We start from the raw sequence: 72,089 nt of genomic DNA, 5'->3' as shown, positions 1-72,089 counted from the left end.
TAGGCTTGCATTACTCACTGGAGGAATGCTGAAAGGACAGGGTCCTCCGTTTCCCCCCAGGAATGGGTGGTAGGTTTGGAGTTTAACTTAATAAAATCAGCATATAATGAGCTGCTACTTTGAGCCAGGCAATGGGGAAGATCCTGGGGAGACAGGAGTGAGTCATCTTGGCCTCTGTCCATAGAAGTTCATGGTTTAGGTGCCAGGTTGGAAGCTGGGGTAGATAATTATAATAGAGACATACTTCACTTTGTTGTGCTTTGTAAATATTGAGGTTTGGTTTTTTCATTTTTCTGGTTTTTTTTTTTTTTTACAAATTGAAGGTTTGTGGCCACCCTGCATAGAGCAAGTCTTTTTCCAAAGTACCTTTTTCCAAAGCACCTACTCACTTTGAGTCTCTATGTCACATTTTCATAATTCTCACAATATTTCAGGCTTTTTGAGCATGATTATATTTGTATGGTGACCTATGATCAGTGATCTTTGATGTTGTTGCAACTACAGATGTGGTGGAAATAGCAAGAGAACCAGAATTAGAAGTAGAGCCTGGAGATGTGACTAAATCACTGCAATCCACGATACAACTTGAAATAGATGGGGAGTAGCTTCTTACAGATGAGCAAAGAAAGTGACTTCTTGAGATGGAATCTGCTTCTGGAAAAGATGTTGTGAAACTGTTGAAATGACAACAAAAGATAGAGAATATATGTAAATGCCATTGACAAAGCAGAGACAGGGTTTGTGAGGATGCATTCCAATTTTAAAGGAAGTTCTACTGTGGATAAAATGCCATCAAAGAGCATTTCATGCTACAGAAAAATCATTCTTGAGCGGAAGAGTCAATCGAGGTAGCAAATTTCATTGTTTTCATATTTTAAGAAACTGTCAGTTAAGACTCCATGCTTCCAAAGCAGAGGGTGTGGGTTTGATCTCTGGACAGGGGACATACCATGTGGAAAATCCCATAGGCCGCATGACATGGCCCAAAAGCAAAGAAATAATAGAAAGAAAGAAGCCACCCTTCAGCAACCACCACCCTGATCAGTCAGCAGCCATCAACACCAAGACAAGACCCTCCACCAGCAGGAAGATTAGGCTCAGATGATGGTTAACATTTTTCAGTAATAGAGTATTTCTAGTTAAGGTACGTACATGGCTTTTTTTGGACATTATGCTGGGACACACTTAATAGACTATAGTATGGCATAAACATGTCTTTTATATGTACTGAGAGGCCAAGAACTTCGTGTGACTTGCTTTGCTGCCCTGTTTGCTGATTGCAGTGGTCTGGAACTAAATCTGAGGTCTGCCTATTTTGGTGTTGGTGTTATGATCAACACCAAGAGGCAACTGGAAGCCTCCAAGTCAGCCTCTGTTCTGGAGGAAGGGCTCCTACACTTATTTTCAAAGGGTTGCTAAGAAGCAGGCCATAGGCTGAGTGCCATGGCTATTCTGAGAGGCTATAGACAGTCCAGGCTGCCCCGTGAATGCGAAAAGAGGTGCATGCCTTCCAGTGGCTTCTGAGTTTCTTTAAGAGCCTGGTCACCAGACCGGTCTGTGCAGCACATCATTGGTGACGCTGATCCAGGAATCACCCTTTGAGGCCTGCCTGGTGGATCATTGCTCTTAGAGCAAAGGGAACCATCTTGCAGATGCAGCTCCTAGAGTGGAATGATGATGGGTCCTGCCCCAGGCTTCCAGTGTTCACTGGAATGCGGCTATTCCAGTTCCCTGTTTGCCTCGCCTCCTGAAGGTGCCACCAGGGCACCCCCTGCCAGAAAATTGACATAGGCCTTGAAGAGCCTACTTCCTTCCCCAGGACTCTTCAGAGAAGAGTCAGAGTTCAAACTCCAGTCCGAGTTCTGGAAAGTTCCACTTCTTTCCTTGACTTGGCTACTCCTTCGCCCAGGACCTGCCAGGGTGTGAGCCATTTCTTCTCATGTGCAGAAAGGCTCTCACAGAGAAGATGACGGTCATGCCTCCAATCTTGTAGATGAAGATGTGAAGATTTGCTGAGGTGAAGGGGATACCATGAGGCCAGGTGGAGAGGGCATGCCTTGAACCAGCCTTAGAGAGGTGACGGGGCATTGGGCAAGCTTAGAGGGGCAGGCGAGGGGTGTGACAAGCAGACAGGAAAGTGACATGGGCGTGGGCAGCAGGCACCTGTGGTGTGCTGGGGCCAGAGATGCGTTTTCCTGGTTGGAGCCCAAGTTTCCACAGTCTCCTGGCAGGAACAGGGCTCTTGGGCCTGCAGTAATACACACAGAACTTCAGGGCCTTATAAAATCACCTTTGTGGGCGCTCCCAGATGCACCCCTGAGAAACAGGTGTTTCCTCCACTTCCTCATGCCAAGAGGCAGGTTACCGTCTGGTCCCAACTTCTCTCGCTGCAGACACTTCCTTTGCTGGGCTCCATGACCAGATCTCATTGCTCACACAAGGCATCTCATTCTGTCTTCTGTGTCTTTAGATACCCTGTCGTTTCACCCTTCTTCCTTCCCATGGTCTGGTGAATCCTGTGTCACGTTCAGGGCCTAATCCAAGCTCCAATGCCTCCTGGAAGCCCATCTGGACTGTCAAATCTCTGAGACCTCCAGTACAATCAATGACCAAGTCCAAACAGCCTCTTCCATTTTGAACTGTGGTGTTGGAGAAGACTCTTGAGAGTCCCTTGGACTGCAAGGAGATCCAGCCAGTTCATCCTAAAGGAGATCAGTCCTGAGTGTTCATTGGAAGGGCTGATGTTGAAGCTGAAACCCCAATCCTTTGGCCACCTGATGTGAAGAACTGACTCATTGGAAAAGACCCTGATGCTTGGAAAAATTGAAGGCAGGAGGAAAAGGGGATGACGGAAGATGAAATGGTTGGATGGCATCACCAACTCAGTGGACATGAGTTTGGGTAAACTTAGGGAGCTGGTGATGGACAGGGAGGCCTGGCGTGCTGCAGTCCATAGGGTCACAAAGAGTCGGACACGACTGAGCAACTGAACTGAACTGAACTGAACTTGTAATAATGCTGTTGCTGCTAAGTCGCTTCAGTCGTGTCTGACTCTGTGCGACCCCATAGACGGCAGCCCACCAGGCTCCCTCATCCCTGGGATTCTCCAGGCATGAACACTGGAGTGGGTTGCCATTTCCTTCTCCAATGTATGAAAGGGAAAAGTGAAAGCGAAGTCGTTCAGTCGTGTCTGACTCTTTGCAATCCCATAGACTGCAGCCTACCAGACTCCTCCATCCATGGGATTTTCCAGGCAAGAGTACTGGAGTGGGGTGCCATTGCCTTCTCCGACTTGTAATAATAACACATACCAATTTATACATGGCATATAATTGATATAGAAACTGCTTTCTTCTCTTACGACTTCTCACCATTTTTATTTTCTAATTTTATTTATTTATTTTTGGCTGTGTTGGATCTTCATTGCTGCTCAGGCTTTCTCTAGTTGCGGCAAGAAAGGGCCACTCTCTAGTTGCAGTGTGTGGACTTCTCCCTGTGGCAGCTTCTCTTGTTGAGGAGCTTGAGTTCTAGGGCGCGTGGACTCAGTAGCTGTGGTACACAGGATTTGTTGCTGCGCAGTATGTGGAATCTTCCCAACCAGTCATCTAACCTCTGTCCCCTGCATTGGTATGTGGCTTCTTAACCGCTGGACCACCAGGAAAGTTTCACTCTTGTTTTCTAAATGTGCACTCTCTGCTATCTTCATGCATAGAACACTAGGTCTAGATCTGTGGATGCTGCTATGAAGACCAGAAAAAAGAAGGAAAGCTGACTGCACCTCAGCTTGGTGGTGTGATATTATTGCAACTTGCTCTATGTCGACTGCAGGAAGTCATGGAATCAGTCCTTCCCTTGGTCTGATTGCTCCGATCTAGTGGGACCTCAGGAATGGAAGCTCCAGCTTATTCAAGCAACAGTGACTTCATGGAGTTTTGCTAGTACTTGAGAGTCCCGTTGACTGCAAGGAGATCCAACCAGTCCATTTTAAAGGAGATCAGCCCTGGGTGTTCTTTGGAAGGAATGATGCTAAAGCTGAAACTCCAGTACTTTGGCCACCTCATGAGAAGAGTTGACTCATTGGAAAAGACTCTGATGCTGGGAGGGATTGGGGGCAGGAGGAGAAGGGGACGACAGAGGATGAGATGGCTGGATGGCATCACCGACTCGATGGATGTGAGTTTGAACTCTGGGAGTTGGTGATGGACAGGGAGGCCTGGCGTGCTGCGATTCATGGGGTCACAGAGAGTCCGACATGACTGAGCGACTGAACTGAACTGAACACAGGGAACCATTTGCGGCGTGTCCTCTTCTGTTTTCTGCTCCTCATTCTGATCACTGCCACTTCAGTTAGACCTACAGCCTTTTGGGGGGCTGGAATGTCAGCCTGTCTCCCCCATGGGCCCCAGAATCCTGACTCGATGCACTCTCCATACACTGGTTGAAGTTCTCTTCATTGTTACTGCAGAAGGGAGCTGAGAAGAATTATCAGTGATCCTCATCAGGAGAAGTGACTAAGATGTAGGGATGCATTGCAATTTGTATGTAAATACTTGTGGCTTAAAGCTGACTTTGCCACAGGGAGGTATTGATGAGCCTTAAAAATAATGACCCAGCTCATTAATAGTGAATTATAACATAGGTCCTAGAGAAGTCCTCAGGACCTTTTTCACTCAAAGCACAGATTAGAAATGAGCATGGTTGATTAGCCGAAGCTGAGCTGTCAGCTTTTGCTCTAGGTGTTAGAAGGACAGGGATAGACCCTCCATCTCCCATCTGTGACTTTGAGGCCTTGAGATCACTGGGCACAGGACTGTGACCCCAGACAGAGCACCAGTTTTTAGTTTAGAAGTAAAATAAATAGAGTGGAAAGAGTCCACGATTTGGAGCCAGAAAGACCCGTTTCTTAGACTAAGGTTGACCCTGGGCAGGTCACTTAACCTTTGTCATTTCAGTTTCCTCATCTGGAAAACTGAGATTAAAATGCCTACCACACAGGGTCAGGTGAAGATTAACACTGAGAGCTCTTGAAAATGCTCTTAGCAAACAGCAGGTGAGTCCACACTCCAAAGTCATCATCATCATCAACACATACATGGTACCATCTTAAGGATTTTATGGGTCCCTCAAATATTTGTAAAGACAGACTCTGGATCTAAATACATGACTAGCTGTACTAAATACATGGCTAGTTCTCTCCTTAGAACTAGATAGTTGATGGCTTAGTTGCAGGATGTTAAAGAGCTGCTAGAGTCCAACATGGAGAAGACGCAAAGTCAGGCCCACATTTTTCAGCAAGTTTCTCATACTGGGCCAGCCCACACTGAGCTCTCCTTGGCTCCATTTTTTTGCCTATTGATGCTGCTTTTGTGTTTTCAAGCAAGACCACAGTCATTTCATTAATCTGGATGTGATGTTAGAAGACCACCTTGGTTCTAGAGAATTCTTCTTGGGTGAGTCGCTGAAGCTCTCTTAGCCCCAATATCTGCATATGAAAAATTGGCACAACAATACTTAGCTTTCTTGTGAGAAACAAAAGTGATCATAGGTTTATTGCAAAAGCCCAGCTTATGGGTAGAGTAATTCTTTCTGAAATGACTTAGAATGATTCTCAAAGCCTTCCCCTGAAAGCTCTGCCCTAGCTCTACAGCCTTCTCTCTCTCTTATCCAACGTTCCAGACAAATGGCACTACCCCATTTTCTTCTAGACATCTCTAGTGTGTTTCAGACTGCTCTTCTGTGATGTCAGTCCTCTCTGTACCATGGGCTTTCCCATTTGACTAGACTTCACCTGAACTTGGAACCAGCTCAATCCATCCCTTGCGTACAAGGTCACCTTTATCCATCACCAGAGACCTCTCTCTGTGGATGCCACCAAGCATTTCTCATCCAGCAATGAAGTCTGGATGGAACAGGATGTTAAGAAGAGAAGCCCTATGGTGCTTAAGAGGTGATAGATAATAAGAACCTCTCATTAAGTACTGACTATGTAGTTACATAGATAGTAATAGGTGCTTTATAAATATTTACCTAGACTGTGAAAATCCCCATTTGCCGAAGAGGAAGCAGAAGCTTAAAGTCAGAGTAACTCCCCTGTTTGTAGACAGTGGAAGGGTGGAGTCAGGCTTGGAATCCAGGCTCGCCTGGCTCCCTAGATCTTACTGTTTGTTCAATTGCATGAAGTGAGACAGAGCTGGGTGAGTGCGTTACAAAATGGCATCTTCAAACTTGACAGAAGGATGGTCTTCCTAACTTGAGAGCTGCTCACCACGGAGTGAATGTAACCTTTTAGGATGGAGAGTTGCCTGACATGGCCATGCACAGGCAGGCATTGAAATCGACTGGCCAGAGTTGCTGTAGAGGAGATTCAGGTCTCCTTCAAGCAAAGGTGAATGAAATCAAAAGAAAAACTTTCTTCTCTCCTCTGGCTCTGACTGCTTACAGAGTCGCACTCTCTCTCTGACTGATGCCAGTAGCCAGCTAGCCAGGTAGCTGAGAAAGGCTTCTGCCTCGTGTTTTCACAATAAACTCTGAAACTGATGGACAGGCCCCTGATGTGGGTATGTTCCCAGCTATGTTGCCAACATAATGTCAGAAAAAGCTGCTGCTAAACCAATAGCCCTGGAGCCCCCTGCACCCAAGCCTCGAACACCCACCTGAGTGGGAGCAGGGGCCTGCCTGAGTGCTCCACCGCTGGGAGGGTCCCCATGAGACAGCCCCACTGGGGGAGGCTTCGCGGGGGCCGGATTGCTTGACAAACACCGCACATATTGAAACACTCTGGTGGTTTCCCGGTGTCCGTACCGCACCCCCCTCCCCACCCGTCAGAGCCTGACCTGGGTGACCTCCAACATCTTATTAAAGCCCCCAGAGCCCTGCGTCTACTGCGAGGGAGAGAAGGAAGCAACTCCTGGATCCATTCTCTCTCCTAATTCATTCAAGTGAGCCGGGCTGAGTGGGGGCCTGGGCCTTTGATGTTAAAGGCCCCTAATTGGAAGGAAGTGAAGTGTTAGCCTGTCAGGCTTTCAGCCTCTCATCAAATACTTTAAGAGGTATCCGCACAGCGCGGTTCTCACACTGGTGCTGAGAAAGCCCGGAGTGGACTGCTTTTTGTTAAGATGTTTAAACTTTGCATCTGTCTAACATAAAGTTCCATACAGATGTCACACAGTTCCTGGTGGTGCTAGACACCCTTCCCTTCGGCATCACACTTCCTCCCACCACCCTCACCCTTCTGCCTCTGCTCTAGGGGTGCAGGGGACTCTGTTACTGGGCCTGCAGAGCTCGCCCACCCGCCCGCCCCGAGGAGCCCACAGAGAGGAAGGTGGCGGCAGGAGCTAATTACCGACCCCAGACGCAGGCCGGGAGCTCCTGGTTGGGGCCTCCCTCGAGGAGCCCCTTTGATCTCCCAGTTCGGAATTGTGTCACTCCCCAGGAATGCTGTTCCCCCACCCCCCTCGCTCTGAATCCCAGCGCCTTTGCCTTCGAGTCAGAAGAGACTTCGAGACTTCAAGTAACCCTTTAGTCTCACCTTCTCATGTGAAAGCCGGAGACCAAGCCCAAAGAAAGGAAGAGGGACCGGCCTAGGGTCCATTTCAGGGAGCTCCTGGCAAAGTCAGCTCATGACCCAGGGCTTTGTGCCCCCGAGGACAGTAGGATGCGACCTAGACCTCTGTGTTCCTCTTCCAGACAAGAAGGCCCTGTGACAACGTGGAGAGGTGGGATGGGGCGGGAGGTGGGAGGGAGGTTCAAGAGGGAGGGGACATGTGTAATACCGATGTCTGATTCATGCGGATTTATGGCAGAAACCAACACAATATTGTAAAGCAATTATCCTTCCTTTAAAAATATAAAAAATTTAAAGAAGGCAATGATTAGAAAGAATGAAATAATGCCATTTGCTGCAACAGGGATGGACTCAGAGAGTGTCATACTGAGTGAAGTAAGTCAGACAGAGAAGAAGTATCATATGACATCCCTTCTATGTGGAATCTAAAAAGAAATGATACAAATGAACTTACTTCCAAAACAGAAACAGACTCACACACTTAAAGAGAACTATCTTATGGCTGCAGTGGGGAAGCATAGAGGGAAGGGATAGTTAGGGAGTTTGGGATGGACTTGTACACATTGCTCTATTTAAAATGGGTAACTAACAAGGACTTATTGAGTAGCACATGGAACTCTTTTCAATATTATGTGGCAGCCTGGAGGGGAGAGGAGTTTGGGGGAGAATGGATCCATGTATATGTATGGTTGAGTCCCTTTGCTGTTCACCCGAAACTATCACAACAGTGTTCATTGGCTATGCCCAACACAAAATAAAAAGTTGTTTTTTTAGAAAAAGAGAGAAGGCAATGAATAGCACAGTTGAATTTGAAAAACTAAATTGATTTATAACAGAGTAACTATACCTGGAGTTCAGATGAAGCCATTCCAGTAGGCAGACTCCAGGGGGGAGCCTGGGGGCAAAAAGGAGGCAGGGCTTTCATGCCCTTAATTGTGAGCCTACCTGGCCTGCTCAGAGAGCCCCCAGCCCCGGTGGCTACAGAGAAGGCGAGAGAGTGCTGTCTGCAGAGAGAGAGTTTGTGATCAGGAATGGGCCACATGGGGAGGTTGGGGGGGTTACTGCAGATTGGATACATGGGGCTCAGAAGCACGGGGCGTTCCTCGGTCTGGCGATCCGAAGCTGTTTGGTTTCTCCAGGATGAGTAAGGTGGGGGGCGAGGGCCCTGAGGGGGCTTCCCCCATCTGGGAGGCACTGACCTCCCAGGGCTTTGCAGACCCACAGACCAGCATCCCCTGAACCAGGGTGCCAGCCCCAGGATGCACATGCAAGCGGAGGGGTGGCCACATCAACTGTGGACTGACCACGGGTAATCTTGCGTGTTAGTTTTCCTGTGAGTTTCTAACATTCTTTGTGGTTGATAGGGAGAACAGCAAAATTCCTGCCTCCTGGTACTCTTGGGGGCCCCTATAAGGGCCATTGTTATGTGGAAGAAAGTATTGAATACCTAACAAATACCAAAAAGTGTCCATTCCCAAGCCTTTTTTAACTCTTTCTGCTCAGTCCCTCAGTCGTGTCCAACTCTTTGTGACTCCATGGACCATATAGCTCACCAGGCTCCTCTGTCCATGGAATTTTTCAGGCGTGAATGCTGAAGTGGGTTGCCATCTCCTACTCCAGGGGATCTTCCCTACTGCAGAACTGAACCTGCATCTCTTGTATCTCCTGAATTGGCAAGTGGATTCTTTGTCACTAGTGCAGTCTACCAAACACTGTGTATTGGTGAGACCCTGGTCAAAAATCTAGTCCATTTTTTCCTCTGGTGTGTTTTTATATCGTTAATGTCTCCATCACAGAGAAAGGGAAGAGTTGCTATTCTTTGCTTTAATAGTGGGACTTTGGGTATTTGGTCTCCAAGAGAAATAGTCCTGCATGTGTGACTATGGCATGGAGGGGTCTCTGAAGAAATAAAGAATTTATCTTGAGGAAAAAAAAGAAGAGTGGGAATCCAAGTGGAAAGGCAGGGTTGTTATCTCCAGCAGGAACCTTCTGATGGATGCTGTGCCTGCCTGCCTGCCTCTGCCTGCCTGAAGGTGGTTTCCTTTTCTGATGCCATCCCTGCTCCCCTTCATTAGGTGGGCCACTCACTGGTCTTGGGGCACAGGTAGTCAGTCATGCATCTGACCCCATTCCAGGCACAGGCAGCATAATGAGCCGACTCTAAAATAGGCTGAGCTCAGTGTCTACTCACACCAGGAAAGCCCTCAAATCAACCCACTTTGGAAAAACTCAGGAATTGAGAGCTGAATTCTGCAGCATTTGTTTCTGAAACCTCAACAGACTAAGGGCTTGAGAAGCAGCCAGAGAAAGTCGAGTGTCCCCAGGCAGGCAGCATGGGGGCTGTTGACCAGGGAGCAAGTCCCATATCATCCAAGAGATCGTTCCATCTGATCCGTGTTCAGCTTTGATAATTCCATGTCACTCCCATAAAGAAATTCCCTGAATGAAACTCTGATTAGTGAGGCTTGTCTGGACATAGACAGGCTTGGAGCTGGCTTAGCACAGAGGCCAGAATCCTAACTGTGGACTCCAGGCCCAGGCTAGCATCCTTAAAGACCAAATGTGAGTATTTTAGTTTCTTAAACCCTTTGAGCATTTAGAAAATGATGCTATTAGACCAGATTAGCTTTAAGATCTATTCCACAGTGAATGTTTCATGATATTCTCTGAGTACCAGAACACATGGAATAGTTTAATTATCATTACTAAATATAATAGCCCCCAGGTTGCCAAGTATTTGAATAAAAACAGCAAGAAAAGGCTTCATCGCCAGAGCCTTGTTTATAAAGTTCCATGTCATTTTCAGATTATTTGGTTTCATCTGAATAGTCTATGTCAGTACACCCTAACTTCTCTGCTTGTTCCTTGTATTGATCTGGCCAAGTTGGCCTAACCATCATTTTTCCCAGATGAGGAAATCAAGGCGGGGGAAGAAAGCAATCAGTTCCCAGTGTTGCAGCTGGACACTGCAGGACTGGGCACCACAGTCTGGGCCACTGTACCATGCTCATGGACCCATTCTCCAGCCCCCCATGCCTCGACTAAAGCCAGGAGGGTGTTTGCCTTTTCACCCATATTGGACTGAAGTCTTCACTTTTCATTCAGCTGTTTGCATGGTATCAACAAAGCTATGAGGTACTTTTTTCTTCAAGGTGGCACAGGGTACCTTGAAGGGTTGGATCCTTGGAGTTCTGATTCCATGGCAATACTTTAATCACGTGGAATCAATTCAGCAGCAGCTTCTGCGATTTTAATCAAGTAACATTTTTGTGCTAAGGCAAAACCAAACACAATTTAAAAGTGAAAAAGAGCCACTTCCAATCAACCTTACTTCCCTCTGAAGCACATTAGCTGGGAATCTTCTTGGGCCCTCCTCTAATTGTCTAATTAATGCAATATTAAACTGACACCAAGCAAATGGGAGCCGAGTTGTGTGCTAACAGTTTGGGCAAGCTGAGAAGAACGTAATTTCTGCAAGGAAGCCAGATGGGAGGGGAACACAGGAAAGGATGCCTGGGTGTTAATTTGCAGTTTGATGGACTCTGTTTGTAAAAATAAACACTTTTGCAGGAGTCTAAGGAAAGCAAATATCATCCGTTTCATATCGCACAATGCCTACTTGTAGACACCGAAAACGTGCTCATGAGAGTCATGTCTAATTAAAGCAGAGAAGTTCGCCTCCTTATAAGATCATTGCAACGGCTGTTACAGGCAAAGAGATTTGAGCTGAATGAAGAGATGGAAGCCCCGATGTGCTGAGTGTAGATACTGCAAGCTCCTTGTTCTAGGAGTGGCTAGAGGTCCAGGTGATGGACCCGTGAGCCAGTTTATCATGTTTGCAGATGCAACCTGCCCACTGGAGACATCATCCAGGGAGGGAATGTTGTTCTGGCAGGATGGGTACATAGCACTGCAAGTGCCCAGCCCTACTGAAGGCAGACCCCCTTCAAGAAGGAACCCGTTGCCCTAGCCATTGGGGTTGAGGCCAACAGACACAACAGGTTCAGGGGCTGCCTCGTGTAAGACCACACATTCTGGGGGCACCTTGTATCAGGTCATTGGTCAGGCAAGAGAAGCACGGAATTCTAGCTGTGTCCCCTCCCAAGTGGGACCTCTGTGGGACATCCTCTCTCCAGAGATCCCCTACAGGATGGTGGAGGCTTTGCTCAGCTTTCATCACAACTTCAACTTCTCTCCCTCCGCCCAATCCTGCAGTCTCTCTTTCCCTTCATGGGCTTCCATCCCTATAGACATTTTGCCAAACTTCCTTTCAGCATCCGCTTCTGGGGCACCCAGCCTGGGACACTCTATTTCCTCATGTTTTTGCCCTGTTTTCTGTGGAGATTAGCAACAGTTAGCAAAAATGCTCCTGTATAATACAGGTGTCCTCCTGTTGAATTTCAGGGATGTTGGTGACAGTGGGGAATATTTTGTTCTGCTTAGACTCCAGAGAACCTGAAGGCTTGGGCTGGGGACCTGAATGGGTGACCTTAGCTCCCCTTCAGCAGGAAGAACAGCGGTTTTGTGTGGCTGCATCTCTGTTCAGATCAGACTGGGTGGGCAGGAGCCTTAGCCCTCAGGGGTTACGCAGAAGCCTCTGGAGGCACAAGAGGATTAATTGAGATAGCCCAGATGATCATTTCTCAGTGTATTCAGTTAAGCCCAAAGGCCCATCAATGGCTGAAAAGTAGCCTGGGTATTTGTGTTTTCAGAGACAGACAGACAAATTCTGCTTCCCCTCAGATGGCATTGGATCCCCAAGATGGAATTGAGCCTGAAGACCCAATGGCAAACTGTTGAAGTAGATGTGGACAGAGACTGTGGGGCCATATCACACAAGCATCACTAGGCAGGTTGATGAGTGGAAGTGGTACTATACTAGAGAAAGAACTGCTGCCCAACACAAATGGTGTGGGCAGACCAGCCACTAAACTGACCCTCTGTAAGCCCACAAGAGTCCCAGGGAACTGTCCTCAGGACTCTGGTAAGGATGTACGATTCAGCCATCCGCAAGGGATTAAATCCATCACACCCAGACATTTCACCAGGACAGGCTCAGGCTGTCTCTAGAACATGAGAAGGAAATGCTGTGGCTCAATATTTACATGAAGCTAATTGTTATTTTGGTTTTATTTGTGGCTTAGAAACATAGCTCATAATGAAGGCTGAAGTGTCTCAGCTACCACTCATGTGGTGGGGCTTCAGACCCGGGGCAGAGGAAGCCCGTTAACTCAAAACTTGGCAAAACAGGAATTATTAGAAAACATACTGGCATCTAGTGATTAGAGGAGAGTGGACCCTAAATTGAAACCAGGAGACAAAACCACTGTGGACTTTTTCTGCAAACCACAGGGTAGGATGCAATTTCAACCGAACTGAAATGAGCAAGACTTAAGAATGGAGGAAGATTAAAGATAACTCATTTAGGGATGTTCCAATGGCCCTGATTTGATACTTGATGGTCCATTAGAATCCTTGGAAAGTATAAAAGGAGAAATGCATTGTTGCCAATTTCCACAGGGTCATCAGGCAGACACCTTCTGGCCTGCCTTCCTGGTGGCCATTCTGTGCGGATCTCTGTCTTCTCAAAGATCCTCCTTAGAATCATAGAACACTAGAAAGAGATGAGATTTCAAGATGCTCCCATGCCACAGGTGAGGAAACTGAAATCTAAATGGGGTGGGACTTACCTGAGCCCACACACAGTGACTCCCTGGTACCATGTGGGGAGCAGGCATTCTGTCTTCTAACTCATATTCTTCCTGCAGAGCTAAGTTGACTTGACATACTTAGGCTTATAATTTTTCAGAAGCCACGCAAAGAAAATCCTGCTACATCCCTAATGGCCTCTGGAGTCACAACACATCATTCAAAAGCTTGAGCTTTATTGAGCTCATGAAATGTATCTGAGATCTATTGCACACTTTCTACCCTTAGAGACCACCCCAAGCCTCTTCTGAGAAAGAGCTCCAGTAAGGACATTTGTAGACTGTGACTTAAGTCTGGTTGGTTATTTGGGGAAAGCACAAGAGGAAGGAAGAAGACAGACTTCTTGTGTCTGCTCTAAGGCAAAGAGGGTGGGTAGAGTGGAATAGGAGATCAGTGACAGCTTAACCTGTGCTCTGGTCTGCTTTCCCAGTCTCTTCCAGACAACTCTGGTCTCCCCCTGTCATGGAGCTACACAGAGGCTGGAGTAGCAATAGGAGTTGATCATCACTCCAGGACTGCTCACAACAGATACTAGACAGACACAAGCACTAGAGAGGCTGTGGTCAACAGGCTCAAAGGAATTAGTGTGTAGGGACTGACTGTGATGAGCAAGAGGCAGTTTGTGGGGTAGTTCTCTTCATTATTCCTGCTTCCAGTAGTCAACAGTTGTTTTACAAATTATGAAATTCCTCCTAATATTAAATATTCACACAAATCCCTAGGTCCTCCTCAGTCTTTTCCTTTAGAGATCGCACAAAGGCACAACCTCTGAATGACAGTTCTCTACAGTGCCACAGACCACCAGTCTCATTCATTGTTAAGATGCAGAGAGTCTTAACGTGATGTCAAATGCAGAAATGGTTCTTGCCTCCTGACTTTGTTGCACTCACACTTGACCTGTATGTACTGTATTAGTTGGTAGTTTAAATGCTTCTTTCTATGTATGGTTAGGCTAGGAGGTAAGCTGATTAGAATGTTGTGCGAGCACACGTGCTAAGTCCATTCAGTTGTGTCCGACTCTTTGTGACCTTATGGACTGTAGCTTGCCAGGCTCCTTTGTCCCTGGGACTCTCCAGGCAAGAATACTGGAGTGGGTTGCCATGCCATCCTCCAGGGGATCTTCCTGACCCAAGGATCGAACCTGTAACTCCTGCGGCTCCTGCATTGCAGGCGAATCCTTTACCACTGAGCCACTGGGAAGCCCTAATGAGAATATTAAAAGTTCATCAAAGGTGAAATGTACAAGACGGTGGTGACACTCAGGCTGTCCATTTGAACTTAAGAATGGGGCATGAAGAGATGGATTGGCAGCTGTGTTTGTGTACAAGGAAGGCAAGGCTCATCAACTTGGGGCTGTCCTTACAGTGACCCTGTTGAGTTCCTGCTATTTAGTAAAATAAATTCCTTATCCTGGTTCTTTTTTTAGAAATATCCTGGCTACTTTGAGCCTTTAGCTCTATCATATGTATCAGTTTCCTATAATTCACTTAAAAACATCTCAGTTGGGATTTTGATTGACTATATGAATTGACTGGGGTAAATTGATAATATTAAAGTTACCTATGCATGATTATATTCATTCATTTATATGTTTCTTTTATAATATTATCTCTTCTTAAATGTTTACAATTTTATTTATAGATGGCTTGAACTTCTTTTGACAGTTGCAGCTTACATAGTGTCTTCTCTTTGTTTTCAGTATGTTTCAATTTATATCTACAATAGCAGTTTAAATTTTTGTATAGATCTTGTGTGCAGTCACCTTGCCAAACTCTCTTACTGCTTTTAATCACTTATTGATATATGACAGTTTTATTCAAAACTTTCTAAATTTTCCTGCTGCTGCTGTTGCTGCTAAGTTACTTCAGTCGTGTCCGACTCTGTGTGACCCCATAAACGGCAGTCCCCCAACTTCCCCATCCCTGGGATTCTCCAGGCAAGAACACTGGAGTGGGTTGCCATTTCCTTCTCCAATGCATGAAAGTGAAAACTGAAAGGGAAGTCGCTCAGTCGCGTCCGACTCTTCGCGACCCCATGGACTGCAGCCCACCAGGCTCCTCTGTCCATGGGATTTTCCTGGCAAGAGTACTGGAGTGGGTTGCCATTGCCTTCTCTGAAATTTCCCTAAATCTATTAATTTTTTTTTTTTTCTGATCTCATTGCCCTGGCTGCACTCATCAGTTCAAGGTTGCCTAAATGTGAGGAGAGAATAAATTTTTCTCTCATTCTTAACTTTAAAGAGAATGCTTCTAACAGTTTCCTATTCCTATAGAAAGGTGCCTGTATTAAATTCTTAATAGACTTAATTTACTGAGCAAAGGAAATTTACCTCTATTTCCTAATTTAGTAAAAGTCTTATCACGAATGGGTGCTGAATGTTATCAAATGATTTTCTGCATCTATCAAAATGGTCATATATAGCTAACCTCTTTTGTTCAGTTTTAGTCAGTGAATGGGATGAATTATATTCTGAAATGTTCTAATATTAAACCATCCTTGTATGCTTGGGAAAAACTCAACTTGGGTGCATATGACAATTATATTTGCTAATACTTTGTTTAGTAGTTTTGATTGTATACTAATGAATGACATGGTCCAGTAATCCTGCCTTATGCTAATGTTGGCATTAGGGTTATACTGGCTTTATAGAATAAATAGGGTTATTTGAGGCATATTCTCTTCTTTTCTGCTATCTTAAAAGAAAATAACATATTCCTCAAAAGTTAGATAGTACTTGCCTAGCATTGGAGAAGGAAATGGCATCCCACTCCAGCATTCTTGCCTGGAGAATCCCAGGGATGGGGGAGCCTGGTATGCTGCCGTCTATGGGGTCGCAGAGAGTCGGACACGACTGAAGCGACTTAGCAGCAGCAGCAGCAGCAGACTAAGATCATGGCATCTGGTCCCATCACTTCATGGCAAATAGATGGGGAAACAATGGAAACAGTGACAGACTTTATTTTCTTGGGCTCTAAAATCCCTGTAGATGGTGACTGTAGCCATGAAATTAAAAAACTCTTGCTCCATGGAAGAAAAGCTATGACCAACCTAGACAGCATGTTAAAAAGCAGAGACATTACTTTGCCAACAAACGTCTGACTAATCAAAGCTATGGTTTTTCTAGCAGTCATGTATGGATGTGAGAGTTGGACCATAAAGAAAGCTGAGCACTGAAGAATTGGTGCTTTTGAACTGTGGCATTGGAGACGACTCTTGAGATTCCCTTGGTATGCGAGGAGATCAAACCAGTCAATCTAAAGGAAATCAGTCCTGAATATTCATTGGAAGGACTGATGCTGAAGCTGAAGCTCCAATACTTTGGCCCCCAGATGTGAAGAACTGACTCCTTGGAAAAGACCCTGATGCTGGGAAAGATTGAGGGCAGGAGGAGACGGGAATGACAGATGATGAGATGGTTGGATGACATCACCAACTCAACGGACATGAGTCTGAGCAAGCTCTGGGAGTTGGTGATGGACAGGGAAGCCTGGAGAGCTGCAGTACATGGCATTGCAAAGAGTCAGACACGGCTGAACAACTGAACTAAACTGAACTGAGAAAATCATCTGGCCTGATGTTTTCTTTCTGGGTCAGTTTTAATTGCTGTATCAATTAATAAGACTATTCAATTTTTTAAATTTAGTTCTAATATTTTTCTAAGTATAGTATTTATTCACTTCACCTAAGTTTTCAAAGTTACCAACAAATATTGTTATATTATTTTCCTATCTTTTCTAAATCATCTGTTTATGGCCCAAATTTTCTCACACTTTTCATTAATTATTTAATTTTTGCCTTCTTTTGTTCAATCTTGTCAGAAGTTTGATTTTTTGTTTTTGTCCCAACTTTTGACTTTATTAATCTTTTATGCTATATCTTTGTATTTTATTTTGTTGATTTCTGCTTTTAATTTTATTATCTCCTCCTGCTTTCTATGGTTTTATTTTGTTTGTTCATTTCTTAAGATAGACACTTCTTAATTTTGAGGTTTCTTTTTATATGTATGTAATTAATGATTTGTATTAGAAAATATGTTACTACATATCACACAAGTATTAACATACTTTGTTTTCCTTATTGAGTTCTAAATATTTAAAATATTAATTATAACTTCTTTAACATGTAAGCTTTTTAGCATCCATATTAAAGTTTCCAAATGAAATGTTGAAACATTTAAAAACTTAGAATAAAATTATTTTGTGATCAACGGTAATAGCCTGTATAATTTTTTTTTTGAAATTTAATTTTTCAAGGCTTCCTTTTTCCTTAAGTGGAATTGAAAGTCGCTCAGTCGTGTCTGATTCTTTGTGACCTCATGGACTATACAGTCCGTGGAATTCTCTAGACTAGAATACAGGAGTGTGGGTAGCCTTTCCCTTCTCCAGGGGATCTTCCCAACCCAGAGATTGAACCTAGGTCTCCCGCATTGCAGGCGGATTCTTTACCTGCTGAGCCACAAAGGAAGCCTTAATACCCAGTCAATTTTTTCTAAATGATCTATGCATAGTTTAAAAAAGTGTCTCTTCTCTAATTATTGGAGGAATTCTGTACTTGTTCATTGGTCAAGATTATTAACTAAGTTTTTCATATCTTTTATAACCCTTCTAATTATTTTCTACTTGTAATATCAATAACCAGAAGAGATGTGCTGATATCTTCAAATAGGATGGAGGATTTTTCTACTTATCTTGATATATTTTGCTCCACATATGTTGTGGCTTAAAGTTTAAAAACAACTGAAGTTGCTATGATTTCTAAACTTACATTTTATCATGTGAACCTCTCTATTTTACCTTATTAATAGAGCTAACAAAGCTTCTTCTTACTTAATATTTGTCATATTCTCCCCATCATTTTACTTTCAACCTTGTATTGTGTCTTTTGTAAACAGCATATACATTGAGTAATAAAATCTAATCTAATTTTGTCTTTTCCATGATGAATTTCATCCATTTATGTCACCCTGCTTATTTAACTTCTATGCAGAGTACATCCTGAGAAATGCTGGGCTGGAAGAAGCACAGCTGGAATCAAGATTGCTGAGAGAAATATCAATAACCTCAGATATGCAGATGACACCACCCTTATGGCAGAAAGTGAAGAGGAACTAAAAAGCCTCTTATGAAAGTGAAAGAGGAGAGTGAAAAAGTTGGCCTAAAGCTCAACATTCAGAAAACGAAGATCATGGCATCTGGTCCCATCACTTCATGGGAAATAGATGGAGAAACAGTGGAAACAGTGTCAGACTTTATTTTTTAGGGCTCCAAAATCACTGCAGATGGTGACTGCAGCCATGAAATTAAAAGACGCTTACTCCTTGGAAGGAAAGTTATGACCAACCTAGATAGCATATTGAAAAGCAGAGACATTACTTTGCCAGCAAAGGTCTGTCTAGTCAAGGCTATGTTTTTTTCCAGTGGTCGTGTATGGATGTGAAAGTTGGACAGTGAAGAAAGCTGAGCACCAAAGAATTGATGCTTTTGAACTGTTGTGTTGGAGAAGACTCTTGAGAGTCCCTTGGACTGCAAGGAGATCCAACCAGTCCACTTTAAAGGAGATCAGTCCTGGGTGTTCATTGGAAGGACTGATGCTAAAGCTGAAACTCCAATCCTTAGGCCACCTCATGCGAAGAGTTGACTCACTGGAAAAGACTCTGATGCTGGGAGGCATTGGGGGCAGAAGGAGAAGGGGACGACAGAGGATGAGATGGCTGGATAGCATCACCGACTTGATGGACATGTGTTTGGATGGACTCTGGGAGTTGGTGATGGACAGGAAGGCCTGGCGTGCTGCAATTCATGGGGTCGAAAAAAGCCAGACACGACTGAGTGACTGAACTGAACTGGACTGATGTCTACTTGAATTATACACAGACATAAGCTAGTTTCTGGCATTTTGGTAGATTATATTAGCATGTCCCATTATTTATTTTAAAAATCTTTATTATATTTTAAAAATCAGTACCCACATCAATTTATAGAAGGTAAGAACTTAGCAGCCTCTCACATTTCTTAGCTCTCTATCCATACCCACCATATTGATGTTGTTTAAACTTTAAATCTCTGGATAAACTGTGGATTATTATAGTTAAATTCCTATTTTTTAAGCCCTAACTTATTTTTTTGAAAGGGAAATTTGCTCAGTCATGTCTGACTCTTTGAGACCCAAAGGACCATACAGTCCATGGAATTCTCCAGGCCAGAATACTGGAGTGAGTAGCCATTGCCTACGCCAGGGGATCATCCCAACCCAGGGATTGAACCCAGGTCTCCTTCATTACAGGGAAGACTTATTTTTTAGACAACTACAAATTTTACCAAAGTGTTTGATCCCTTTTCAGTGTTGGCCTTTGTGAGGAAAAATTTCTGAAGTATTGGATGCCAGAGAATATTTTCATCATGCTTTCATATATGAATGACAGTTTGGCTAGAAATTATATTTTGAATTCTAAATCCCTTTTCTTCAGTACTCGATGTTACTTCATTATCTCCTTGCATCAGTGTTACTGCTGCAAAATAAAATCTTGTTCCTTCATATATGATCTGTATCTTTCCTTTGGCAGTTTTAGAATTTTCGCTTTGAACCTCTTTACGGTAGATTCAGATATCATCCCCACCCCTCATCTCTCCTCTTCAACTCAAAGTTTTTCATCTTTTTTTTTCTAATTCTGAGAAATGTGCCTTCACTGTTGTTCAGTCACTAAGCCATGTCCACCTCTTTGCAACCCCATGAACTACAGCGCGCCAGGCTTCCCTGTCCTTCACTAGCTCCCAGAGTCTGCTCAAAGTGAGTCCACTGAGTCAGTGTTGCCATCCAGCCATTTCATTCTCTGTCACCCCCTTCTCCTCCTGCCCTCAATCTTTGCCAGTATTAGAATCTTTTCCAGTGAGTTGGCTCTTTGCATCAGGTGGCCAAAGCAATGAAGCTTCAGCTTCAGCATCAGTCCTTCCAATGAATATTAAGGGTTGATTTCCTTTAGGATTGACTGGTTTGATCTTCTTGCAATCCAAAGGACTCTCAAGAGTCTTCTCTAGCACCACAGCATCAAGTCAGGCTGGTTTTATAGAGTTATGAAGTCAGCATTAGAAAAGCCTTCAGGGTCGTTAATAACCGAAAGCATCAGTTCTTTGGTACTCAGCCTTCTTACTGGCTTCCCTAGTGGCTCAGTTGGTAAAGAATATGCTTGAGATGCAGGAGACCCGGGTTCAATCCCTGGCTTGGGAAGATCCTCTGGAGAAGGGAGTGGAAACCCACTCCATTATTCTTGCCTGGAGAATTCCATGGACAGAGGAGCTGGGCTGGCTACAGTCCATGGGATCGCAAAGAATCAGACACAATTGTGAGACAAACTTTCAGCCTTCTTCATGGTCCAACTCTCTCATCTGTATATGATTACTGGAAAAAACATCGTTTGACTATATGGGCTTTTGTGGGCAAAGTGATGTCTCTCCTTTTTAAAATGCTGTCTAGGTTTGTCATAGCTATTTGTTTTCAGTGATTTGAGTCTCCATTGGGCAAAACATGTTTTTCTAAGTAGGATCAGCAAAATGGGGATAAACTCTCTGAAAAGAATCTTGAGTGGTATCTATGCTAATAACTTAAGATCCAGATAATTGAGAACTTTTCTTTCCCCACCTTGAAAACACATTGGCTGTGAGTACCTCTACTATTAAAGGGCCATAGTTAAACTTCTTCAATCCATTTTTGCCCTTTTAGTTTCCTGCACGTTCTGCTTCTCCTTGGAGGACCTTGTGTGTATAAAATGTATACAAAGAAGGTACTAAAAGGCTCCATGTGGGAATCTGGAGTATTTCCAGTAAGTAAGAAGTATGGATTTAATGGAAAATTTTGCTTGCTCAGAGACTTCCTTGCTTCTTCCTGACATAATCAATAAAGAACTTAATTTGTGCATTTCAATAAAGGAAAATGATTTTTAAAGTTCTCTTAAATTTGTGTATGGTATCATCATCAGTGTGGATTGGTGTACAGTCATGGAACATTGATACAACTCTGGACTGGGAATCAGAAAACGCAGAGGATACCTAGTGAAGGGAAGTGGGGAGGTTACTAAGCGACCCCGAAGGCCTTTCTAATGCTGACTTTGTAACTCTATGACACCAGTCTGACTCTCAGTTCTGGCTTCCCCATTATGTCATCATGTGAGTTTGTGAACAGTCTCTGCTGCTTCTTCCATATAGGGGAATTATTTTGTGAACTTCTATGGTGCCTTCTAGCTCTGATAAATTTTCCCAGTTGGAGGGAAGCTGAGTCTCCTGTAGTTCTCTAACACTATGGTTGAGCAAAATATTTATCATAAGTTATCAGAAAGTCAGAGTAATCAGCCTCTACCCCAAGTTGTGCCTTCTGATCCAGAACTACTTTGACTTCTCCTTTTCTAGGGGTGTCAAACGTGATCTTATGCAATGATTATACACCGGAGTCTTTAATATTAACTCTAAAACATGCAATAACATCTGCTGACTTGATGCTAACCATCACACTAGTGTTTGCCATTCCAAGGTATAGTAAAAGTGGTAAAATATATAAAGTGTTAGTCACTCAGTGGTGTATGACTCTTTGCGACCCCATAGACTATAGCTCGCCTGGATCCTCTGTCCTTGGGATTCTCCCAGCAAGAAGACTGGAGTGGGCTGTCATTTCTTTCTCCAAGATATCAACAAAGGGATCAAACCTGGGTCTCCTTCATTTTAGATGGATTCCTTATTAGCAAATATTGTAAAAAAATTTACCAGTCTATCTTATGGCAGCATTTAAAAAAAAATTACTTTACTTATTTTACTCACGAAATAAATCAGAAAGCATATTGAGTGCACTGAGTTTTCCATCAGGAGTTAGTTTTTATAATACAAAACTTTTATAGGAAAATGTTCAATATTTTTAAGATTATCATTAATTTGTAGATAACTAGGAGAAATACTATTTAGTACTGTCAAGTAAAGTTTTCACATTTTTCTAGGTCAAATTTTTTCTCTCAACATACTTCAGTGTAAGAAAAATCCCTCAGTCCAATGAAATTTCCTGGGGAGTTGAAAACTCTTTATGAAATACAACATGTTAAAAACAACAGCAAAAACCAATGCTTTCTGGTTTAAGAGATAGTTTAATATGTGCATTTTGGTAAAAAATATAATATTTTTGAAAAAGTTTCATTTTAAATACTGAGATCATCATATGTGTGGATCTCTGAGGCAGGATAGCTATTTATTGATAGAACACTGATAGAAAGGAAAAAGGTATTTCTTCAAGCATTCGAAAGACTCTTTTGGAAGAAGGAAAAGATCAGGGACACTTAAGTGATAGACTGCAGGATGTTTTTTAAGTTACAAGGTAAACTTTCTGGTCCACATTGTTTGGGATGTCCAGTTGGTGGTGTAGTAGCAATAAGGACAATGTTTATGGAGGAAAAAGGGCCATGGCCCAGCTTATACATAATTCACACTTGATGCTGCCTCAGGGAATGTTTGTGATTCATAAACTGCAAAAGACTTAGAAGTTGAGCCTTGCTCTAGAAATACCTGGTCCAGACAGGGTGCACATAATCGCCCTAAAGCCTTTGGCCTTTTCGTCTCACCTTTTTTGATCTCCTGGGTGCTAAGTCACTTCAGCTGTATCCGACTCTCCGGGACTCTATGGACTGTAAACCGTCAGGTTCCTCTGTCCATGGGATTCTCTGGGCAAGAATCCTAGAGTGGGTTGCCATTCCCTTCTCCATGGGATCTTCCTGACCCAAGGATCAAACCTGGACCTCTTACGTCTCCTGCATTGGAAGGCCAGTTCTTTCCTACTATGGCCTCCTGGGAAGCCTCTTTTGATCTCATATGTGTCTATAAACAATGGGTTGCCTTCAGTGCTTCTCAAAGGAAGCATTGTTGGCGTTTTGTAAATGCAGCTCTTCCATGGGCTGGACTGTTCTGTGTATTGCAAGATGTTTACTCTCTCCAGCTGTCTGCCCACAAAATGCTAGTAACTCCACCCCAGTTATTATAGCAGCTAAAAATAACTCAGTGCTATTGGAATACCCCTAGAGGGCTGGTTCTTCCTCTAGCTGATTACCTTTGGCACTTGATGATCTCTGCAGTCTAGTTCATCTCAGAAAAGTGTGATTCTTCTGTATGTGTTATGCATTTTCACTGTGTGGAGGAACACCCTGAGCACAGGAAAGAACCCATTATATTTTGGCAGGCTTCTGAAGTGCCTTTCATTTTTCATGACTTGTATCCACTATCACTGCCATCTGGAAGATTTCTTTCATCTTGCCAGACATAGGTGATTTCTCCTCTGGGCTACCCTAGACCCAACTTTTCCCTCTGTTATAGCTGTTGCCATATTGCTATCGTTACCTGAATTAGTTCTGTCCTTTGGCCCCCAGACGTGAGCTCTTTGAGAACACAGACTGTGCCTTATTTATTCTCTATCTCCAGTAAACAACCTAACTCAGGCATATCCCAGGCACTCTATAAATGTTGCCAAATGAATACATGGATGAGAGAATAGCTAAATTGAATCCATTGCATTTTCACATGAATGTTTTCTCTCCAAAGGGATTTTCATTATATTTTCAGTTTACTGAACAGGAATGGAGAGGAAAGAGATTAAGACCGGAAGATGATAACAATAACAAAAATAAATAACCTTAAGAGAAAGTCAGAATCATAATTATAAATATAATTTCCTAAGATCTTCTTATGTGCTGAACACTGTTTAAGCACTTCATTCACCTTATTTCATTTAATCCTTAAACAGGACTGAGATTAGGGTAAGGCAAGTGAGAGACCTAAGTTTTTGCTTATTTTTCTATTGAGTTGTTTGTATTTTTATACTTTGATTTTTGAAACTTCTTTACAGTGAATAATACTGCTTTGAACATAGGAGTGTAGATATCACTTTTAGATAGTGGTTTTGTTTCTTTGCATATATATCCAAAATGTAATTACTGGACATTGTCATAGTTCTATTTTCAGTTTTTTAGCAATTTCCATACTGTTTTCCATAGTGGTTGTACCAGTTTGTAATCACACCCACAATACACAAAGATTTGTTTTCTCTGTCATTTCAGTTCAGTCACTCAGTCGTGTCCTACTCTCTGTGACCCCATGGATTGCAGCACACAAGGCTTTCCTGTCTTTCACCAACTCCTGGAGCTTGCTCAAACTTGTCTATAGAGTCAGTGATGCCATCCAACCATCTTATCCTCTGTCATCCCCTTCTCCTCCTATCTTCGATCTTTCCCAGGATCAGGGTCTTTTCCAAGGAGTTAATTCTTCGTATTAGGTGGCCAAAGTATTACAGCTTCAGCTTCAACCTCGGTCCTTCCAATGAATATTCAGGACTGATTTCCCTTACGGTTAACTGGTTGGATCTCCTTGCAGTCCAAGGGACTCTCAAGAGTCTTCTCCAATACTACAGTTCAAAAGCATCAATTCTTTGGCACTCAGCTTTCTTTACAGTCCAACTCTCACATCCATATGTAACTACTGGAAAAACCATAGCTTTGACTAGTTGGAATTTTGTTGGAAAAGTAATGTCTCTGCTTTTTAATATGCTGTCTAGGTTTGTCATAGCTTTTCTTCCAAGGAGCAAGCGTCTTTTAATTTCGTAGCTGCAGTCACCATCTGCAGGGATCTTGGAGCCCAAGAAAATAAAGTCTGTCACTATTTCCATTGTTTCCCCATGTATTCGCCATGAAGTGATGGGACTGGATACCATGATCTTAGTTTTTTGAATGTTGTTTTAAGCCAGCTTTTTCACTCTCCTCTTACTTTGATTAAGAAGCTCTTTAGTTCCTCTTCTCTTTCTGCCATAAGGGTGGTGTCATCTGCGTATCTGAGGTTATTAATATTTCTCCCAGCAATCTTGATTCCAGCTTGTCCTTCATCCAGCCTGGCATTTCGCATGATATACTCTGAATACAAGTTAAATAAACAGGGTGACAATATACAGCATTTTCACCAAAACTTGTAGTTTCACCTACTTGTTCTTTTTTCTGTTTAGTATTAAAGCCATTCTGAACTACTGTGAGCTGATTTCATTGTGGTCTTGATTTGCATTTCCCTGATGATCAGTGATGTTAAGCATTCCTTCATGTACCTGTTGATCATCTGTCGTATTTGGAAAAATGTCTATTTATGTCCTCTGCTCATTTTCAGGTAGATTATTTGTGGGGGTTTTTTCCCCTTGGTGTTGAGTTGCATGAATCCCTTATATATCATATATATGATTCGTACATGTTTTCTTAGGCTGCATCTTCATTTCGTTTGTTTCTTTTGCTATGCAGAAGCTCTTTAGTTTGATGTGGTTTTACTTGTTTATTTTTCATTTTGATATCATAATAAAAAAAATATTTGCTGAGACTAATGTAAGGAATGTTTCCCTATATTTTCTTTTTGGAGTTTTATGGTTTCAGACATCACATTTAAGCCTTCAATCCTTTGAGCTGATTTTTGTAAATGGAGTGAAATAGGAATCCAATTTCATTCTTTTGTGTGTGGATATCCAGATTTCCCAATACTATTTATTAAGAGGGTTATCTTTTTCTCACTGAGTATTCTTGGACCCCTTGTCAAATATTAATTGACTCTGTATACATAAGTTTATATCCAGGTTCTTAATTCTGTTCCATTGGTGACTATGTTTATTTTTGTGCCAATGTATACTACTTTTATTACTATAGCTTTGTAATATAGTTTGAAAGCAGGAAGTGTACAGCCTACAGCTTTGTTCTTCTTTATCATTATTGCCTTGGCTCTTCAAGGTGTTTTGTGGAGCCGTTCAAATATTAGGATCATTTTTTTCTGTTTCTGGGAAAATGCCATCAGACTTCTGACAGAAACTGCATTGAATTTAAATATGGCACTGGTGATATGGACATTTTTAACAATATTAATTCCGCATATTAGTCAACTAGGGGAATCCAGAGATGAGGCAACTGCAGCAGCTCATGGGTGGGCTTTCTGGTGGACGCTGTGAAGCATTTAGTTGGGTCTTCATCCCACTGATGTCCTCTGAGAGTTCTGGCTACTTTTCTCTCAGACACTTTCCTGCCCCTAGTCACGCAGCTCACCTCAGCATTCTGGGTGGGGTTAGAAAGAAGTGGTCACTTTGGTGACATCCCACACAGCTGGGGAAGCTGGACAGCCACGCACACTCTCGCTTTCCTCTGTGGGAGAAATTGTGAGCCAGGAACATCTCTTTGGGCATTGACGTAGGCTACCTTGTGGAGGTAGGGGCGTTGATTGGTTCCAGTGAAGGGAACCTTTCTTACCCACTTCAGTGTGTCACATTTCAGAATTTTATTTCATTTATTATTTCTCCAGTGATGTGCTGGAACTTCCCCACTGGACTCCCGGACTTCCACAAAGGCACTATGGTCCATAAGTGATTGTTTAAATTGCTGTTCTTTGGTTGGGCAGGGAAGTAGGGGGCAAACAATAGAAAACCTTCCTTTGACATTTTATCCCCAAAATGAGATGATTTCTGAAAAGTAAAAGATTTCTGTAAACATAATTTTTATATTTTAGTGTAGTCAAATTGATCCATCTTATTTTATAATTAACAATGTATTATCTTGTTCAAGAAAGTTTTATCTGTGCAAAGGTCAAATGTGTTTTCTCTTATAGTTTCTTCCAAAAATTGTACAATTTTGTTGTTGACATTTGGGTCCAAAAGCAGTTGATATTTTTGTATCTTGTGAAGTAGCAATCCATTTAATTTTTCTGTGTAAAAAATAAAATTGCAGACCCATTTTCCCTCCTTTCCACTCTGATCTTTCCCTCCTTTCCACTCTGATTGTTTCATCATATGTGAGCAATCTATACATAAGTGGATCTGTTTCTGTGCTTTCTGTTTATATCCTTTATGACCTTATTTTCTACATAAAATTTAGAGTCACAATGATGAAATACTAGTAGCTGATGCAAAAGGGGCATTTATAACTATTAAGAATCAATCAAGCATTGTAGTGGGGAACTTACTTACATTTTATGGTTTAATCTTGGCAATGTTCTCTGATTTATACATCATTATCCAAACATCACGTATGAGGAAACTAAAGTTCAGGAAGATGGTGTGATTTACTTAATCTGAATCAGTCTGGAAGTGGTGGAGGCCAGAATATGAAGCCAAATTCTGTGTTCTTTCTCTTATACTATATTGTTTCCCTAAATCACTTAAATTAAATTAATTCACAACTTTAAGAATTGGAGTGGGAGTAAGAATAATTATATAATTTAATGTAGGCTTTTCTTCTAGATGGAAGACAGATTTTGGAACACAGAGTGAACATGAAATATGTAAGCATTGTTTTTGGCATTCAGATAATGGGCTTTGGGCCACAGACTCATTCTGCCATGCACCAACTGGGCGGAGGGGTTGGATCACATACCACCAAGTCTTACTCTTACTGATCGAGAGAGGGAGTAAGGAGGAGCCTGTGGCAACATGCTGGAATAAAAGAACAGAATCCAGAAAGATTGCAGTCTTATTCTGGTTCTTCTGTTTTACTTGTTGAATATACTTGCATGGGGCTTCCCAGGTAGCACAGTGGTAAAGAATCCACCTGCCAATGCAGGAGACAGAGGTTTGATGCCTGGGTAAGAAAGATCCCTTGGAAGAGGAAATGGCAACTCATTCTGGCATTCTTGCCTGGAAAATCCCATGGACAGAGAAGCCTGACAGGCTACAGTCCATGGGATTACAAAGAGTCAGACAAGACTGAGCACAGCATACTTGCAAACTGTCTTTCCTTCTCTGAGCTTTAAGTGCTACAACTGCAAACTAGGGAAAATAAATCCCGCCTCATATGACTATCATCAGAACTAGAAATATCTACTAAATATCTAGCGTAGTGATCAGCACACATCAGGCAATTCCTTGGTAACAGTTATTTTCTTCCCTTTGCTTGCTCCTAACCTACTTTTCACTTCTACTAATTTCCCCAAAATACTCTTCCCTGTGGGGACATTTGTTTTGTCACGAATAAAGTTCAGCTCTCCCGGGCACCCAGATCAGTGAGAAAAGGCCTTACCACTCTGACCACGCAAAGAAATCAAATCTTTGTCATCACTCGCAGGACAGGGAGAACACTGCAGCTTCTGAGTACGGTCTTTAGCTATATCATGTTGACTTTCACTCCTCCAATCTTGCCTATTTCAGAAGAAGATTAAGTTATAAAATGTCAGAAAGGAAGGAGTTCTCTGGGAGTCCACTAACAGCCCACTTATTGTGCCGAGCAGAAGACCCATAAGAGCAAGGGTGTCACCCAGGGCCACACGGTGACCCACAGTAGACCTCTTACCTACCCAGCTGCTACTGCTGCTATAAGCCATCTTGCAACACCCTACTGAAAATTTGGCAATCACCTTTTGTTAAGAATCAGCTACTCCCACTCATTTATAATCTGGATCCTACTTTGTCTTGTAGTTTTAAGCAAAACTGTTACTAAAAGATTCAACAGACTTAGAACAGTAACTGCATACTCGAAATAATAGCCAACATATACAAAGCACTTTTCAGAAACAATGGGGAGTTAGATCCATGTCCTGACCAAGCAGATCTCTCTGTTCCATCTAAATTACCTGGTAACAATTTACTACTAGACATAGTATGAGATGGGGTTTGTAGCTCTTTGCACTCCCTATTCCCAGGCAAGGGATTCCATCTCTGTGTCTTTCACATAGCACAACGTCAGAGATTGGGTAATGGAGATGGGAACCACTCATTTATACTACACTGTGAATGGCATCTTTAGGAGTTGGACAGTGCACTACTCACCCCACCGCACATGGTAGTCATGCTTGTCCTGGACTTCCACATTTATCCTGAAAGCCAGTAGTTCTTGGCTGCTCCTTCAAGTTTCTGGTTCTGGAGCTCAATCAGATTACAGTTCAGCCCTCTAGTGATGTGTCTCCATCATTTATGGCTCATGGAGTTGACTGCTTTTTTATATATTTAAAATCATTGATCTACTGTGATAAGTGTCTAGAGTGCAAGAATGGGATGAGATGGCTTATTTGGGAAGTCAAAGCCCCATCTTGACTGGAAGCCAGCATTAATTTTAATAGTAAACAGTTTGAAACAGCCTAAATAGTCAACATAGTTAACATGCTAACTAAATTATATTACTTTCATAGTATGGATTTTATGTAGCTTTTCAAAGTTACATTTTTGAGATAAGTTTAATAGCTTTTGAGAATTCTAACATTATAATGTTAACTGAAAAAATAAGATTTTTTCAGTATATATATATTTAATATCAAATAAGTAAAATAGGCATATAAAAAGACTGAAGGAACTAAGGTAAAACAATAAGTACTATTCTCTGGATGGTGTTGCTATGAGTTGTTAAATTGCTAAAGAGATACTTTTATAAGCTTTAAGGTTTTTAAATAATGGATATGCATAATACTAATTAGCAGAAATCCATGACTAGTATAATAAAAGTTCATTCATTGAATAGGGCTTAGCTTGAGGAGGCAGCTTGAGCACACACTTATATTTGTCTCTCCTTTCTGTACCCAAATCCAGGGACTCTCAGACTCAAGTGATGCTGCCAGTTGGATGGGATGGCCCTCAGGCCCCTAGGACCTTCATTCTCATGGTGACGGCCCACACTGGCCCTCCTCTTCCCACTCTCTGTGCGTCTATATGCTGCATGACCAGCAGCTCACCTGCCTTGTTAAGAAAGCCCAGGGTTGATTTCCTGGAAGTCCTTCATTGGAAGGAAATCTCTCATTCATTTCAAATATTCATTGGAAAGATTGATGCTGAAGCTGAGGCTCCAATACTCTGGCCACCAGATGAGAAGAGCGAACTCATTGGAAAAGATCCTCATATTGAGAAAGACTGAGGGCAGGAGGGGAAGGGGATGATAGAGGATGAGATGGTTGGATGGCATCACCAACTCAGTGGACATGAGTTTAAGCAAACTTTGGGAGATGGTGAAGGACAGGGAAGCCTGGAGGGCTGAAGTTTATGGGGTTGCAAAGAGTCAGACACAACTGAGCAACGGAGCAACAACCACAAAAGGAAGCCCAATATCGTCTCAACCATTACACGACAGCTTATAAGTGGTTCAAACTATCATGTACTAAACATCTAGGAGCTACTGCATGCAGCAAGTGTCTCATACATCTTCTCTAAAATCTTACCCTGCTCAGGTATGGTTCTGCCTCTTCCCAGGATGAAGATAGCATGGAAAAGTAAAAAGAAGTAGCTTGATAAGGTCATAGGACTCTGTGCAGTTTTGTTTTTTATTTTAAAATTTCTCTTTTTGTTATTAAAATGATTGGGGCCATGAAATAAGATTTAGCATGAGTTCTTTGATTATTTTGGTTCCCCAGTAGTTTAGTCTGTGGTCAAGAGTTCCTAAGAACCCAGGCTCAAATACTGGTCTCTTCAGCTCAGGGTAGCCTCAGCAAGTCAGTTTGCCCTTCCAAGTCTCACATCCTTAGTTCCAAAAGAGCAATAACTATCCTGGCTTTGAAGGGTCACCATGAGTTTCTGTCACCTAGGTAAAGCCCCTTTTCCATAGCAGTTAATCAATGAAGATATGCTTTCTTTCCATCTCCCATTATAAGTCCAGGTGGGTTTACAGAGTAAGTCCACACTGAGTTCCCTCAGCAGAGTCTTTGCTACCGTTGAAGGGCTTCCAGCCAGAATTCCAGACTGGCTTTATCTAGATGAGCAGACACTCTTCTTATTAACGTTGCCTCCTTTGAGGATGTACACTGCAGAGAATTCAAGAGCTAGGGTTGTGTGTTTCTCTGTCCTAAGGTACTTTCCTCAGGACTATGCAGTCACCTTTTTTATTTCTCAGACACCTCTGCCACTTCCTTTCATCTCAGGGCCCAGTAGAAGAGAGTTTGATTGGACCTGTCAGCATCTCTAAGGAGGCCACTTGAAAGTCATTTGAAGAATTCCCACACCCAGGAGCATCCCAGAGCAACTGGGAAGATCCAGGCAGCCTTGGAACTCGTGGCCATGTCTTTCCCCCAGATTTCTGGCTTTTTAATGAAAAAGGGCCTGGTCTCTGTGGAATTGTCAAAGGCTTTTTTCTTATATGGGTTAGTGGTCTTGCAACTAATCAAAGTAGTAGAAAATCCCACACAGACTAATTGGATAGGAGGTTATTTTTCAGCATAGAGCATTGTCATCATTAGTTATAATACTGATAAATACAGAATATGTGGAAAATAATATCAAATACCATGGCACTAGTGGTAAAGGACTCAAATGCCAGTGCAGGAGACAGAAAAGATGTGGGTTCGATACAGGGGTCTGAAAGATCCCCCAGAGGAGGGCATGGCAACCTACTCCAGTATTCTTGCCTGGAGAATCCCATGAACAGAGGAGCCTGGAAGGCTACAGTCCATAGGCTAAGTGTCGGACATGACTGAAGAGACTTAGCATGCATGTGTCAAATTCTTAACATGTTCCAAGGACTCTACTAGATGCATTGCTGCTAAGTCGCTTTAGTCGTGTCCGACTCTGTGCGACCCCATAGACGGTAGCCACCAGGCTCCCCCGTCCCTGGGATTCTCCAGGCAAAAACACTGGAATGGGTTGCCATTTCCTTCTCCAATGCATGAAAGTGAAAGTGAGGTTGCTTAGTCATGTCAGACTCTTAGCGACCCCATGGACTGCAGCCCACCAGGCTCCCCTGTCCATGGGATTTTCCAGGCAAGAGTACTGGAATGGGGTGCCACTGCCTTCTAAATTATTCCTGCTGCTGCTGCTAAGTCGCTTCAGTCGTGTCCGACTATGTGCGACCCCATAGATGGCAGCCCATCAGGCTCCACCGTCTCTGGGATTCTCCAGGCAAGAACACTGCAGTGCATTACCTACCTGATATTGACCTTCTACAAGGTGCATATCACTACTCTGTAAGGTACAAATTACATGCCCCATTTATAGATGGACAAGTAGGTTCACAGAGATTAAATGACTCCAAAAGTCAACTTGACAGAGGAGCGCAGATTAAAATTTAGGTCTTTTTATTTCAAATTCCATGTTCCTAAAAAATGAATCTAACTGCCTCTCTGTAAACAGAAAGATAGTTTGAAGGAGGAGAAATATAGGCAGTCTGTAATACTAAGAGCCAAGATATGGGGAGAAAAAAGTTTCTCTGGGCTGATGTTGAGTTAAAAGGTTCTTGCTGGTATGAGCCACAGTTAAACCAGTACCAATTAGAGTCAAGTGTAATGAAAAATAAATACAGCTGAGCTGTTAGACCGGCTGCTATGGTCCAGCATCTGTCAGCACTTCTATTATATGCTGAGTTTTTTCAAGGAATTATAAGAGCTGTAAAAATGTGTGCTATGGTGGAACTTGGCAGAAAAAAAAGTTTCCATTTAAAGAGCTTTTCAAATATATTTTCTAAAGTTTTAAAAAATTAGGTTTGACACTTTAGTCATGAAGTTAGCAACCATTTAAATACCCAATACATTTTAGTCAACTGCTGGGATGAAAAAGTACCCAACATCAGGACACATGCCTCCGTGAGGCTTCCCTCTGCCTCCACTGAGGGGTTCTGCCTTGGCACTTTCACCCCTGGTGTTCTCATTGATCTCCGCAGTGGCTGGAAACCTATACCACCAGCAGCCTCAGTGTTCCAAAAGACAGAAGATTAGGCTGTGTGGGCATGCGTGCTAAGTTGCTTCGGTAGTGTCTGATCCTTTGCAACTCCCTAACAGTAGCCTGCCAGGCTCTTCTGTCCATGGAATTTTCCAGGTGAGAATACTGAAGCCAGTTGCCATTTCTTCCTCCAGGGGATCTTCCTGACCCAGGGATTGAACCCATGTCTCTTACATCTCCTACATTGGCAGGCAGGTTTTTTACCGCTAGCATCACCTGGGAAGGTCAAGGAGGACGTGAGGACCCAGTAAAGACCCTGGTTCCTAATGCTGAAGAGCAGTTTTATCTGATGCGCTGAAATGTTCATCAGAAACCCTATCTAGACCAGAACTCAGCTTCGTTGAAGTGATCCCAGGCTCAAGGCTGACAAGGATCTTGGTGAGGGTTTGACAAAGAGGCTGGAGTTAAGGATGTGGCTTAAGAAAATGTAGGTGCTTATACAGTTTGGTTGCAGAAAAAGGAGAGTCAAAAGGTCTTGTTCTGATTTTAATTACTTAGAAGCACTCTAGGCTTGAAGATAGAAGATCGTGGGGCCTTAGTATAAATATTTGTGTTCCCAGAAATTTTTATGTTGAAATTCTACCCAGAAGAGTGATATTAGTAGGTGGGACCTGGGAAGGTGGTTAGGTTATAAGGGTGGAGTCCTTATGAATGGGATTAATGCCTTCTAAGAGACTACGCAGAGCTCCCTAGCACCTTCCACTCTGTTAGGATGCAACCAAAAGTCTGAAACCCAGAAGAGGACCCTCAGCTGACCCTCTGATCTCAGACTTCTGACCTCCAGGCTATGAGAATTAAATTCCTGTTGTTAATGAGCCACTCAGTCTGTGGTGTCTGGTTAGAGCAACTGGAAGGACTGTGACACATAGGGTGGCCTCTAGCTCTGTCATCAGCCTATTTTATGACAATGTGCATGCTGCCTAATCACTCTGAACCTTAGTCAATATAATTCTCAATAGAAGTTATCATCTTTCTATAAATCTCAGCTGTATGGGATAAAAGGAGAATGCATATAGAATTACTCTGTAAACTTTAAAGAGCCATGCAGATGTAATGAATGATAATCATAGTGAAGCAGTAATTTTTCCAATAGCCAGACATTTTGAAGAAGAGAAACAAGGATAAGACCTGTTTCCTGCAAATAAAACCCTAAACAACAGTTGGGCCAAAGGGTATATTGACAGATGTCATAATGAAGGCAGATGGGGTTAAAGCCAGGATACAGTGGGCTGAAAACTAGCAGCCTACCCCTAGTTTTACCAGGAAAGTTCTGGGAAAAGAGTTCCTGCTAAATGCCACCCAAGAGCCTCAATTATCCACCATTTAATGGTCTTGGTGTCTCTTGTAAGTTCACAACTCATGCCATAGTCTGGCCTCAGATCGTGCTTCTGCATAAATCAGATGGGGAGAGACCCACGGAAGTACAGGATACAGGTCAAGTACAGGGTCTTCCTGTGGAGCTTACTAAAATGCAGAGACTCTGTCCTTCCCACTCTCTAGGCAATGGCCCTGGAATCTGACTTTCCAAGAAACTCTTCAGAGGGTTCGGTTAGAAGCGGGCTACACTTTGAGAATCACTGAATTTAGACTTCTCTGAAATGGCCACATGAACCCAAATGTCAGAGCTAGATCTCTAATATAATGTCCTCAGTTTCAGTTCAGTTCAGTTGCTCAGTAGTGCCCAACTCTTTGAGATCCCATGGACTGCAGCACACCAGGCCTCCCTGTCCATCACCAACTCCTGGAGTCTAACCAAACTCATGTCCATCGAGTCGGTGATGCCATCCAGCCATCTCATCCTCTCTCATCCCCTTCTCCTCCTGCCTTCAATCTTTCCCAGCATCAGGGTCTTTTTAAATGAGTCAGTTCTTCACATCAGGTGGCCAAAGTATCGGACTTTCAGCTTCAACATCAGTCCTTCCAATGAACACTCAGGACTGATCTCCTTTAGGATGGACTGGTTGGATCTCCTTGCAGTCCAAGGGATTCTCAAGAGTCTTCTCCAACACCACAGTCCAAAAGCATCAATTCTTCGGCGCTCAGCTTTCTTTAGACTATAAAGAGTTGGACTCAACTCTTACGTCCATACATGACCACTGGAAAAACATAGCCTTGACTAGACGGACCTTTGTTGGCAAAGTGATGTCTCTGCTTTTCAATATGCTGTCTAGGTTTACTGTCCTCAGTTTACTGCTGAGAAAATCTATAAACAGGAGCAGTCAGTATTCACTGGGTACACAGTCTGCATCAGTGCTGTGCTTGGTGACCTCATTTAGTGTTCATGGTATGTTGGAATCCACCCACTTAAGGCATTTAGATGCTTCCTGACTTGGGATCAATGCACTAATCTGCCTCTCTGCTCTAGCACCTGCTGGCTGACATAATAAAAAGTAAAAGCAAGGAGACTGGAGCCACCGCACTTTCTGTGGGGCTGTAAGAATCACCTGGCAATCATTTAACTTTGGGGATGACTTCCTCTCCCACCCTTCAGGGAGTACTTTAATGACCATCTCTGTCTTCAAGCTCCTTATACTACTCCAGGCTTTCACTCTCAAAAAAAAAAAAAAAATCCAGCTGTATTTCTATTCTTCATTCCATTTCTTCTTTAGGAAAATTGTCAGCATAAGTCACAACCTTTCCATCTGCCAGTCACGGATTTGTCTACACCCATCCCCTCTCCAAGTCCTCTTCTCTTGTCTCTGAGAATGGGCCCCCTGTTCTACTAACCTTCAATCTTTCCCAGCATCAGGGTCTTTTCCAATGAGTCAGTTCTTTGTATCAAGTGGCCAAAGTGTTGGAGTTTCAGCTTCAGCATCAATCCTTCCAATGAATGTTCAGGACTGATTTCCTTTGGGATGACTGATTGAATTTCCTTGCTGTCCAAGGGACTCTCAAGAGTCTTCTCCAACACCACAGTTCAAAAGCATCAATTCCTCAGTGCTCAGCTTTAACTCATAAATTACATGATATCATATTGTCTTACCCATCATCCTCTGAATTTTCTTCCCCCCTCCCCCGACACAAGTCTTTCTTTCTTCTCTTTCTCCAAAGATCGAGGTTTCCTAGGAGTAGAACTTTGTCTTCTTTCTCATCTCGCTGTTCATGCCCCCTACCCCCTGGTGACTTCCTGCATCCTCATCCTCTCAGTTGCCATCTACATGCTCAATAAATCTCGTGTTTTTCTTGCAACGAGACCCACTCTGAGCCAGATATGTGGACAGGGCATGTCAGAGGTGCTCACAGCCTGGCTGACCTCACTAAAGCTGCAGCCAGCTCCTCACTTTGTAGAAAAGCCTGGGGCACAGAAGCCCTGACTCCAACAGGATAGCAAGTGTGTGTGTGTGTGTGTGTGTGTGTGTGTCTTCTCTCTGTGTATGTGTGTAAGGGGAAGCTCTAGGCTCTGCTGCCTTCTGTTAGAGATGGAGCACACTTGGCAAAAGGGACCTTAATCATGACTGCAAGATGGCACATAGCCACCTAGAGAGAAAGGAAAGACTAGGGGAGAGGGTGCTGAGGGGCAGTCTGAGCCAGCATCAGGCAGAGACGATTAAGAGAACTTTCCCAATGACATGAAGGGCCTTGGACCCTATCTGTCAGACATCATCACAAAGACCAAATGGAATTTCAAAGCCTAAGAGACGAAGTGAAAGTTTGTTTCCCAGTTCAATTCACAATGCAAATATCTTCTATGCTTAGCTTTCATCTTTCCATAAATGTGGGCATGATGTTGGCACAGAAAAATGCCACCTCCCCAAATCTGACATAGTACAAACATGTAAATGCTCAGATTCTGGATTTAGACAGATCTGGGTTCAGACTTTGGCTCCCTTAGCTCACTGAATGCCTGTTACATTGTTTAGCTTTTCTGAGCCTCCATCATCTGTAACACAATGAAAACACTTGCCTTAAAGAATTTTCTGCTCATTAATTCAGCATTTATGGAGAGCCTAAGATGTGCTCAGGTGACTCAGATGTGTCTTTGCTCTCTCAGTCTTCAGAGAACAGAAGAGGATGTGAGCACAGGCAAGACAGAGGAGCCAGGTTGGCTCTAATGAATATGGGAGAGAAAGAGGGCAAGGATTGTGCCCAGGCTACTGGCTTTGGAAACTGGGAAGATGATGGGATCATTCAGGGAGAGAAACAGGCTTAGTGTAGGGACTATGTCAGCTCAGTTCTGATCATAATATGTGAGGAGTCTATGGTGTATCCAGGTAGAGATGCTGAATGTGCAAGAACAATGCACCCAAATTCCAAGAAGAAACTCTGCACTTAGAAACAAATCCTTGCAGTCCTTACCACAAAGATGGTCAGTGATGCCCCAGAGTGGATACTAAAGCTCAGAAAGAGCGTATTCAAAAAGGTTATGTGAACTCCCCAAAACACTGCCCCCTGAACAAGTGCAAACAGAGGAGGAGTCATAAAAAGGGTCATCACGCAGGTGAGAGATGGGGAACTAGAGATTGTGGGACTATAGAAACAGAAGCAAGAAGGCCAGGAGTTTTGAACACATTCGAGGAAGGGAAGATGATGAAACACATCCAATGGACACAGCAAAATATTCCTGGTGACTCCAGCGAGTCAATTCAAAGAAGTAATACAGCTGCAAGGCCTTGCCTTTGCCAAGAGAGTGCAACATCTTCTCATAGAGCCTGAGGGTGGCTGGAAGGCCTAGAGAGGTTGGTCAGCGAGTAGATAACCTGACAAGACATTGTAGTATTTTCTTTCTGGTGGTTTCTGATTTGCATGTGGCACTATGAGGGACGTATGCAAATAGCTGGGACAAGCTAGTGTGGTGGTGGGTCTGGGATAGTGAGGGGCATCTAACTCAGACTCTGGAGAGGGGCATCAGCCAGGCACTGGAAGTGTGCAAGGACTTCTGCTAGCATCACAAACTACCAGAAAGAGGCTACAGTTGGCAGTGAGGGCAACCTGCATTTTCTGTACTCTGGCAGTGCCTCCTGGGTATGGGTGCCAAGACTATGGCTGGCAAGCTGGAGTCAGGATTTTGATGTTTCCAAGAGAATCTGAGGAAAGAGCAACTGAACTCAGGACAACATGATGGATAAGGGGAAACTAAAGGGGTTAAGAAATAGGAGGTCTCAGTGAAGCCAGATAAGTGAACTGATGAAGTAGGGAGAGGAACGGAGAAAAAGCTGAAAGGATTTAGGAGACAGTGGTCAGAGACGGGCCATCTGCATTCACAGCTTCAGAGCTGGCACAGTTCCAGGTAACAGTGGGTTTCCAGGTGACATCGAGAGGATGGATGGCTGAACTGGGGTAGGAGGAAAGGTGAGAGAAAGTGGGCTGATCAAGGAATCGTAAGACGGTGTGTAGCTGAGATCATTCAGGATGAGAGCTGCACTTGGGGTGGAGAGAAACCCTGAGATTTGGGAATCAAGGTCTACGGGGGAAGGAGATTGTTCGGGAAAGTCACTATTTATCATACAGGTATGAGATGAGCCTGTGTGTATTTGGTGGGGGCTATGCCTCAGCCCTTCGGTACCTTAGCTGTGTGCCAATCCTCACATTTTTTGCGGTGCTGGATGAACCAGATTCTTTCCACAGCCCCTGATTGTACTGGAGCTGGAGAAGGGAACAGCTGCCCACTCCAGTATTCTGGCCTGGAGAATTCCAGGGACTATGTAATCCATAGGGTTGCAAAGAGTCAGACACGGCTGTGCGACTTTGACTTTCACTTGGGCTGATCACATCACCCACTATCCAGGCACAGCCCGTGAAGCCGTCAGTGCATCCACCTAGGGAGCCCTCGGTAGAGTCTTGTGTGGTTGGGAACCACCGTCTCCTGTTCGACCAGGGCGGAGGGACAGGATGGCTCGCCAATGGCTACTACTTGGCCTTCAAGGAAGGTTTGGTTGGGACATAGAATGAGCCTGGCCATTGAAAACATGTTGGGGACTTGTTCCTGGAGACACTGGGGCAGCAGAAAATGAGATGGAGCATTTCAAGGCCTTCAAAAGGAGTTCTACTGCCTGGCCCCACCCTGGAAGTCCATCCCCAGGTATGGCTTCTCTGTACGCAGACTCCAGTCCTGGGCCTGGTTGGTGGGCGGATTCTGACAGAGGCCTCAGTTGCACAGATGGGGCTTAAAGTTCAAGTGATAACTGGATGGTGACTGTTTGTCTCTGGACAACACTCGGCACAAAAAAAGGTGGCACTTTTTTCTACAAGGCAGCAAATGTGGACAAATATTAGCTCTTGGAAATAAAGGGGGGAAGTTATTCATTCACTCAGCAGCATTTTCCAAGCCATCAATCTTCCGGGGATTTCTATGGCTTTAATCATCAAGGTTGTTTATTTGGAGCAATTTCTGAGAGAATAAAAGTACCTTTGGCCTTTATCTGCTGTCATCAAAGCATCCATTAGGGGCTGGAGCACTGTGGGGAGGCTCAAGGGATTATTCAGAGAGGTTTTCTGCAAGCACAGGAATTCTGCTTTTTCACCTCCCCAGTGTGGCAGTTGAGTCGAAACTGTAATCTGAAAGGTTGGGTTTATCATCAGGTTTAGACCATTTGAACAGGATTTTGTTCAAGGCAGACCTACAGATAAAAGCGCTATAAGAGGCTGGGAACAAAGGCCTGTCTGCCTGAAGAAACGGTGTGGTTTCTGACAGTCCCAGGCCTCGGTGTGTTACTCAGCACATGGCAGAGGCACCCAGCACCTGTGAAATTTCAGGGTGCCACCTTCTGGGCAGGGTCCCTGGAGAGAAGCAGGGTAGGGCTGACTATTGCCCACCCTGCGGGAAGCTGACTGCTTGCTCCGCTGGGAGAGCCGGAAGTGTGTGAGAGTGAGCTGAAGGTGTGTGGACCTGTGCCTCAGCGTGCACACACCCACACATAACACCTGTACATACACGCCACATGCACACACACACACCACACCATACATGCACGCAGAACACATACATATGCACACACATGTACTCTATAGATGTGCGTACATCCCCCACAAGCATGCATACCTCACAGACGGGCACACCACTTGTATGTGCGTGCACACACCCTCACACACCCTCGCTACTTCAAGCCCTAACAGCATAGTCTCCGGGGTCTCCAGTCCCCTCCAGCTGAAACTCCGGCCAGGCGCTCCCCGCTCACCCCCTCCGCTCTACCTCACTGCTGGCCCTTCCTCTGACTTCCAGGGCAAATCTCACTTTTTTGGATCTCTCAGCCCAGCCCCTTCTTAGACATGGACCCCTCCAGATGACGCCAGGGCCCCCTTTCTGGAGCTCTCCCGGGCCCTGCTCCCTCAATGGCTCACTCTGGGTGGCTGGGAACCTAGGCGGAAGGGGGAACACAGGGCAGCCCCCCACTGCTCGGCCTCGGGGGGGGGTGGTGAGGACAGCTCTCTGCAACTTCCTCTGAGCTGCTTTCAGCATTTTGCTGTGTCAGCTGCGGCTCATGGAAAAGCCAGGTCAGCAGTCATCTGCACGAGAGCACACACACACACACACACACACCACAGAGAGGCACACACCTGCATACACACATCATACCAGGTGCATACAAGATATACACAGCACACCAGATACACACTCAACATAGATACACACACAATGTACACATGCACCACAGAAACATCTATATTCACACGTATCTCAGAAACATCCACCCATCCGTCCATTCATCTATACACACACACCCATAGACATTTACACACACATAAACCCATGCCAGGCTTCCCTGGTGGCTCAGTGGTAAAGAATCTGCCTGTAGTTCAGGAGACCCGGGTTTGCTTCCTGGGTTGGGAGGGTCCCCTGGAGGAAGGCATGGCAAACCCCCTCCAGTATTCTCATCTGGAGAATTCCATGGACAGAGTCTCAGTTCATGTCACAAAGAGTTGGACACAACTGAAGCAGCTAAGCAGCAGCGAACCTATGCCATGAGGACATCTACACACTCACATACCACACGTTCACACCACGGGGGTGTCTATACAAATATACACAGTACTGGTGCACAGAAAAGATACCTGCACATATGAGACAGCACACGCCAAGCACAACACAGTGACGTGCACACGCACACAAGTGCCTGCACTGTCTCCCACACAGAGAGGAAACTCCCCAGCCCCTGATTATACACGAAAACATGGACACACATGGCCGTTCACACACTCCCCCGCAGCCCCCACGAATAGACACATCACAGGCACTTACTGGCACACACCCAGAAATGTAAACCCACATGGAGCCCCCAAGCCGGCTTGTGTCAGAAGTATTTCTGGAATGGCTCAGACCTGGGAGAGAGAAGGGCAGGTCTGCACCTGCTGGGCTCAACAGGAGAGGCAGAGGGTGTCAGAGTGGCATCTCTCAGACCCTGAAGATCACAGGACAGTAGGTGGCAGCCCCAGATTGGAAAGTGAACTTCCCTCCTGTGGTTGGGCAGAGGTGCTGAGGCTGGAGATGGAAGAAGGTCATGCGTCCTGCAGGGTGGGTCTTAGCTCAGGCCCCCTTCTGCCTATCTCTGTGGCTGTGAGCAAGGATCTCCCAGTTGCAAACCTCAGGGTCCCTATCTGTAAAATGGAGCTAATGTGAAAAGCACACAGAGGACAGGGAGGTAAGGGTACTTGAGAGCATCAAAGCTGTGATATCACTATCTTTGTTATTTTCGTGGTGGCTTCTTGTCTGAGCTGGACTGAGCAAGTCCAGGGCTCTGGCCTCCTCTTTTTCTCTGCAGGGACGTGATTTTTTTCAACAGTGTTTTCAGGATAATCTATTTTCATTTTCTGGATTCACTGGGGTCCCTGGGTAAGGGGTGAGATGAAGGGTGGAGGAAACAAGGGAGATGTGGCTGGGTAGGAGGTTTGGGGGGCCAGACTCTGAATGCACAGGGGGTGCTTTTGGGTGCTGGAGGCTGGTGAGGTGCCTGCCCCTTCATGGAATCACCTCTTTCCATGGCACCTGTGTACGCAATAAAGGTTTGTTAAATTGGTAAGGACTGATGCTGAAGCTGAAACTCCAATACTTTGGCCACCTGATGCAAAGAATTGACTCATTTGAAAAGACCCTGATACTGGGAAAGATTGAAGGCAGGAGGATAAGGGGTCGACAGAGGGTCAGATGACTGGATGGCATCACCGACTTGATGGACATGAGTTTGAGCAAGCTCTGGGAGTTGATGATGGACAGGGAGGCCTGGCGTGCTGCAGTTCATGGCATTGCAAAGAGTCAGGACACCACTGAGCAAATGAACTGAACTGTACTGAAACTGGTAAGCTGAAATGTATTTCCTGTTTCGCTCACTGGCTGGAAACTCTGTGGGCAAAGGAAATGCCACAGGGAAGCTGAGTTGATGCCATATGTCACAAGAGAGATGTGCTAGAAGAGGGCTATGGAGTTCTAGGGGAAGGAAGTCACATCTGTTAAAAAGTCTTGTGAAAGAAGCCCTACTCTTGGGCTGGGTCATGTAGGATGAAGGGGACAGTTTGCTTGCTGTCTTCCACCCCATGAAGTGGTACTTGTTCCATTTTGGATCCTTCAGAACTTGTCACTGCTATGCATAGAGTCCCTGCAGGCATCTCATGGGCCTGCATAGACCCTCTCCATTTCCCCTCAGCAAGGAGACAGGCTCACAGTGGGGCTGCTGGCTGCTTCTACTTAGGGCCAGTTTATTCCTAAGCATAGTAAACAGATGCCTCTTGGAAGTCCACACTCTACTTAGTACACAGCACCAGCACCATGATCGCTCTCACCATGCCATAGTGATGCTCAGACATCCACCTCTGTGTCTGTCTTTCCCTCAAGATTGTGAGCTCCCGTGACCAGCCAACGGTTCCCCGGTAGCTCAGCTGGCAAAGAATCTGCCTGCAATGCAGCAGATCCCGGTTCGATTCCTGGGTCGGGAAGATCCCCTGGAGAAGGGATAGGCCACCTGCTCCAGTATCCTTGGTCTTCCCTTGTGGCTCAGCTGGTACAAATCAGCATCATTTCCTGTCATGCCTGGCCTGCAGCAGGTAGTAGTCCCCAGAGAGGACTTGCTAAGGACTGAATGAGGTGACAAGCTGTGGCGGGCTAGCTGGAACTGGCGGCGCAGAGCTCCCTAGATGGATGGTGACTGTTTTCAGATTCCCTATTCCAGCCCTCAGCTGCTCCACTGAGGGGGCTGAGACCTCTGCTTGGAAATTGGTTGAGGAAGTAGAGTTTGGGAAACAGCCTTTCATATCCAGATGTGCACTCCATTAGCACCAGAGGAAGTTTGCTCTTTTTATTTTGGTGAGGGTTAAAAGCAGACTGCTGTCCTCCTGCAGGCAGATGGCTTTGGGGAGGCAGACCAGGCCACAGTGGGCAACAGGGGAACAGCAGCCAGTATTCTGCCTCCAGTTTGTAACTGGGAAGTGGTGGATGTTGTGGTAGAAGACGATGAACCGGACAAGGAACGAATCTTCAGAGTATATAATAGCTCAATATTAAAAAAGAGAAACAACCTAATTGAAAAATGGGTCAGTCCAGTTCAGTTGCTCAGTCATGTCCGACTCTTTACGACCCCATGAACCACAGCATGCCAGGCCTCCCTGTCCATCACCAACTCCCGGAGTTCACTCAGACTCGCGTTCATCGAGTCAGTGATGCCATCCAGCCATCTCATCCTCGGTCGTCCCCTTCTCTTCCTGCCCCCAGTGCCTCCCAGCATCAAAGTCTTTTCCAATGAGTCAACTCTTCGCATGAGGTGGCCAAAATACTGGAGTTTCAGCTTTAGCATCAGTCCTTCCAAAGAAATTCCAGGGTTGATCTCCTTCAGATTGGACTGGTTGGATCTCCTTGCAGTCCAAGGGACTCTCAAGAGTCTTCTCCAACACCACAGTTCAAAAGCATCAATTCTTTGGTGCTGAGCGTTCTTCACAGTCCAACTCTCACATCCATACATGACCACAGGAAAAACCATAGCCTTGACTAGACAGACCTTAGTTGGCAAAGTAATGTCTCTGCTTTTGAATATGCTGTCTAGATTGGTCATAACTTTTCTTCCAAGGAGCAATCATCTTTTAATTTTATGGCTGCAGTCACCATCTATAGTGATTTTGGAGCCCTCCAAAATAAAGTCTGTCACTGTTTCCATTGTTTCCCCATGTATTTGCCATGAAGTGATGGAACCAGATGTCATGATCTTAATTTTTTGAATGTTGAGTTTTAAGCCGGCTTTTTCACTCTCCTCTTTCACTTTCATCAAGAGACTCTTTGGTTCCTCTTCACTTTCTTCCATAAGGGTGGTTTCATCTGCATATCTGAGGTTATTGACATTTCTTCCCACAATCTTGATTCCAGCTTGTGCTTCATCCAGCCGGGCATTTCACATGATATGAGTCATAAGTTAAATAAGCAGGGTGACAATATACAGCCTTTAGGTACTCCTTTTCCTATTTGGTACAAGTCCATTATTCCATGCTCAGTTCTAAATTTTGCTTCTTAATTTGCATACAGGTTCTCAAAGGCAAGTAACGTGGTCTGCTACTTCCATTTCTTTAAGAATTTTCCACAGTTTGTTGTGATCCACACAGTCAGAGGCTTTAGCATAGTCAATGAACCATAAGTATGTTTTTCTGGTATTCTCTTGCTTTTCCTATGGCCCAGTGGATTTTGGCAATTTGATCTCTGGTTCCTGTGCCTTTTCTAAATCTAGTTTGAACATCTGGAAGTTCTCGGTTCACATACTGTTGAAGCCTGGCTTAGAGAATTTTGAGCATTGCTTTGCTAACATGTGAAATTAGAGCAATTGTATGGTAGTCTGAACATTCTTTGGCATTGCCTTTCTTTGGGATTGGAATGAAAACTGACTTTTTCCAGTCCTGTGGCCACTGCTGAGTTTTCCAAATTTGCTGGCATATTGAGTGCAGCACTTTGACAGCATCATCGTTCAGGATTTGAAATAGCTCAACTGGAATTTCATCACCTCCATTATTTTTGTTTGTAGTGATGCTTCCTAAGGCCTACTTGACTTCACATTCCAGGATGTCTGGCTCTAGGTGAGTGATAACACCATTGTAGTTATCTGGGTCATGAAGATCTTTTTTGTACAATTCTTCCGTGTATTCTTGCCACCTCTTCTTAATCTCTTCTGCTTCTGTTAGGTCCATACCATTTCTGTCCTTTATCGAGCCCCCCTTTGCATGAAATGTTCCCTTGGTATCTCTAACTTTCTTGAAGTGAACTCTAGTCTTTCCTGTGCTATTGTATTCCTCTATTCCATTGCACTGATCATCGAGGAAGGCTTCCTTATCTCCTTGCTATTCTTTGGAACTCTGCATTAAGGTGAGTGTATCTTTCCTTTTCTCCTTTGCCTTTAGCTTCCCTTCTTTTCTCAGCTATTTGTAAGGCTTCTCAGACAATCATTTGGCCTTTTGGTATTTTTCCTTCTTGCAGATGGTTTTGATCACTATGTCCTGCACAATGTTCTACATCTCCACCCATAGTTCTTCAGGCATTCCATCTATCAGATCTAATCCCTTGAATCTATTTGTCACTTCCACTGTATGATCATAGGGATTTTATTTAGATCTTAATTGAATAGTCTAGAAGTTTTCCCTACTTTCTTCATTTAAGTCTCAATTTTGCAATAAGAAGTTCATGATCTGAGCCAGTCAGCTCTGGGTCTTGTTTTTCTGACTGTATAGAGTTTCTCCTTCTTCGGCAGCAAAGACTATAATCAATCTGATTTCAGTATTGACCATCTGGTGATGTCCATGTGTAGAGTTATCTCTTGTGTTGTTGGAAGAGGATGTTGCCAAGAGAACACTGGTCATAGCAAATTAGACTTAACTAGTGCTTATTTGCCTTGTATGCCAACTTACTATCTGATGCTGATTGTATTTAATATAATATAAAACTGATATAGAGACATTGATAAATATACATAAAATATATGGATATGTGTGGTTACAAAATATGAAAATGTGTTTATTCCAGGTCAAATTATTTTCAGGTGCCCATGTCTTAGGGGAGCCCACTGTGGGAAACCAAACTGAAATATGTGCCCTGATCGCAATTCCAGGGGCCGAGCAGACATGAGCTACACTCAGGGGCAGTGACATGGAGCCCCATAGAGAAGCTTAAATGAAGGTGCCAGAGAGCCAGAGGCCTAAATTGCCTCACTTGCAGTTGACGCACAGCAGGGCTGTGGTTTGTCAGAGCATGATTAGGTCCTGTAACCCTGAGGGTGAGAATCACTTGACCCTAGAGGACAACTCTGTACAGCAACTGGAAATCCACTCAGTGTGGCTGGGAACTTACTTCACTTATCAACTTAAAATCTCTCTTTCTGTAATTCCTGGCCATTTCCTTTCCTTCTCTCCTCCTGGAGCCTGGCAGAGCAGGTCATGACCTTTCTTACACTTAGGCTCAGCCCAGCAGAAGCCATAAAGATAACCACCAGCTCTTCAAAGTGGTCCAGGTCCCTGATAAGTCTGCAGAGGGTTTTCCAAGCACTTTAGAGAAGAGGGCTGGGGAAGCTGCTCTGCTGATCCAGCTGGGGACCATTACAGGGATGGGGCAAGGCTGAAACCAGAACTTCCGGGGATGAAAAGGCACTTCAGAGTGACACCTTTGCTGAGGACACTCAGGGTAGGCTGAGATGTATAAGACATGAGTCTATGAAGTTGCTTTCTGGGAAGAAAATTGCACTGAAGGAAGTCCATTTTAGTTGGCTTGAGAAGTTTTCCAAAGTCCACTTTTGGTTTGAAAAGATGAGCATGGGGTTGAGGGTAGAATCCAATATACACTTGAGAACTCATTTGGAAGACATTTCAGCCCACTGACATTTAAGCTAATATAAAATCATTATTAAAAGATGCTTGCTCCTTGGAAGAAAAGCTATGTCTATGACAAACCTAGACAATGTATTAAAAACAAGAGATTTTTGCTAGCAAAGATGTGATTAGTCAAAGCTATGGTTTTTCCAGTAGTCATGTGTGGATGTGAGAGTTGGACCATAAAGAAGACTGAGCACCAAAGAATTGATACTTTTGATCTGTGGAGAAGACTCTAGAAAGTCCCTTGGAATTTAAGGAGATCAAACCAGTCAATTCTAAATTGGGAAATCAATCCTTAATATTCATTGGAAGGACTGATGCTAAAGCTAAAGCTCCAATACTTTGGCTACCTGATGCAAAGAGCTGACTCATTGGAAAAGACCCTGATGCTGGGAAAGGCTGAAGGCGGAAGGAGAAAGGGATGACAGAGGATGAGATGGTTGGATGGCATCACCGACTCGATGGACATGAGTTTGAGCAAGCTCAGGGAGATGGTGAAGGACAGGGAAGCCTGGTGTGCTGCAGTCCATGGGGTCACAGAGAGTTGGACACAACTGAGTGACTGAACACCAACAACCACACATTATGGCGCTTCCCAGATGGCTCTAGTGGGAAAGAACATGCCCGCCAGTGCAAGAGACATAAGAGACGCAGGTTCAAACCCTGGGTTGGGAAGAGCCCCTGGAGGAGGGCATGGCAACCTACTCCAGTATTCTTTCCTGGAGCATTCCATGAAAAGAGGAGCGTGGCTGACTACAGTCCACAGAGTCACAAAGAGTCAGACACAACTAAAGTGACTTAGCACGCACACGTGCACTATGGATTATAAAATGGACAGCTGGCGGGAAGTTGCTGTATAATACAGGGAGCCCAGTCTGGTACTCTGTGATGACCTAGAGGGGTAAGATGTGGGGAGGGGAGGGGGGCTCAAGAGGAAGGTGGTACATGTAGAATTACGGTGATTCATATTTTTGTATGGCAGAAACAAACACAACCTTGTAAAAATTTAAAAAATATATACTATGCATTAGAAATGCATATATACTTATATCTGCATATCTAATGTATAAGATACAAAGAACAGAGTTTCTATCTTGAGCATCTATTATGTGCCAGGCCTTTAGTACTTATTATCTCAATCAATCTTCGCTAAAATTATAATATCAATAGCAAATCCATTTTATGGATGTGGGAACTGAGGATTTGAGAGTTTAACTTGCCAAATGCAAAAGTGGGTTTCAGTCCTGGAGTTCTGACTCCAGTGCCCACCGTTTCTACCATGGCTATCAGGAAACACACAACTTCAGCTGCGGAGAGATCAAGTTTAAATTATGGACCTCTGCCACACCCCTGCTAACGCTGTTCTGAATTTTTTGCTTTTAATTGACACTATATTAATTTTGAAAATGTATGTGTTTCATGTGGAAGATGGAAGGTTTCGAGAAGGATATTGCTGTTCCCCATAAGCTACCTAATTCTGCTTGCTAATACTTAGAGCTATCTATATACCAGTGCATATTATACTCATACAACATAATGATGTATTCGACCTATGTTTATTGTGTGCTGGAGATGCAAGTGATGCAGGTTCAATCTCTGGGTCAGGAAGATCCCCTGGAGGAGGAAATGGCAACCCACTCCAGTATTCTTGCCTGGAAAATTCCATGGACAGAGAAGCCTGATGGGCTACAGTCCATGGAATCGCAAAAAGTGGGACAAGACTGAGCATGCATGCATTCACTATGAGCAGTTGTAGGGAAGACAGCAGGTAAGTAATTTACAAATGTCCCTAACTTCCTGTAGCTGACAATGAAATGATAGGGATGAATTCTTAATGACTCTCCTTTCTTGGGGAGATGTTTTGTTTGTAGGTGGAGGGAACTCAGGTTGACTGCTCCCTGGATGGGGACTCATATTGTCTTGCCTGTTTAGCCAGAGACAAACAGTGGCCTGTCCTTAGGTACCTTGGGAGCTAGGGATTCAGGCACTGCCAAACCAGACTGCACTTTCCTCTCCTCTCACTTTGGCCTCTCTTGATGAATGGGCTCCCATCTGCTTAGGCTGGCTTTTTCCATTTTGCCAGTATCATGCCAACTGCTCGTCTTAGGCTCGCGACACTCAGTGTTATTTGCAGAGAGAGAATGAGCCTGTCTGTCTCTCTCTCATCTCAGTTTTAAAAACTCCTTGGGAAAGGCACTGACTGGTTCAGTTTGGGTCACGTGTCCACCCCTGTGTCTGCCCAAGATGGAGAATGAAGCCGAATCTGTAAGAAGATGAAGCTCTGCTGGACCACTCAGGGTGGGAGAGCAGCGTTTCCCAGAAGGGGACCGTGATGGGTGAACAATACATGTCCACTACAAATGGTCATTCCTTTAATATTCTACCACATACAATGGGCTTTTACGGATGGTACCCTACTCGAACTAACCCCATCAACTTTGTCAGACAGAAATGATTATCCTCACTTGACAGATGAGGAAACTGATGTCAAGGAGGGAAAGCTGGGCCAGAGGTCACAGAGCTAAGCAGCCGAGTCAGAATTCAAATGCTGATTTTCTGGTTTCAAATTTCAGATTATGAAGGAGACTGAAAAGCCCTCTGAATTTCCAAAGACAGGTTTAGTCGTGCTTTGTATAATTCAAAGGCTACATGTTTTCTCGTGTGTGGATGCCTTGAACACTGGTAATTCTGATACAGCTTTCATAACAGCTCTCAGTGAACAAATGTATTGGGTCAGTAAGAAACCCTGTTCCCCAGCCAAGCTAAGAAAGCAAATATTTTGCAAATTACATGGTAATTTTAGGTGGTATGCAGCAAAGAGCCTTAACTGGATTTTTCTCAACCATCCACTTTATCACTGTCGGAAATTCTCCAACATCCATCATGGCTGTACGTCAAAACGTTTTGTTTGTTTGTTTGTTTGTTTATTGAATCTCTTTCTAAAGCAAGGATTGAAGCAGGATTCCAGTAACATTTATTCTCTCATCCATCTATTCATCGATCCACTCATCCATCCAAACAACCATGAACGCATCCATCTATTATGACATGTATTCATTCAAAAGTTTATTTACCACATGTTTTATGCCAGCCATGGAGCTGACTGATGAATGGAATAGAGATAATAGAACACAAACCCTTTCTTCACAGAGCTCTCAGTCAAGGTTGGGCGACATCATTTACTAGCAAATAACTCTCATACCAGAGGCTACTCTACTGGGGCCACCTAGAATTCTGAGAGTGAGTAAATGAATGCACAGTAGGGAGCAGAATGTTTCCAGGCCAATAGGACCTATGATTCCATATGGCATTAATACATTAAAGAAAAAGGTACCAGGAGTAGGACCATGATTGTGGAAAAGCAAGATTACAAGAGACACATATTAGAATCCATCAGACACTGGTATCATCTGGGCCCTCAATGACTGATTCTTTTTTGGAGGCTTGAGATCTTCTGCTGTCATTTAAAACTTGCTCTGTAGAAGTTGTTCCATATTCTGATGAGTTTTTGATGTGTTTGTGGGGAGGCAGGTGATCTCCCAGTCTTACTCCTCTGCCATCTTCTCCACCCAATCACTGATTCCTTATGGTGCCTGCCCTTCTCAGGACTGACATGTCTTACCTCCTCAATTTTAGGTGCAACAGTTTCCCCAAATCATTCTACTGAGTTAGACTAACCGACCAACCTTTGTGGAAATGATTTTAATTCCAAAATGCCAGAATTCCAGGATGAGGCAGAGAGTGGAGTACTGTGAATAGAGTTTATAAGTACTTTCACACCTGCAGCTGGATATTCTCAATTATCAATGGATAGGTTAACATTCTAATTTATTTATCTACTTTTGTACTTTTGGTTAATTTGACTCTGTCATTAAGTTTCCAGGTTCAAGACTAAGGACCCAACAGACCAAGATTAAGTTGAGGTACTGTCCTTAAGGAGTCCTGCCAGAAACCAGATAACCTACCTAGAAAATATTTCATCTACATCATAACTTCATCTTCATTTCCTTCCACATGTACCTTCTTTCCTGGTTCATCAGAACACAGCCGATGCCTCGGTGGATGAAGTCATTCAGACAAGTGGAGGAGGAGGCGCAAACTCTTGACGAGATTAAAATAGATGTTGATGGGAAGCGGAATTTGAGCTGAGCCTCGAATGTGAGTATGATTTTGACAGGCAGAGAATGGACTGCACTCCAGGCTGGGGGAAGCACGTGAACCACTGCATGGAGGTCAAGGGCAAGGCATGTTCAGAGAGATGTGCCTGAGGAGGAAGTGGAAGCTCTAAGAGTTAGCGGATTAGGATAGTAATGTGGACTGGCTCCGTATTGTGGAAATTTGCAGTGCCTCATTAAGGACTTTGGCTTTCCTCCTGGAGAAATAGAGAGAATGATGTGATCAGATTTATATTTTTACATGATCATCCCAGGAGTAGTAGGAAAAATGCCCTGGAGCCTGGAGACACAGAATCCAGTTGAGGTCTGTTGCATAGGTCCAGGAGAATCAGTTTCTAATCGTTGAAGCAGAATGAAACTCTCTGAGGCTTCTGGGATGCTCTTTATACATGAGATCAGATTTGCTTCTTAATCACTAAGAGTATGTCCACACTCATAAACTACTTTATGTGTTTTGCCAGTTCTGCCAATCAAAGTGAAGATACCAGTAAGCTGTTTTACATGTGTATGCAAACTTACAAGAAATTAAACTCAGCTCACAAATATTGATGGAGAGCAGATTCCCCACATAGCATATCTCCAGGCTCCTGTTGATGATAAAGAAAAAGCATCGGCTTTTTCCTATGGGTTTTTTCCTTCTTTAGGTTACATCTCATTTTATGGATGGGAGAAAGCCAGGATAGATCCAAAATGCAGGGCGCTTGTCTTCCTGCTGGCCTCTGGAGGGACTGACAAGGTCTTTGGCCTGCAAAGAACCAGGCTTTTGGGGGAAAGGGTCTTCTGGGAGAAAGAGTCTTGGGGATGAGATTCTTTGGTAGATCTGGGATTCATTCCTGAGACAGATCTTTTGGTAGAACCAGCATCTGGGTTCTGACCTTCTGCTGGGAGCCACATCTTGGCGGACCATCCCAGAACTGTTGGGGCAGAGACATGTGTCCATTTATAACTGATTGGATCACAGACACATGGAGATAGTGCCATCACCATCAGATGCCAGATGATTCTTCTTCTAATGGTAGAAGGGGTCACTCATGAGGCACAGCAGGTGCCCAGGTCTGGCCAGAGTAGGGTGAGATCCATTATTGACTAGTCCAGAAGCAGTAAATGATGACCAGGATCCTAGAGGTTTCAGAATCCTCCTAAGCTTTTTCTCTTTCTTGAAACCTGAGCAGACAGAAGTTCTAGGTGGGCCTTACTTCAAGCTGTTCTCTGGCAGTAACAAGCTTTGCAACCTAAGCGCCATGAGATGCATTGAGATGAGAAGCTTGTAGGTGTGGAGGTGGGAGATGTGGGTGACCTGTTGGCCCCACCCCCATTTCACCTGCAGAAAATCCAAGTTCAATCCCTGGGTCAGGAAGATCCTCTGGAGCAGGGAATGGCTACACCCACTCCAGTGTTCATGCCTGGAGAATTCCATGGATGGAGGAGCCTGGCAGGCTATAGTCCATGGGGTTGCAAAGAATGGGACACTACTGAATGACTAATGCTTTCACTTTCACTTTCCATTTCACCTGAGGAAGTCCTGGGGACAATAATGAACATTTGAGCAGCATTTCTCTATTACAAGACACTTTCATGAAGTCTCATAATTTTCTAGATGAAACTGAGATGGAGAGGACACTGCACTAGCTTCAAAGACTGCTGGATGGTGACAGGGCTGGGCCACAGTCCAAACCTTCTAGCTGCAAGTTTCATGTCCTTTCTAGCAAAATAGAAAAGACAGTTAAGCTTGAAAAACCCTCAGGGTTAGGATTTTTAAACTAAAGGCAATGACAGAGTAAATACTTGTATGAGATTTCCGAGGCTGACATAGCAAAGTACCACAAGACTTCCTTAAAGAATAGAATTTTACTTCTCAAAGTTCTAGGGGCTGGAAGTCCAAGATCAAGATGTTGGCAGGACTGGTTTATTCTGAGGTCTCCATCCTTGGCTTGTAGATGGTCATGTCCTCCCTGTGTCTTCCCTGCGTCTTCTCTCTGTGTATGTTTTCATTTTAATCTCCTTTTGTAAAGATACCAGTTATATTGGGTTGGGACCCACCCTAAAGACTTTGTTTTAACTTAATTACCTCTTTAGAGACCCAGTCTCCGAATATGATCACATCTGAAGTCCTTAGGCTTAGGGATGCAACATGTGAATTGGGGAGGGACCTAGTTCAGCCTTCCCTGGTGGCTCACATGGTAAAGAATCTTCCCACAATGCAGGAGACCCAGGTTTGACCCCTGGGTTGGGAAGATCCCCTGGAGAAGGAAATGGCTACCCACCCCAATATTCTTGCCTGGAGAATCCCATGGACAGAAGAACCTGAGGGGCTATAGTCCATGGGGTTGCAAAGAGTCAGATGCGACTGAATGATTTTCACTTCACTCAGTTCAGTTCAGTTGTCCCTCAGCCATGCCCGACTCTTCAACTCCATGGACTGCAACATGCCAGGCTTCCCTGTCCATCACCAATTCCCAGAGCTTACTCAGACTCATGTCCATTGAGTCAGTGATGCCATCCAACCATCTCATCCTCTGTCATCCCCTTCTTCTCCTGCCTTCAATCTTTCCCAGCATCAGGGTCTTTTCCAATGAGTTGGCTCTTCCCATCAGTGATTAGATGGACTTTTGTTAGCAAAGTAATGTTTCTGCTTTTTAATATGCTGTCTGGGTTGGTCATAGCTTTTCTTCCAAGGAGCAAGCATCTTTTAATTTCATGGCTGCAGTCACCATCTATAGTGATTTTGGAGCCCCCCAAAATAAAGGCTGTCACTGTTTCCACTGTTTCCTCATCTCTTTGCCATGAAGTGATAGGACCAGATACCTTTAGTTTTCTGAATGTTGAGCTTTAAGCCAACTTTCTTACTCTCCTCTTTCACTTTCATCAAGAGGCTCTTTAGTTCTTCTTCACTTTCTGCTATCAGGGTGGTTTCATCTGCATATCTGAGGTTATTGATATTTCTCCCAGCAACCTTGATTCCAGCTTGTGCTTCATACATCCCAGTGTTTCTCAGGATGTACTCTGCATTTAAGTTAAAAAGGCAGGGTGACAGTATACAGCCTTGATGTACTCTTCCTATTTGGAACCAGTCCATTGTTCCATGCCAGTTCTAACTTTTGCTTCTTAACCTGCATACAGGTTTCGCAAAGGCAGGTAACGTGGTCTGGTATTCCCATCTCTTCAAGAATTTTCCACAGTTTGTTGTGATCCACACAGTCAAAGGGTTTGGCAGAGTCAATAAAGCAGAAGTAGATATTTTTCTGGAACTCTCTTGCTTTTTCTGTGATCCAATGGATGTTGACAATTTGATCTCTGGTTCCTCTGCCTTTTTAAAATCCAGCTTAAACATCTGAAAGTTCACAGTTCGTGTACTGTTGAAGCCTGGCTTGGAGAATTTTGAGCATTGCTTTAGTTCAGCCCCTAACCATGTCTAACAAGTATTTATGGTATTAGTAGTATCTCCTCAACACTGTTAAAGAAGTTTTGTGAGGCTCAGTGAAAACAACTCATTCATTTACCCTATCAAAGAATGTTTACTGAATCTCTCTATGTTAGCTATCTCTGAAGACTTAGACACAGTAAAGCAATAAGCATCATTAGCAGTGTGACATGGTAGTGATGATCATTTCCATCTCACAGAAGAGGAAGAGGAGGAAAGGACATGAAGCTATTCCCAAAGTTGCACACATGGAGAGAATGGAGATTTGAACTTGCATCTTTACAGTCAAACTCATTCTCAACCATTAAAAAAATAAAAAAAGGCAAGTACAAACAGTTCGGATTTAATAGCAAATGTATTCTGTTCCTTTCTCACTCACCCAGCTTTCACTTGCACTGAAATTATTAAACTGACAAGGGGGTGGGGTGGGTGGAATGCAGATACTATTGCTTTCAGAAAATGAGGCTCCATTGGGCGACCCTTTCTCACTGTCTCAGCCGGGGAAGGAGCCCCTAGCCAGAGGGAATCAAATACTTTTCAAATGTCTCATTAAAATAAAAAGGTGATTCTTGCATTGGTAGCATGATAAAGACTACAAAGCAGCAACATGAAAACTCCCCGGTTTACCCTTCTGAATAGGCCTCAGCTCCAGCCGCAGAATGAATTAGCGGCCACCCCATTATCTGTAAGCCTCAGAGAGTGCAACCCGGGCTTTGATCTGCCAGTGTCAAGGAAACTGATAAAAACTCGTTCTGTTTCTAAGCTTTCCAGGCCTGAAATTCTCTTTTCCCTTCAGCACGCTATAAATGACCCTCTGAAGTGGCTGGGCATTCTTTCACAGCCTTGTGTCCAATCTATTCATAACCACGGTTATCAATTATTATACCAGCTGGAATTTCTGAGGGCCAGGAGGCTGTCAGGAGCTCTAATTGTGGTTCAGGGATAAAAGCAAAAACACACAAATTTTAACCAATCATAATTAACTTATTCTCCAAGTGCAAGGAAAAAAAAAAAAAAAAAAGAAACCCTCCAAAACAAAACAACACAAAACCAAGGCTTATGAATCCCTCTCAGTTAATCACTCTTGAAAGCCACCATGGAGGGGGAGGGGGAGCTTTTATGGCGATGGTGGCTCCTGATTGGCTTGTGGCGCCAGGTTCCCCAGGAAGGATCAGGGCCAACTGGCAACTAGGGAAGTTCTCAAATCATTGGGGCTTTTTTTTTTTTTCTTAATCTAAAAAAAAAAAAAACAAAAAAACCCTCATTTTTCAAAGCAGCGTGATGTTTCCAAGCTTCTGACAGAGCTCTGAATAAAAAGGCATCAATTTCTCATTGGACCCAAACAACTGTTGGAGTGGTTCAAAATATTTCTTTAAAAAGGGGTTCAGCGGCAGTGATCACATTAATAAAAGAGGCGCGTGTGACCTGGAAGGGGGCCTGAGGGATCTGATGCCCAGGTGCAAGGTCAGGATGAGCTTGGAAAAGCCTTAGCACAGAGCCTGGTGCTTAGTAGGTGCTCAAGAGGCTAGCTCCTGTCCCCGCCCTGCTTCTCTTCTTAGACTGGCCAACGGCCAAATGTCTTGAAGGCATCTGGCTAGTGGCAAAGGCATCTGAATGAAGGGCTCATGATGTCATGGAAAAAGCATGGCTTTGGAGTGTGACAGGTCTCAGTGTTTAAGCCTCTCTGGGACTCAGGGTTCTTTCTCTTACAATTGCAGTAGCTTGCCGGGTTGATAGAGTTTCTCTGGGGGTTAAGAAAGAACCTCCTAGGGAAGTCCCTGACACACAGTAGGTGCTAAATAAATGTTTGCTGTGGCTGCTGAGGGTGCTCTTGGGATGTGGTCTCTGTCAATGTCATTTTTGGCAAGGGGCTGCCAAGATTACCTCCACCCTCCATCCTGTTACTTAGCGTTTGCCCAGAATCCTTTCACAGTCCTTGCTAAGCCAGCAGATCCAAGGAAGGATGAAGACCTGCCTGCAGCAAAGATGCTGGGGATGTACATCAACAGAAAAGACATCACAGGACGCTTTCCAGGACAGAAGAAACAAGGCATCAGTGAAGTGACTCAGCAATATTGTTATTTCCACACAGTGTATCTGACTCCAGAAAGTGACATTTATATTTTGGTCATTGGTATTTGAAAGTATTAGTATCTCAGTCAGTCAGTCAGTTCAGCTGCTCAGTTGTGTCTGACTCTTTGTGACTCCATGAACCACAGCACACCAGGCCTCCCTGTCTATCACCAACTCCTGGAGTTCACTCAGATTCACGTCCATTGAGTCGGTGATGCCTTCCAGCCATCTCATCCTCTGTTGCCCCCTTTTCCTCCTGTCCCCAATCTCTCCCAGCATCAGAGTCTTTTCCAATGAGTCAACACTTCGCATAAGGTGGCCAAAGTACTGGAGTTTCAGCTTTAGCATCATTCCTTCCAAAGTAATCCCAGGGCTGATCTCCTTCAGAATGGACTGGTTGGATTTTCTTGCAGTCCAAGGGACTCTCAAGAGTCTTCTCCAACACCACAGTTCAAAAGCATCAATTCTTCAGCACTCAGCCTTCTTCACAGTCCAACTCTCACATCCATACATGACCACGAGAAAAACCATAGCCTTGACTAGGCGGACCTTAGTCGGCAAAGTAGTGTCTCTGCTTTTGAATATGCTATCTAGGTTGCTCATAACTTTTCTTCCAAGCAGCAAGCGTCTTTTAATTTCATGGCTGCAGTCACCATCTGCAGTGATTTTGGAGCCCCCAAAAATAAAGTCTGACACTCTTTCCACTGTTTCCCAATCTATTTCCCATGAAGTGATGGGACTGGATGCCATGATCTTTGTTTTCTGAATGTTGAGCTTTAGGCCAACTTTTTCACTCTCTTCTTTCACTTTCATCAAGAGGCTTTTAGTTCCTCTTCACTTTCTGCCATAAGGATGGTGTCATCTGCATATCTAAGGTTATTGAGATTTCTCCCAGCAATCTTGATTCCAGCTTGTGTTTCTTCCAGTCCAGCGTTTCTCATGATGTACTCTGCATATAAGTTAAATAAGCAGGGTGACAATGTACAGCCTTGACGTACTCCTTAGTTGTGCCCAATTCTCTGTGACCCTATGGACAGTAACCCACCAGGCTCCCCTGTTCATGGAACTCTCCAGGCAAGAATACTAGAGTGGGTAGCCATTTCCTTCTCTGGGAGATCTTCCTGACCCAAGGATTGAACTCAGGTCTCCTGCATTGCAGGCAGATTCTTTACCATCATTGGTATTAAGCTTTGCAAAAGGAACTTAGCAAGATCCCACCAGTATATGTTGTGTCATGCTGGGGGATCAAAAATCCAACTTAATTTGTGACATTTGTTGTTACAGGTGCAACCCAGGAGTTCTAAACTTTGATTTATAAAAGATGTGAAAGCATTCTCTCAGTCATTCTTGTTCACAGAAGCAGACAACTTAAATTTCTTTGCAAAGAATATTTGCAAAAATATCCTAAAATTTCTTTTCAAGGGAGCATTTCCTTAAAGTATTTACATACATGGTAGGAGACAGTGTTTAGAGACATGCTTCTTCGTGAGTCTAAGTTGGAGAAGGGATCAATTAGGATAATTATTATTATTCGTCCCAAGGATCAAACTCTGAAGTTGTAATGGCTTAACACTATGAGGGTTATTTCTCACTCAGGTGACGTCAGATGAGGGTGGGCATCCACCTTACATCTTGTGGCTGTGCTGTGAGGACCATTGCATCCAAGTTTTCACAACCTGGGAAGGGAGGGACAGAGAGGCAAGTGAATTCAAACGATCTTCATTCCAGAAGTATTATAAATGGTTACTTTTGCTCATTCTGACCTGAGGTGTTACTATGGTCTCACTCTAATTGCAAAGAACTCTGGGAAATGCAAGGAAATGAGATATTTGCTGAGTAGAAACCGTCTTGCTCTAGGTAACATCAGAGATGGTATTTTGGCTCTGTATCCACAAAATCGTGGGTGTTCCCAGGAGGAAATGGGAATGAGATGAGGTTGCTGGGATCTAGGTTCCTGGGTAGAGCAGCCCAGGACATGAGGTTGGTCCCTCAGGGAGAGTGTGTATTCCCCAAAAAGCATGCCAACCTTAGCCTGGGGCGGTACCAATGAGCCGGTATTCGGGGCTGGGAGATGCATGGGTTTTTCAGCATCAGGTGAGGATTTCTCTGTTAAACATAAGTCAGGAAGGTCCATCACTGCACATGGAAGGGACTCTGGGGAAGGGGCGTCAGAGCTTAGATTAGGGGTGAGTCCCCCTGCTAATTAGCCTCAGGCTCAGAGCTAGGATTCAGTTGCCAGCAGGAACTGGTGAGAAGTGACACCAGCTGTTTGGAAGGCTGGGTAAACAGATGGGTTAGTGATGTACATCGAGAGTGAAACAGGGAGGCCTTGGGTCAGAGCAGGTGCCATGGTGATAAATTCACCCCAGCGGACATCAACTAGAGGAGCAGGGGAACATTTCCAGACTCTGCTTGAGAGAGATGAAGCAAACTCTAGGAGATAGTGGAGGACAGGAAGGCTTGGCATGCTGCAGTCCATGAGGTCGCAAAGAGTCGTACACAACTTAGTGATTGAATAATAGCAACCAAAAAGTCATCAAGGTCAAAATGGGCTGAGGTTCTGGCCAGCAGATATTTATGCTAATTGCTAAAAGGACCTGGAGCAACCTGAGACAGACAAAATACATAATTTGCTCCTATACAGTGAAGCCTGAACTGATAACAATTCCTACCACTTTATTTTAATATAGTGATTTTTATTCAGTTTCTCTTTTTTGATGATACAAATCTAGAGGAAGAACAAGATTCTACAAGGACACAGTGAAAGTCTCATAGAGAAGACATTTAACAGTAACTGTGATTCTGGCACATGTCATGTTCTTATTTTCACCCCTGAGTAATTTGTTCCTCACCAACAGTGTGTTAGGTGTATAGGGACTGAGTTATTTCCCCCCGCCTCCCCTGCCTCATTCTATTACTGAGGAATCTAGGATCTTTCAGGAAACCCTAAGTGGTTAGTTCACAGAGGAGAGGCTAATACTTTGCAGGAAAGTGAACGTGTTAGTTACTCAGTGGTGTCCACCTCGTTGCAATCCCATGGGCTGTAGCCCAGCAGGCTTCTCTGCCCAGGGATTCTCCAGGCAAGAATACTAGAGTGGGTTGCCATGCCCTTCTCAGGGACTCTTCCTGACCGAGGGATCAAACCCAGGACTCCTACATCACAGGCAGATTCTTTACCATCTGAGCCACGGGGGAAGCCCCTATATGTTGCAGGGCTAGAATTCAAATCCAAACCTTCTGATCCTCGCTCTCTTAAACAACATGGCCTCTCGACAAGAAAGAAGCAATGCCTGGGAGAGTTGCTGGAGCACCGTGCCCCTCGTCCAGCTCCTCCATCGTCATCGTCATCAGCACCACCACCACTGTCATCATCTTTATCCTAAGGATGGTCCCACTGCCCAGCCATAACCAACATCTCTCTTCTCGGTTTTATCTCTAGGATACTGAGTTTGTACAAATTCATGCACAAACTCCCACTCACTTCCTAACCAATACTTTTATTCAATAACAAAAGATAATGATGCAGTGTCTAAAAGGATCTATATTCATTTTGTTTATAGATCTCTTTGGGCCCTCACAAGGGACTGCAGAGATGACTTAATTTTATATGAGAAATGAGGAGAAAATGAGTTTGGGAGAGTGAGAATTGGTCATTTGCTCTATTAGAGAAGAACCACCGAGCACCTACCATAGTGGGTGCTGGCCTGAGGCTAGACGGTTGGGAAATATCAGTGCCATTTCCTACTGTCAGGGTCGACTGTCTAGTTAATGCTACACTTCCTTGAATCTGTGTAGAAGTGATTCCTTGGTTTTGATTTCAACTCCAGAAGCCTGCTATTTCAGTGTAAACTCCATCTTCTAACACATCACCAGTTTGGATTTAGGTATAGAAAACAGATATGAGTATACTGTCCCATGAGTATAGCCTAGACCAAGGCCTAGCAAATATGGCCCATACCAAACTACCTGTATTTAAAAATAGATTGTATTGGAATATAGCCATGTCCACTCATTTACATATAGTCTCTGCCCACTTGAGTGCTCCAACCACAATCAGCAGAGTTGAGTAGTTGTAACAAAAATATTCAACCAGCAAGGTGTAAAATAATAACTATCAGGCCTAGTAGAGAAAAAAATTATTACTTCATATGTAATAATGTAATTATTACACTCATACTGAAATCAACTATACCTTAATAAAACAAAATAGGAAGTTCAGGGTTATGGTGATGGTTTAGTTGCTAAGTCATGTCCGACTCTTGCAGCCCCACGGACTGTAGCCCACCAGGCTCCTCTGTCCATGGGATTTCCCAGGCAAGAATACTGGAGTGGGTTGCCATTTCCTTCTCCAGGGGATCTTTCCGACCCAGGGATCAAACCTGGGTCTCCTGAACCACAGGCAGATTCTTTACCAACTGAGCTACCAGGGAAGCCAACAGGGTTATGAGTTACTTATATTTGCATTTATATTATATCTTCATTATGAAGTAATGATTACAAAGTCTGAGTGAACTCCGGGAGATGGTGATGGACAGGGAGGCCTGGCGTGCTGCGATTCATGGGGTCGCGAAGAGTCGGACACGACTGAGCGACTGAAATGAGCTGAACTCAACTGAACTGAACTGAAGTTCTCCTTTACAACCTTTTCTTATAGATGAAGTATTGTGTCCCATCTAAAGCCTTGCCCTCAGTTTGGGGTGGACGTGTACACACTGCTATATTAAAAATGGATAACCAATAATGGCTTACTGTATAGCACAGCAAACTGCTCAATGTTATGTAGCAGCCTGAATGGAAGGGGCATTTGAGGGGAAATGGATACATGTATATGTGTGACTGAGTTCCTTTGCTGTCCACCTGAAACCATCACACCATTGTTAATTGGCTATACTCTAATATGAAATAAAAAATTTAAAAAAATAATAAAGTCATGCCTTCTACTATGCCCTACATCTCATTCACTCTTGTCTATTTAAGGACATCACTTTAGTAATTTTCCCTTCATCAACTTCTTACTGAAATCAACTATACTTTAGTAAAACAAAATAGGAAGTTCAGGGTTATGAGTTACTTATATTTGTATTTATATTATATTCTCATTATGAAGTAATAATAATCTCAAACCACTGTGCATGTGGAGATAAAATGATCTGAAAAATAAATATTACACCTCTACTGAATCATTCCATCAGGATACAAACATGCTGTTATTTCTTCCATCTTAGCAAACAGAACCTAACAAAACATTCTCCTGATTCCACAAGGTACTGCCCATTTCTTAGCATGTGATTCTTTGCAGGGCAGCTTTCCAAAAGAGTTGTCAACTAGTTCAGCTTCTATCATTCTTCCTTGGGACTTCCGTGGTGGCTCAGATGGTAAAATGTCTGTCTACAATGTGGGAGACCCGTGTTCGATCCCTGGGTTGGAAAGATCCCCCAGAGAAGGAAATGGCAATCCGCTCCAGTACTATTGCCTGGAAAATCCCATGGACAGAGCAGCCTGGTAGGCCACAGTACATTCTAACGCCCAGATTGTTCATGTTCAAGTCATCAGTAATGTCCAGTTTGCCACCAGTGTTTAGTACTTGGTCTTCATCTTACTTGACCTCCCAGCAGAATTTGACACATTCAATCACCTCCTTTTCCTTACTCATATCCATCATCTGACTTTCGGAACATGGAGTTTTCACATCCCTCCTCCTGTCAATTTCTCTGCTTCTCTCGCAGTCTTACCATTCTGAGTTCAGAGTTAAGTCTTTGATAATCTTCTGTTCTCTTTTCACATACTCCTTTGATACTCTAATCAATCTCATGGTTTCAAATGCAAGCTCTATGCCAACTCCCAGACTTGCAGATTTTTATCTTCATCCCCAGACCTTTCTCTTGGCTTCAAGACTTGCACTTCACTATCTGCTTGACATCTACGCATGACTCAGGCATCCCAAAATCAGCGTAAGCAAAATGGAAGTCTAAATAACACCCCTCCCCACTCCCACAGGTGTTGAGACACTGCCATCCTTCCAGTTGCTTAAGCCTCAGTCTTCAGAGTCTTCCATGACCCCTTTCCCACAGATTCTATCCCATCTGTTGGGAGATGATGCCAGTTCTGCTGTCTTATCCTTTTCAATCCCCCCTGCTGGGATTCCAGGCATTGTATCTCCTCTAGATTTCTATGTCAATTTCCCAACCTGTCTCTCCGCCTCTGCTTTTGCCTCCTGTCATGTCTTCACTCTATTCTTGACAGAAGAGTCAGCTCTTTCTTTAAAAATAGGTAGGATTACACTCTTCCTTCCTTAGACCTCTACGAGGGCTTCCTATTTCACTAAGAGAAAACAAAAAAAGAGTCCTTAAATTCTGTGGACTCTATGTGCCCTGTTCCTACACAATTTAGCCCTGCGGCTCTGACACATTTCTTACTCTTCCATGTCCCTCAAACTCTATTCCAGCCACACCACTCTTCTTTAATGCCTTGGATATGTCAAGCATTCTGATATTGCAGGGTTCTTGCCCTGGCTGTCTCCTCTGCCCAGGATTCCCTTCCCCTTAAATATGTATCTTGGCCTGGATATCACCCATCACTGAGGCCTACTCCAACTACAATTATTTAAAATTGCAAGCTGCCCCTCCAGCCTTTTTTCTTCTGTGTGTGTGTCTGTGTGTGTGTGTGTGTGTGTTTTCCTATAGCATTTGTCCCTTTCTCATATGCTCTGTTCTTCCTTTACTTGCTCTTGTTGTTGACTGTCTGTTTCCCTTTACCAGGATGGAAGCTGCGCTAGAATGAGGGTTAGGACCTCTTCCTTTCACTGATTTATCCCATGTGCCATGAACACAACCTAACTCAGGACAGGCACTCAACAAATATTTGTTCAAGGGATGAATCATTGACTATGGGGTGGCGATCAATTCAGATGATTAATAATATTCTCAGCTCCTAAAAAGAAAACACTGGCAGCCAGAGATAGACTTGGGAAACTGTCAGGAAGCGGCAGCCTCAGCGCAACCCAGGATGTTTTGGCTTCCGTGCCGCTGACCAGCAGTCAGAGGGTCACAGGGCATGTGGCTGAGTGTGGCTCCCTGCATGAAAGGCCTGCACGTCCCAGATAAGGGGGTATCATGTGCCGTGGCGCTGGCTATAATGAGCACAAGGACTATTTTTACCTAACAGAGGGACAGATAATCCTACAGACGTGATGTCAAGGTCTGAAACATGTACCATCTCAGGAAGGCTGGCAAGTTATGCTGTTCATCCTGGGGAGACCTCATTCCCAGACAATGTTTGGAAGCCTGAGGAAGGAATTTGTAAGCTGTTTCTGGCCAGGAAAGATTTCCTTGTATACTCACCACGTTCCATGAGCTATGAGTGGATTTGAAAGCTCTCCTAGAGTGGGAAAAAAAAGTACAGATTTGGAGAAAGGATTTTGAATTATGTCTTTATTACTTGTCAAGTCCTCCAGGTTGGGAAAATTAGTTAACCTCTGGGAACTCTTCATTTCCTTTTTTGTATAGTGGGGCTAAAAGTACTTACTCTTTCAAGATTGAGCTTAGGACCAAATGAAACAACACACATGCATACTTTTATCAGTTTAAAGACCAGTCTAAGGTAGTTCCCATGATTATGCATAAAAACAGAGAATGAATGGATCCCTCATGCAAACTTATGAAAAATTATTTAATTAGTAAATTTCAAAGTAACTAAAAAAACATTTATTGCTCACTTTTATGATCACATAAAATATATAGCATGATGATACACAACACAATATTTGATTGATGCTTTTAAATTGTGGTGTTGGAGAAGACTCTGGAGAGTCCCTTGGATTTCAAGAAGATCAAACCAGTTAATCCTAAAGGAAATAAACTCTGAATATTCATTGGAAGAACTGATGCTGAAGCTAAAGTCCCAGTACTTTGGCTACTTGATGCAAAGAGCTGACTCATTTGAAAAGACCCTGATGCTGGGAAAGATTGAGGGCAAAAGGAAAAGAGAGCAGCAGAAGATGAGATGGTTAGATAGCATCACTGACTCAATGGACATGAGTTTGAACAAACTCCAGGAGATAGTGGAGGACAGAGGAGCGTGACATGCTGCAGTCCTTGGGGTCGCAAAGATCAGACACGGCTTAGTGACTGAACAGGAACAACAAATGTGTTCAGCATTGTGAGGTTAGAAGGTCTGGAGCAAGGTCATTGCCCTTGAGGAGTAACCAGCCTTGTGCAAAGATGCAGACAAGGAGCAAGGCCAGGCAGCAGGTTCTGAGATTCCTAAGCTCATCTGCATTGTGTTGTCTTACTCAGTCAGAGATGCGTTGACCCATTATTACCTTCCAGCCCTTCTCAGATCAATTATTTCATTAATTACAATAACTGAAAAGCAAAAGAGTTAGTCACTCAGTCATGGCTGATTCTTAGTGAGCCCGTGGACTGTAGCCCCCCAGGCTCCTCTATCCATGGAATTCTCTAGGCAAGAATACTGGAGTGAGCTGCCATTTCCTCCTTCAGGGGATCTTCTTGACCCAGGGATTGAACCTGGGTCTCCTGCATTGCCGGCGGATTCTTTACCATCTGAGCCAGGAAAGCCTAATAGAGTATGTGAGAAAGTATTTATAGATCTAATTTGCAGATGAGGAACTCTGATAGGTAAATTGACTTTTCCAATATTCTGTAGTTAGCAAGTGGCAAAACCAAGCTCTGAATGTTTCTGATTTCAAGTCTTATGATTATGCCATAGTCCACCGATGTCACGTCTGGCATGCGTCATTCTTTTAAAGGAGGATTGTGAAACCCCACACGGGCCTGTACTTACTTCTATGAAGATAATGTCTGCTGTTGTGGACTGAGTGGCTGGTATCCCTCCGAAGTTTGCATGTTGAACTTTCAGTTGCCAATGCGATGAGAGTAGGAGGTGGGACTTTGGGGAGGTAATTGAGTCATGAAAGGGGATCCTTCATGAATGGGATTAGTATCCTTAGGAAAGGGACCCCGGGGGTGCTCTCCTTTCTGTCATATGAGGACTCAATAAGAAAATGGCCATTTATAACCCAGCAAAGGGTCCTCAATGAACCTGACCTGCTGATACCTTGGTCTCAGACTTTCAGCCTCCAGAATTACGGGGAGTAAACGTCTGTCACTTACATGCCACCCAGTCTCTGGCACTTTGTTAGAGCAACCATGAAGGGATAGAACCAAGGAAGTCTCTCAGTGTCATTTGGGGCCACTTCCGGTCAGTCACCCCTCTCATTTCATAGAGAATAACAACTTTGTTCAGAAGTCAAGTAAAATCACTTGGCAGGAAATGTGTTTGCTAGTGTGTGGTTATCTGAGTGCACACTCAGCTGCACACACGCACATGTGAGAAATGGCTCATGTCTCATTGTCACGTTGAGAAGTATGAGTGCATTAGAGTGGGAGACAAGGGACGAGAGGCTAGACCCAGCTCTGCCACCAAGAGGTTGTGGTGCACACTGTCGGCAACTCCTCTCATCTGTAAATGGAAATGATTAGCTTGTGGACTTCTTAACTGGAGGGCTGTGTCTCCCTCTTGCTTCCCCTCCCCCTTTCCTTTGCCCCTGTTCTCTGCTTGGCCGTCTTCTTTCTATCATCTTTCCACAAAACAGGGTTGCACACCCACATGGTGCAAGCAAGATGTTAAAACACAATTAACAACAAAATAGATACGCTTACTCTGCCCATGGAGCTTATAGCTGAAGAAAAATACAGACAAAAAAACAAGCAGTAAAAAAGCATGATATGTACTCTGACCTGGAGAAACTTTCCCCAATTAGGATAGAGTTCTATTCATCTTTGTATTTCTACTGCTTCACAAGGGGCCTAGGTACTTAGTAAACAGTGTTTGGACTGAGTACAAACAAAAGAATGAAAGAATGAGAATGTTGAAATCAAAGAACTCTGGGTTCTTCTAACTCTTTGATCTTAAATTTATAGAAAGAAGGGGCTGCAGGTTAATATTTTTTACCCTCTTTAAGTTTCTACTTTTATCTTCCATGAATTTGTTTATTCATTCAACAAATATTTGTATATATTTGTGCCCAGGTACTGTCCTAGGAATTGGTGGATACCTGATCCTCAAGAGGCTTACATTCCAGAATCAGAAGGAGATATAGACCATAAGCAAGCATGCATAGCTCACAATATAAATTCAGGTAAGATGAATAAGAGGGTGTCTTATTCATCTTACAAGTAAGATGTCAGAGGGTGATGGAGTTTCTTTGTCAGGAATGATTGTAGGGGAAGCCTGCATGAGAAGGGAACATTTGAGTGGAGATCTGAATAAAGTGCTATTTTACAAAAAAAAAAAAAAAAAAAAAAGAAGAAGAAAGAAAAAATGCTCTTTATACCATGAGGGATTATGAGCCCAATGCTGGCCCTTTGGTTTTGTGAATACACTGTACACAAGGATGAAATGACCTTCCCAACAGCTCTGCCATGCAGACATGTTGTCTTGGCTTGACGAGTGATGTGAAACTTCTCACGTTTCAAAATGTTGCACTGTCAGACATTTAAAATAAAGTGGGTTTGCCTTTTACTGAGCTCAAATGAATCTTCTTTTCATTTCCACCCGCCAGAACTAGTTGTGCTTTTTGTGCACAGAGATTGGTAGCTATTCATCAAAATCTATATTCTCTTCTGCCTGGACCACAGTTGAACTCCATTTCCCATCCCCATTGCTGCTGGGAACGTGTGCTCGAGTGACGGCTGAGCAGTATGGGCAAGTGGCTACGTCTGCCCTCTGGGCCTGGCACCCACAATCTGCTGGCTTGAGCCATTTCCTCTGTCGGCTAAACACAAATGATGATAAGGCTCCAGGAATGGCAGAGCAACAATTTGGAAGGAGTTCTTTGGACTGCAAGGAGATCTAACCAGTGCATTCTGAAGGAGATCAGCCCTGGGATTTCTTTGGAAGGAATGATGCTAAAGCTGAAACTCCAGGACTTTGGCCATCTCATGCAAAGAGTTGACTCATTGGAAAAGACTCTGATGCTGGGAGGGATTGGGGGAAGGAGGAGAAGAGGATGACAGAGGATGGGATGGCTGGATGGCATCACTGACTCGATGGACATGAGTTTGAGTGAACTCCGGGAGTTGGTGATGGACAGGGAGGCCTAGCATGCTGCATTCATGGGGTTACAAAAAGTCGGACACTACTGAGCAACTGAACTGAATTGAACTAGACCCTGAGGTGAGCAAGTGAAAGAGAGAAACCCTATTCACTTTCCTGGGACTGCCTATGTGAGAGAGAAACAGCTTTTCACTTTGTTAAGACCATATCTGTTGAGGCTTAATTCAATGACTGTGTTGAGCGAACCCTTGTTTGTGTCTAATTCTATAGTAGTGAACCTAGTTCCCATGACTAATACACTCTGGAACAGAAGAATGTATCTCCCAGGCTTGCTCCTGGTTTTCAACACCTTTGTACCATTAGGTTCAACACCTTTGTACGCATAGATTCTATTTGCAAGCATGTCTTAATATCTACAATTGATTCCTTTAAAATGCATAGGGTCTCAAAAGACAAAATGAAGGAAAATACAAACATATGGACGATCTTTTCTAAACCTGTATTTATAATTTAGAATACATGAGCTGGCACACAAAGGGTAATATAGAAGATAGTCAACAAATGTTGGTCCAATGAATAAATGATAGGATTCTCATAATAGGATTCACTGATGGCAGAAGAGAGTGATGTTCTTAGGCAGGCTTCCTACTTGTGAACACTTGTGGGTCAATGTCTGTGCATGGTGCACACACCACAGAGAGAGCATGACCTAACGCCAAAGGAACACATTATCTTATTTCTGGGTAAACAAAGACAAGAGAATAGTTGCTAAAAACAGTTTTCCCCACTGGTTTTATTTTCATGGAGATTTGAATGATAAAATTTGAATTATGTATCCTTTAAAAAAGAATTTTGTAGATAGAACTGCCAAATCTCTACTGGACTGAGAGTCCTAGCACACCCATCTGTTCAGCCTGAAAAGCTGGGTGTTGCTTTCCTTCTGAAGGGACAGGCTGTGCAGACCCGAAATCTGATGTGGAGAGCACATGTTTGTTTTCAGAATGTTTCAAGACCTTACTACTAACACCAGGCATAGCTCTCTACTCTTCATACACACTCATTAAGCAAATCAGCTGCAGTCTTCAACCTCTGAGCTGGGCATCAGGGAAGCAGCAAGCATCTGCCCCTGGGTGCGGGTGGGTGTTGAGGCAAAGCTAGGCAGCTATGAGCCTGTGTGATTTTGGTTGCTCCATCTCTTTTGTTGGTAAGTTGTTTCTGGGCATCAACTGAGCTCCAGTTATAGCCGAGGCTCTACTGCAGAAGGCTACCAGTGTGATGATTCTTAACCAGGACTTCCCTATAGCTCAGATGGCAAACTCACTTATTACTTACATCCAACCCCTTTCCAAAAGCTCTTTGGTACAAATAGGCAAATAATAGAACACGATTAAAAAATGAAGCACCATTAAAAGCACGTCTGCCAACACAATACAGCTTGCCAAATTAGAAGAGAAATACTAACACCCAGTTGTATATTCTAATGTCCTGCCTTAACAGGAAGAGTGCATATTGTAAAGATATCAAATGAGTTACAGAGTAACTATGATAACAGTCTCAAATAGCACATAAAGACTTCAAAAATCTTGATTAAAATGTCAATAAATTGACAAACTGTCTGGAAAATAAACAGATAAATAATTTAATTTTTTTTTTAATTTTTTTTTTTTTAAGTAAAAGAATGTAGAGGAATTTAACTTCCAGGTAGGAAATCTTTTAAAGCTACAGTCATTAAAAAAATTAAACGTGTTGCTGATGCAAGACTCAACTAACATTTTAATGGAAAGGAGGAGCTATACCCTAAAAGCAGATGGCAGCACACAATAAAAGTAACATCACAAACCCATGAGAAGGGGTGGTATATGTAACAAATGGGGTTGGATTTAACATTATAGCTTTAGAAAAAGATTCCCATAGGAGTCTTGTTTTGAGCTATGATGGCTGATAGAAATTATCACAGTAAGAAAAAAATATTTGCGAAGTTTCTAAGTTCTGAATTTTGCACTAGAGACTCACACTTATGGAACTCTTTCACAAACTGTTATCCATAATAAACTTTAAGTCTTACTCCAAGACTTCTCTCTGCAAATAGAAGGTAAGGAACACTATAATACAAAGGGTTTGTAATATTCCTTCCCAGCTGTAGGTTTTACCCAATTTGGTTATAAAGTGTGATGAATCTATAAATTGAATACGGACTTTGTCTCTACAGAGTCCCCCAATATTTTCGTCCAGTATGTTCTTAATTGTTTATTATTCTTTAGATTTTTTTAAGTGGTCCCCCGAACAACTGGTTCAGAAGTCTGCTGGCACACACACATATTTGGGGATCTTCAGTGTATTTAAATGTTACTCAATGGGAAGAAACACTACACATTTTCTCTCTCCTCTCTCCGCCTGCAGTGACTAATTCACTCCCGTAAAACATTTGGAGTAATATCGCTAAAGAGAAACATCAAAAGCTTATGCATATTTCAGAACCTTTCTCATTTTGTTTCAATTTCCTATGAGAGCTACCATTTCTAAATTTATTAAAGTAAATGATTAAACACAGAATATCACATTGGCCTCATGAAGGGGAAATGCAGATCAGAGCTACAACCGTTTAATTCAGGAGAGGCCGTATGGTCAGGCAGTCTGAGTGTAGAGACAGATATGAGGTGGGTGGGGGGGTTGTTTCTTCCTCCTAAGACATCACCGACTGTGAAGAACCACAGTCAAGGGTGACATGAGCCGACATATTCTGGCCCAAGTTCCCTTGTCCAATGTGATCCATAGTTCTTTTAGCCCTTGGGGTTACTTCTTCAACTTGAAGCTAAAACGTTTGTTCCATGACAAATGACAAGATCTCTTGTGGGCATCAAGCCTAAACTCCAGGCTTGCTCTCTGGCACCATAATCCATAGACACAATTCTTTCCAGTTTTAGATTAGGTAATTATATCTTGCTTTTGGTGCCAGGGAGGGAAGGAAGTTGGGAACTCTGGTCACAAAACTGAACCCAGTGTTAGTTTCTAATTTTAGTATAAGAATAAAGGGAACTTTCCAAGAGTTCCCATTCTTGACACTTTAAAGACTGGGAAAGGGCATAATTTATGGTTAATACTGATGCTTTTCATCCATCTGAGCCCATTCTATCCATTGTCCTTGCTCAAGAAAATGTCTACTAGGAAGAATGAAGAGCACAGACTAGCACTCAATGAAGGAAAACATGACATATTCCCTTCTGGCCTGATATAGAAGAGAAAATTTGATTTTCGAGTTACAGGCATTTTATTGCCTCACCTTATCATTATAGGATAGCACCTCCATTTGGAGCTCTAAAGAACCAGGACAATGACATATGTCAGCTTTTCATGTTGTCTAAAAAAAGCTTCAGTGACTCCTCTCCACATGAATCTCTCTTCCTAGCAAAGACCCGGATAATTCATTGCATAGTAGGAATTCCTCTGAATGGGTTCTCCCTTTCAAGTGATTTGACTAGATCTGGCCTCATGTGTGCTATCCAGAGGTCATGCGTTCTATAAAACTCTGGCTATTCATCGATCTCTACCTATATGTCATGCACTGTGTTACTGTTGTATATGCATTATCTCATTCAGTTCACACTACATTTGAGGTAGGTTTCACAATTTCCAATTCACATTTTTAAGAAATAATAACCAATAGTGGCTTTGTCCACCAGATTCACCCATTTATAAGAAGGTCATTGATTCTTACTGTTTCTCTAAACAGGCAGAGATGGCAGCATCTTAAGACAATTATTACATATTATGTGAGGAATCACTGATGTGCCTTCCTAAGTTATGGAATTGTAATGATTCTATTGGCTCAGGGGACAGTGCAGCAGAATCTATGAAGTTTGATTAAATCTATTCACTGGCAGGGTAAATGCTGGAATACACACGTTGGTAAAATCTACATAGTCTCCTAAAGGAAATCAACCTTGGATATTCATTTGGAAAGACTGATGCTGAAGCTGAAGCTTTAATACTTGGCCACCTGATGCGAAGAGCTGATTCACTGATGCTGGGGAAGATTGAAAGCAGGAGGAGAAGGGGATGACAAAGGACAAGATGGTTGGATGGCATTACTGACTCAATGGGCATGAGTCTGAGCAAGCTCTGGGAGTTGGTGATGGACAGGGAAGCCTGGCATGCTGCAGTACAAAGGATAGCAGAGTTGGACATGACTTAGTGACTGAGCAGCAACATTCTCCTTAAGCCTCTCAGGGTTGTAGATGGCAACAGGGGGTGAAGGTGTAATCCACTGAATGATGGCTTGTGAGGTCAGGGATCACCAGTGGACTGCCAACCTGAACAGTGGCACTGGAACTCTAAGAAGAGAAGGGCCTTGAAAAGTGAGCGTATGTATGAAGGCATCGTGGAGGAAATGGAGTTTCCTGGCCCTGAAGCCTGGTTTGTCTGGAGCACGACCTCCTGACACAAGTTGGTTTTGACAGCAAAGCCATCATCCCGTATAATAAAGATGCATCAGAAGAGCAGGCTCATGGCATCTCAGTACCAGGATTCCAGCTCTGCTTTTCTGCAGCGACTCTCAGCTGTTCTCTCCTCCAAGCTTTGGATAGCAGTAGCAGGATGCCACAGCCAGTCCAGGAGCCAAATCCAGGCAGGACGAAAAAACCCCAGAGGGAGAACATGGCCT

This window comes from Capra hircus, chromosome 11 (genome assembly GCF_001704415.2).
Source record: "Capra hircus breed San Clemente chromosome 11, ASM170441v1, whole genome shotgun sequence".
Classification (NCBI taxonomy): Eukaryota; Metazoa; Chordata; class Mammalia; order Artiodactyla; family Bovidae; genus Capra; species Capra hircus.
The sequence above is the reverse complement of the archived record's forward strand: the minus strand, read 5'-3'. Positions refer to the sequence as shown.